This window comes from Buteo buteo, chromosome 7 (assembly GCF_964188355.1).
Source record: "Buteo buteo chromosome 7, bButBut1.hap1.1, whole genome shotgun sequence".
NCBI classification, from domain to species: Eukaryota; Metazoa; Chordata; class Aves; order Accipitriformes; family Accipitridae; genus Buteo; species Buteo buteo.
This window is the reverse complement of record NC_134177.1, coordinates 15,094,414-15,162,810: the sequence shown is the minus strand read 5'-3', so window position 1 is coordinate 15,162,810 and position 68,397 is coordinate 15,094,414. Positions and strand designations below refer to the sequence as shown.

General features: G+C 54.9%; 3 protein-coding genes across 4 annotated transcripts; 2 read left to right on the top strand and 1 right to left on the bottom strand.

Annotated features, from left to right (window-relative positions):
- Positions 1–26,812: 26,812 nt before the first annotated feature.
- On the bottom strand, positions 26,813–28,880 carry FAM43A (family with sequence similarity 43 member A). Its single transcript, XM_075031662.1, has one exon. It carries the CDS (start codon positions 28,584–28,586, stop codon positions 27,498–27,500), a length of 1,089 nt encoding a protein of 362 aa, XP_074887763.1. The 5' UTR covers positions 28,587–28,880; the 3' UTR covers positions 26,813–27,497.
- A 9,807-nt stretch (positions 28,881–38,687) lies between these two features.
- On the top strand, positions 38,688–51,984 carry LSG1 (large 60S subunit nuclear export GTPase 1). Of its 2 annotated transcripts, XM_075031661.1 has the most exons (14): positions 38,688–39,125; positions 39,209–39,326; positions 39,644–39,764; positions 40,356–40,442; positions 41,336–41,422; positions 43,492–43,552; positions 44,255–44,431; positions 45,648–46,073; positions 46,380–46,481; positions 47,291–47,434; positions 47,749–47,872; positions 48,454–48,533; positions 49,783–49,956; positions 51,313–51,984. In XM_075031661.1, exons 1-14 carry the CDS (start codon positions 38,703–38,705, stop codon positions 51,490–51,492), a joined length of 2,304 nt encoding a protein of 767 aa, XP_074887762.1. In that variant the 5' UTR covers positions 38,688–38,702; the 3' UTR covers positions 51,493–51,984. The 2 variants fall into 2 exon arrangements, 1 of the variants encoding a protein (XP_074887762.1); XR_012650955.1 differs by lacking the exons at positions 47,291–47,434; positions 47,749–47,872; positions 51,313–51,984 and having other exon boundaries at positions 49,783–49,935.
- A 2,436-nt stretch (positions 51,985–54,420) lies between these two features.
- TMEM44 (transmembrane protein 44) lies at positions 54,421–60,685 on the top strand. Its single transcript, XM_075033247.1, has 10 exons — positions 54,421–54,554; positions 54,635–54,758; positions 55,022–55,115; positions 55,408–55,574; positions 55,935–56,069; positions 56,352–56,522; positions 56,665–56,790; positions 57,299–57,403; positions 57,698–57,856; positions 60,539–60,685. The coding sequence occupies exons 1-10, from the start codon at positions 54,421–54,423 to the stop codon at positions 60,683–60,685; spliced, it is 1,362 nt and encodes a 453-aa protein (XP_074889348.1).
- The last annotated feature ends 7,712 nt before the right edge of the window (positions 60,686–68,397 follow it).

Here is a 68,397-nt window from a genome sequence, read left to right as displayed (position 1 = left end):
GTCCCAGGGCCACAAATGCTTGATGACTGGTGGCACATCCTGGGACGTACCATTAAACTTACCCTCCTGCATGCTTCTTTGGGAGTCTGCTGTGTGCCACAGCTGGAGCTGGGATGCTGGGTGAGGTGGAATCCTGAGCAAGGTAGCCCCTTGCTGTGACCCAGAGCAGCTGCTCCTCTGCCAAGTGTTTTTTATTTCATTGTAGCTCACAAAAGTGAGTTGTTCTTTTTTTTTTTTTTTTCTTTTTCATAGTAATTTCCAAGGGTCCCAGGCAGAGGAGGGTCTTCAGGATGCTGGTGGTTGTGCAATGAAGCAAGGTCTCATGGTGCCTGCTCTCAGTGGCCTCACTTGTCAGCTTGTGTCCTTGTCATCCTTGCAGCAATCCTGGCACAAACTTGGTGACAGACCAGGTGTGGAATATAAATGACAGTTCAGGGGGTCAAGAAACTCCTAAATGCGAGGAGGTCTGAACCTAGAGAGGAGAAATGAAGCTGAACCAGGTTGCAGAGACCAGAGGGCTGGGATTATGAATGTGCTGGTCCATGTCCTGGGGACTCGGGTGATATTTCTGTACAAAAAACTGGCAAAGCTCAGAGTAGCAAGACATAAAGGAATGTCCCATTTATTTTCATCCCAGGGACCAAAACTTCCCCAGCAGCAAAGCTTCTCAGTCGTTAAAAGTCAGTTGAATAGAAAGGTTTTTTGCAAGTGCTCTTGGCACCAGCACAGGCTGGCTTGCAGAGACAGTATCTGCAGAAAATACAAGCTGTAAGAAAAAGTGCTAATTGACCACTGCTGAGTGAATTTATCATCCTGCTTGAGATGTAGGAGTTAATAGAATAAAAGCCTTGTAGACAGTATGGAGGTTATTATTTCAGGCTATCATGAACCTTAATTCAAAACTCTCATTCCAAGGATGCCTGAGTGAACACTTGTGCTACATGAAAAGCTGAGTAAGCCTGGCTTTTTTATATAAATTCTTTCACTATTTTCCTGTCTCTCATGATGTAATTGCATGGTTATAGCATCATAATAAATTGCTTTTTTTAGGTTTAGAAGTTTGTATGAAATTTAGCACCATGGTAAAGGATTCAATTTGCTGGTCTGGGCTTGGATTTTGTTTAAAGAAACTGAAATACATGTGAGAATCCTTCAACACAAAAGGTACCTCAGCCTTAGGGAACTGTATCTCCCACTATTTGCTATGCTGGGGTCCCAGGGTCTCCCACACTGTGACTGTGAGTTAAGGAGCAGGGTCACATACAGGGGAAGAGGAGGAATAGGTGGTGTTGTAAGCAGTATGCTGTAGACCCCTCGTTCCTATTGCACTAGTGGAAGTTATGGGAAGCAGTGCTTTTTGGGATGAGACCTGCAGGTATGTACCCGTATGCAGGGTCCGAGTCTTGTGGCAGCATCCTGAGCATGCCACTGCAGGTTTCTGCTGGAAGGGCCTGGAGCCCCTCTGGCAGTGCAGTACCAAGCTGGGACATGCAAGTATTTGTCCTGCATGCAGAATAAATCTGCATTTGCAAAGTGTGGAAATGGGTGTTTATAGGCTCTCCTACCAAGTCCATATTCATGAGTGTGCTTTTCATGTTAGCATCACGCTACAGTCTCCCTATTTCTTCCCAAGTCAATTCCTTCTTTCATATGGAAATCCTCCACTCCCTCCAAGTATATTTTCACCCATGCCGGGTTCCTGGGGCTGGAGCAGGATTTTTCTCAGAGGTCTGGACCCTTAGCTGGAAGAAGCAACCATCCTCTGGTGACTTGGGGAGTCTGTGGTGGCTGCCTGAATGCTGGGAACTCTCTGTGCTGATCCACATCAAAGTGCTTGGCTGCCTTTTCCACTTTCTTTATGGCTCTGCATCAAGACAAAACCTATGAAAGACCCAACAGTAGATTCTCATGCCTGTCACAGGGCTAAAAGTGGTGATCCATCAGATGCCAGCCATCCTTCCCTCCCACAGCACAGCATGGGGGATATGGCTGCGGCTGCCAGGGCGCTTTCCAGGCGGTTCACTTCAGAGGGAGCAGCGCATTACGGGCAGCACTGGTCACAACTGGTAGTTGTGTTGTCTCCTAGCAAAAGCTGGGAATATCACAAGACTTCTTTCATGGGGTCACTTTAGACTGGGACCAGACTGGCCGCAGGAGTGGCAGCAGTGCTGTGCACTGAACGGGATGCTATGGTGGGAAGGCAGCTTGTGCTGGGGAGGATGCTGTGAAAGGGATGCGTGCGGGTGTCGAATCACTTGGCTGGATGTGACATTTGTTGTGGCAAAATAAAACATACACTTGCTTTGCTTTGACTTTGCAATGCCTGTGTGCTTCAGGAGGCGTGTATCCCAGCAAAGTGAAATAGCAAACTGAAGGTTGATGCTGTAGGAATAAATACTCCTAAAAGTAAAGGAGTCTGAAAGCAAGCCCTGCTCCAAGGCAGGCAGCTCTGGGAAGGGACATGATGTTCCTGTCCCATGGGAGTATGTTTGGAAACGCTACACTAGCGGCACTCACTGAGTTAGCGGAGTCTGGGGAGGGAAGCGACTGTGGGTGCAGGGCCAAAGCTCAGCTGGTGAGGATCCCACCCCCAGGGTCCTCTCTAGGGCAGATGCATGGCCTGAACTGGAGAGCTCAGTTTGTTCCCACACCGAAAATAAACGTGTAGAAACACAAGACCTGGGAGGGAGACAGGCAGCAAGGCTTTTCTCATGGTACCTCAGAGGAAAGAAGAGCAGATACCTGCAATAACTTGCAGTATTCAGCTTAAGGGCAGCTTCGGTGTCTTGGAAGCAAGTGAAGTAATTTGTGGTATCCCGTTACTGCAAATATGGTTCTTTGCAACCAGAAGGAACGAGTCATTAGTGACACTGACAAACCACTTGAGGAAAATCTGTGTGGATTCATCTGCTGTTGTGGATGAGATATATTCTGCTGTCTCTTAGCAAGAGGACACATTTGTGACAGATTCCTATTTTGTATGTGTTAAAGATCCCACTGAAACCTCCAGATTTACTTATGAAAACACTCCTGGGGCGCCAACTGCATTCTATGCAATTTCATTCAGTGGGTAGAGCTTGAATTAAGTGCGTAACTGCCCACAAAAAGCCATTCATTTTATTGCTGTCCTGATGAGAGGGAGCAGAAGCCATGGCTGGGGTTTGGAGGGCTGCATATCAAATCCACCAGTGTCTAGACAGAAAATAAATATGGTGCTGGGAGGGATGTAGAGGCCTGACCCTTTGTTGTGCAGATGCGGTCTGGGGAGGGTGGTGAGGACAGAGGGATGGGCTGGGGGGAGAAACACAGCTGAGGATGCAGGGCCTTGATGGCCCTGGAGGGCTGCTCTGCTGTGGCAAAGAGTGACCGTGCAGGGATGGCTTTGTGCTGAGGGCTTCCCTCTAACCTGGCTGCCTTTAGAGCAGTTTAACCATTTACCTGCCTTGAGCTTTTAAGACCTCTTTGATGGCCTCAAGCGTTCATCTGCATGAAGAGCTTAGGGTGTCCTAGGCAGCCTTCTGTCCTTTGCAAGGCTCAGGGCTCAGAGCTACCCCTCAGTGCTGTGGAGTGTTTAATGGGATTTGTGCTGGCTGGTATGGCTCTGCTGCCTCCCTGCCCGGCCTGGGAGAGGGGGCTGGAGCAGGTCCCCCCCCGGGACACCCCTGGCAGGCCCCCACCCTATGATGGCTGGAGAGCAAGGGGGTGGGTGATGCTGCCTGTCAGCTTGCCTTTGGGGTACAACAAGGTCCCCAAGAAGAGCCGGGTACCACCAGGAGCAGGGATGCTCCTGAAGGTTTGCATTGACCCAATGTAGCCAGTCCAGCTGCAGTGCAGCAGGGACCCAGCCTGGAGACTGCACAGCCTCCAGTGTCCCTGACTTCGTCTTTGCTGACCAGAGCTCCAGCAGTGCCCCTGCTAACGCTGCATCCCTGCTGCCAGGGAAATAGTTAAGTAGCTGATAGGAAACAGCCAGAGGCAGGGTTGAACTTGTGATAAAAAGCCTTGCAAGCATCGAGGTCGGTGTGCATTGATTGCCCAAGAAGGCGTGCCTGGAAATGAGCAGGTCTCTGCCGTGAGTTTCACAGAAACCACAGCATTTCATGGCAAGTCTTTAACAAATTCTCCCCTGTCACCCTCCAACCCCAACTGCAGCCTCCCCAGCTCAGCTGATGGTTCCCAGCAGCCTGGCCAGGCGTGTGTGGCATGGCAGGATGGAGAAACCCACTGTCCCTCCTGCCCTTTGCTCATCAGAGGTGTAAAGCCAGCTGGTGGGCAGCACATGCTGTGCTTAGCACTTCCAGTTACTGCCTGCTACAGCCACCAGCAGCACTTTGAGGATGGGTAAATGAGCAGCAGAGCTGTCAGCACAACCCAGCGTTTGTGGCTCTGGCCGCTTTTGGGAAGAGCTGCCAGCCCCCTCCTTGCAGGCAGGGGTTGCAGTGCAGCACAGCCATCCCTGGCTGTGTTCACAGGGACCGAGCCTGGATAGTGCAAGCCTGTGGACTGTGGCTCCACTGCCACAGCCATTGCAGGGCTGTTCTCTCCCAGTGGGACCGGGTGACCACCCCCGGCACTGCTCCCTGTCTCCTCCAGCACGCCCCATCCCTGCTTTCATCTGTTTGGGCAGAAATAGGGCTGCTGTTGTCCTGGTTTCCTAAAGAAACAAGGGTCATGCAACCATGGGTGCCTGCCTGGAAATCTCCTCCCCTTCCAGGGATGTGTCTACTGGCATGTTTGATTTCAGGGCCCCAGAGGTGAGCAGGAGCAGGCACTGTGTGAGGATCCCCGTGCCCTGCAGGGCTGCAGCAGGAGCCTGGCACTCACCCACCATGCATGGACTGCCTGGGGCACAAGCAGCCCCCACCCAGCCCGTGGTTTGGGGGGCAGGAGGCAGCTGAGGGCAACGTGAGATGGGTCTTTTGCAGGCATTGCAGCAGCGGAGGGTCCATGGGGAAGAGGTATGGTTGTTGTGGGGCATAAGGTGTTTGTGAGACATGCTTTGGGGCAGAACAAGCAAAACCATCCTTGGCTCTGCATAGAGAAGCCCTGGTGGTTAGCTGATCCCCTGCTTCATGAGGCTGTAGTAATCCAGGGACCCTGGGGATTTTGGCAGTAAAATAAGAGAGACGGGGCACAGTCTGCTCCTCCCAGAGGCAATACTCACGCAGCCTGCAGAGCCGGGAGTGTTTGCAGGGGAGTTTCACACATCCTGGGGATAACAAGCACAGCAGAGAATGTCAGAGCCCACTCATGGGTGATTTATGGCTGGGAAGAGGCAAGGCTCTGATCCCAGGATACATTATCCACACATGGCTTTTTGTTTCACTGCAAAGGGTATGTTTTGCCCACAGATACTCCTGCTCAGCCAAACATGAGCTGGACATCTCCTGCTTTGTGTGCAGTCAACACCTTTCTGGGAAGCTTTTAACTCCCAAATTTAGTTTAATAACTGATTAATAGACTTAAAATCCTACGGTCCATGTGAGGGTTTTCTGGGGCTCTCAGAAGTGCAGTAACATGGGAATGCAGGCAGGACTGGGAAAAACAGGATTATCACCTCCTCTTACCCCATGTCTCCCTGCTCCACCCAGGACAGAGCAGGTGCCGCTGGGAGGGCAGCGGGTCCGAGTTTTCCCTTTCCCATCTGCACACGCATTGCATGAGGGTAGGAGACCTATGGCATGGTGCATCATGCAGGCCCTTCTCCCCTTCCCTGGCACAGCTGGCACAGATTGCCTTCCCAGCTTGGCACTGGTGTCTCTGGGGACCTGAAGCCCCCCTTGCCCCTGGACCAGCATGTGCCTGCTGAGTGCACCCAATGCAGCCAGCTCCCCACTCCTCCTGCCTCCACTGCTGCCTTGTCCCCAGGGCTGCCTGACTGTCATCCAGACCGTGCTGACCTACAGAGACTGCCTTTGCTCTAATGGCACATCTCTGCCGATCAGCACTAATTAAACACCCCAGGGAAAAAGCCCTCCCTGTAATTAGAAGTAGCCACCTGCATTGCATGCTCTTGCCACTCTGCATAAAAGGGAGTCATGGCTAAAGTTGGCTCTTGAGCAACAGAGGATCCTTGGCTGTGCTGAAGCAGGCTGGCTTGGAAATGCCACTCTGGAGGGCAAAGATGCCAGTGTATTAATAGACATGGCTCCATCTTTAGCCCTCAGGCTGAATGTCATTAGCATTTCTTTTTAGCAGTAAGACTAAACCTAATTTTATATTGTCTGAGTATCTTAGACAAAACTAGAAAGGCCCCGAAACGGCCCTGGACGACAACAATGTGCCAGCTATTACCAGGGCTATTTGGGTGCCCTGTCCGGCAGCACATGGTGGCAGGGGCTGAGGGGCTGCAGGGGAGACGGGCTGGGGCGGTGGGCTGGGGTCTCGTGGGAGCAGCTTCTTCCTCTTTGCTCTCGGGGAAATCACTGCCAGGGCTTTTCAAACTTGAGGCTTGCAGTGCAGCAGCCAGGGTCAGTGCTGTTGCTTGAAAATGAGGATTATCTGGTTAAATGTGCTGGTGCCTGTGTCCCTTCCCAAGGCCAGCGTCCCGCCTGCTGTTCTGCCTGCACCAGGACATCCTCCGGGAGAAACCCAGCCTGGCTGCCCCTGTGCTGGGGGTCCCTCCTCTTCCTCCACTCCCAGCAGAGGTCCTGGCATTGCTCTGACTCAGCTCGCAGGTTTTCCAGCAACAGCTGCCTCGCCAGCACTGCCACAAATCCCGACGGCACAACCCCTTGCCTCATTAGCAGCTGCAGGTATGAAGCCAGTCTAGCTGGCCCAGATTACCTGCCCACTTGGCAGGATAAGACAACTTCTGGCAAAAGCACAGAGGAGAAATCACATCCCTGTGCTGGAAGTCAAAAACATTAATTAAACCTGCGGTATCATTGATTGCTATCTCAGGGGAGAGGCAGAGGGTGAGAAAAAGCTCCGGGGAAGGAAACCCAGTGGAGGATTTGCTAGGAGCCTTCCTAACCTTTAAAAATGGGCTGGTTATTTCTGGGATGTGGGCACCTTCCTATGGGGAGGCCTTTGGAGCAGGTCAAGCTTGTGCTGGGGGTGTGCAGGGATGCAACCCCCTTAGGGCAGGGGGAACACATGGCCCGGTGTCCCAGGACCCTTTCCAGCTAAATATTTGATGCTGCCCAGGCAGGAGCCTTGCCTGCGCTGGATGACCTGGCTGGTACTCCTGTGGCAGGGATAGTCAGATCCTGGGAAAATCAGCCCTTTTTGTCTGGGGGTGGAAACTGGGCACCCCCTGAGAGCTGGGCCAGGAGCACTGTCACCAGGCACTGAGCTCTCTGCTCCCCATATAATGGGATAGCGCAAACCCATTTAGGCTGCCTGTCTTATCAGGCAAAGCTGCAATTACTCTAGAAATACTCATCCAGCTAAACTCCCTCATTATGAGCCATTTGCACCTAGTGGCTTTATCTAAGCACAATTGCTTCAGCTGGATTAAGCTGTGCCAGAGGCTTTCATCTTATACTGCAAATATCCAGCCCTCAAATGGCATGCGAGGTCTGTGGCTTGTGAGCCTCCAGCAGCCTCTCCTCCTCCATGGATCCTGCTGTCTCCCTGCTCACGAAGAGGGTGACTGTGTGGGGACAAAGTCCCTTTTCCCCCAGTGCTCTTTGTACTCCTGGCTTGGGGTTGTGGGCACAGTCCTGCCTACCTGCCCGTGCCCAGGACAGCATCCTGCTTTACCAGCTGGAACCAGGTAACCTGCTTTACCAACACCAGCTAACACCCCCGGCCTCACAGGGTGTCCCCATGTTGACAGCGCATTTGCGGAGAGGGTGCTGTCCCCATGCCCCAGCATCCTCTTGGGGGCACCCAGAGGGGAGCTGGGCACTCCCACACTGGTGGCCGTGGTCCCCATCCATTCCCGTGGGGACAGGCAGTGGCCTGGTGCTTGTGGCAGCTGCTTGGCATCCGCCATGCCCTCCCGTGCCAGCTCTTTCACTGGCGGTGCTGGCCCTGCTGTCCCTCTCCTTCCCATTGCCTGCTGCATGGATGGGCAGGGGACCAACAGCCCTCCCCCTCCCCGGGATCTGTTTTCCAGCTACTCGGGCTTATTCATCTGGTGGGGGATACAATGAGCTACTGGGCTGGCTTTGCTCTTTTACTGGCAGTAGAGATGCAGGAGCAGGATGAGGAGACAGGACTGAGCATGAGGCTGTGGGGCAGGATTAGGTGTTGGGCAATGGGCTGGTTGGCTGCTGGGCACAGAGTTGCACAGCACCCGGGCGATGCCAGCATCCACCGAGCTGGCCGGGCAGCACGCCGGCGTCTGCTGCAGAAAGTGCTGCAATTAATGGGAATCTGTTCTAGTGGCACCGACAGATCGGGCAGCCTGCCAGGTGAAGGGGAAGGCAGGTTATCTGCCAGAGCCAGCGTGCAGAAGAGCCCCGGCTTGCTCCAGCCCTGTGCCCGTATGAGAGCATGATCAGCACAGGAGTGGCAAAAGCACAATGGCACTTGTAGGCAGTGGTTCCTGCCAGCCAGTCCTTTCATCCTGGCTTGTCTGACATGAAATGGTGCGAACAAACCTCCCTGCTTGCTTTGATTGCTTCCCAGGGATTCCTCCATTTGCATTATAATGAAGTGATATTTTGCTGTATAAATAAACCTGAAAGTTGACATAGAAAGGACTTGTCAGCTCTAAAGGTATTTGCATGCTCCCCAGAAGGAGGGAAAGAGCCACACAAGGATTAAGTAGGGACAAACTTCAAGTGCTGGTGAGGACAGTGAAGATTTACAGCAAGATGCTCTCCTGGTGCTTTATAAGAGAAGTTGTGCCTAGGGCTGTCACAGAGCAGCAAGATGGGGGTTGCTGGGGTTAATGCTGTAAATACTGGCCTGAGCCACCCCTGTTGGCACTAGTGCTTCTCTGGCTGGGTCTGCTCCTGGCTGCACCCAAGGGTGGGATGAGGCAGTGAAAAACACGGCATATTCTGGGTGGGCAGTGTCAAACAGTTTATCTTCTCTTGGCACAATCCCCATTTCCCACTGACAACGCGGCTACGTTTAGAGAGGGAACATGAGCAAAGAACTGATCACGCCAGTGCCTGTCCTTGGCGGATGCTTTGCCCCAGGTCGGGGTATGGTTCAGATGCTCTGGACAGGCAGGTGCTGGTGTTTCTGCTCATATTACCCGAGTTCTTTGCTTTCTGCCAACACTAAGGAGAGCAGAGGAGCCAGATGGGGGGGTCAGGACAATCGGTGTTGCTCAGGGCGGGGGGGACGACCCCCCCCTTGCCTTGCAGATGTGTGTGTGCACCCCTCCTGCATCCCCAGTGCAGGTCAGGTTGGTGCTCGCTGGGTGGGACAGTCATGCCAGCCTGCTTTGTACCCTTTTCAGGACCTTTGCCTGACTCCCACCAAGGCCCACTGACACTGGTGGGTTTGCGGTCAGGTTAAGACATAGTGGCACATCCAAACCCACAAATACCTGAGTGGGTGGCACTTGCCTGTGCTAAGCCGCATCTGCAAGTGATTTCTGAGTCTGTCTGCAAGGAAAGCAGAGTGTCGGGCACGATCTCTCACAGGCATGCAGCTCTGAGCTCTGGCTGGTGTCTGCAAAAGCTGCTTCCCTGACCCACTTACTCTGCAGCCACGCATCTCACCAGAGACCAGCTCCTGCTGGTGCTGACGGACCTGTGTTTAATACATAAAAAAAGCAGAATCCAGATTTTGCTAAAACACTCGATAGGACTATGGTATTGGAAAGCAATGTGCAAGCCAATCGGCAAAGCACGGCACCACGCCAGCTGCAAAATCAGGCACGTCGACAGCTCGCAGGGCGAGGACAGGCTGCCCTGGCACAGCTGCGGGTCTAGCCCGCCCAGCTCCAGCCGATGCCATGCTGGCTGCTGGAGAGTGGTCCATGCTCTTTCCTTTCTTAATCTCACAGTTCTACAAACAAGCATTAGGGGTAAAATGTCCCTGTGCGGAGCAAGGCACAGCGGGGAGTGAGTGTCTCCTCTCCTGGGCAGCGGTGAAGCTGCTCCTGTCCAGCTTTGAGCTTTCCAGCTCCGGAGGAGGCAGGGGAACTGGAGAGCATGCAGAGGAGAGCTGGCGTGCTGGTCGGGGCTGGAGCGTGGGGAGAAGAGGCTGCAGGAGCTGGGCTGCTCCGGGGAAGGGCAGGCTGGGGGGATGGAGGTGCAGCCACCGGTTCTCACTGCAGGCAGCTGGCAGAGGACAGAGCTGGCTGCTCCCGGCTGTTGAGCAGCAAGGGGCAGCAGCCCCAGACTGGGGCTTGGGGGAGTCCAGCTGGGCATTAGGAGAGTGGCTGGGACACCCCTCCTCTCCCCCGGGGACTGCTGCCACCCGGCCCCATCTTGGGCTGTGCCCGGGTGACCCACATCCCCACAGCAGCCCCACCATCCCTGGGAGATCCAGCCGGCGCTGGCTGGCACAGTTACACAACCCTGCCGCAGCCCGCTGCCTGCACACTACAATAGGCACTATTTTTATTCCCTTTGTGGTTGTCACAAGCAGCAAAAAAAGTCCTTGGGGTGGAGGCTCTCCTCCCCCGTGGTGTTATGTAGGACATTTCAGCCACTTGTCCTCGTGCCCTGCTTGTGCCTGTCCTTGCCAGCCCAGCATACTGGGACCAGCAGGGACAAGACGTGGGGTCAGTGTCCTGTGGGGAGTGAAGCCCTGGGCTTGGGCACAGCTCAGAGCCTGCCCTGCCTGCTCAGCCTGCAGACACCAGCCGGAGGAGGCATGTATTTCTGGGGAGACAGTGCTTTTGCCCTTACCCCACCCCTGCAATAGCATCGCTCCCCGGAGCGGCAGGAAGCAGGAGAGCACCAAGATGCTGTGCCCGCCCGGCCCTGGGCCCCGCTGGTCCAGACCTGCAGGTGAACTTCCCACCTTGACCTCAACGGTGGGGCTGCCTGGGGCTGGGGCTGCCCCCAGTGCCCTGCTCCAGGGTGGCGGGATGGGCCCGCTGCGAGGTCCTGCCCTGCTGCCCCTGGGGGTAAAGCCCCTGGCCCCCCAGCACCCTTACACTGCCTGATGTTCCCGGGAAGCAGCTGTCAATGGTGGGTCTGGCCACTTGTGACAGCCAGTACTCAGAGTAGAAATTCCTCATGGGCATGATGTGGATGGAGCAATTTTCTGCACAATTACTCCAGTTTATTCAGGGTGATAAACCGGTATTAAAGAAAGAGGACATGAGGCATGGGAGCGATGTATCTTCCTTCTGAACCTATTTCTTGCCATACAACGCAGCCTGGACATTTCCTAATGGGGCTGGAAGAAGTAGGGACCTGCGGCATAGGGATCAGATCAGACTAGAAGTAAAATTCCCACACTTCCTATGTTAGACATACACGTACAGTGGTTTCACACATCTTAGGCTTAAAAAAATTATCTCTCCCTGCGTGCTTCATGCAAGTACCAGGAGGGGAAAAAGCAAAAGGTGCCACTGCACAAATAGCTTTGCTGAGGAGAAGGACGGGGAAAATGAATCTCTCCTGGCAGACGGCAGTGATGCCGTGTGGTAAGCAGGAGAAGGTGCCGGGGGATGAAGGTGCAGCGTGAACAGGTATGGCAGCGCAGCCCCTGGCAGCGTCAACGTGGTGCCCTCCTGTCGCAAAGCCTCCTCCCAGCGATGCCGATCTCCCCCCAGGGAAGAGCCGAGGAGGCTGTAATTCCAGCTGGCTGACACGACATCAAAGCGCTTCTCCCCACTGCCTGCCAAGTCATGTTTTGCACGGCGCGATCCTGCACCACCACATTCACATGTTCTGGGCAGGTTCTGGGGCGCTTCGAGCATCCCCCGGCACGCTGCCAGGCATGTCCCGTCGGCGGTGCAGTTTCCAAAACCTGGGGCTTGCAGCACCCCTTGGAATAGTTCTGCTCTCCCCCAGGGCTTCCCTGCTCCCTCTGGAGTCTCGTGTTTTCTACCTCCTCTGGCCGAAGGCACCAGGCAGGCAGTTTCCTGGGGGGAGCCCAGGGTAAAATGCCTGGCAGGGCATGCTGAGGGAGAAACGTGGCTATGATTTCATCGTCAACTGGATGGACCTTGTTGGCGAGGGAGCCAAGCAGAGGATGAGGATGAGGAGAAGAAGGGCTGCCAAAGACAAACCCCAGCGGCTTGGCGTCTCGTGGCTGCAGAAGCACAAGACATGCTCTCGGAGGGACGCTGCCAGCCTCCTGCCTGGCTTTCCCACCACTGCCGCCTCTTTCCACTCCACTCCCCGACCCTCTTCCCTGTTTTTTCTCCTTCAGCCTGGATCTGCCCCGCAGCTCCTCAGAGCCGCTCAGAGCTTCCCCTCCCCGGGGCAGTGGCTCCCTGCACCTTGCCCTTCCCGGGGGCCTGTTGCAGTCTTTTGTGGCATGGAGCCTTGCTGCGCTCAGCAGGAGTTATTCCTCTTTGCCCTTTGATGTGCTGCGCTCCACCGCTTGGGACTGCTGATGGGGACGAGCCCTGGCCAACGATCAAAGTCTCCCCGCCGAGCTCTGCCACTGCAGCCTAGCCCGGTCCCTGGGATTTCCAGGTGGGAAATCCTTCGGTGTTGCTCTGGGTGGTGGCACAAAGCACGGTGTGGCGAGTGCTGAGAGCTGCCTGCGTGTCACTGGGACCAAAGCCAGCGTGGCACGGTACCCAGCTACTGATAACTGGGCCTGGAACAGAAAAAGGGTTATTCGAAAAAATCACAAGCCAGTGCAGCCAAACCCAGCCACTGGAAGAAGTCCAAATATGTCAATATGTTACATCGGCGTCTACCAGGCGAACTGGCCAGGAGCACTTGGTGGATTGGCACTTGGTCGTTTGCCGGCGTGTGCTGCTTGCCGAGGCTGGCTGCCTCCGCGCAAACCGGGCGGTGCTGCAGGCTGTTGCAGGGGCATCGGCGCTGTGCAGTTCACAGCCTTCTTGGTGAAGGCCAAGTTAAACAACAGCCCTGCTAAACCCTTCCCACTTCCAGCACTGCGTTCGAAGCCAGCTGAGAGCAACCTGCTCTAGAAACCCAACCCTTCAATATTTTGGGGAAAAGTGACCCCTTCACCTGTGCCCGGTGCTGAAGCACAGGTGCTGGCCCTGGCTCGCAGGCTCTGGGGCTTCCCGAGCAGTAAGCACCGAGGGCTGGCGCTCCCTGTGCTCCCCGGGGAGAGGGCTGCATCACCCTGCGGGCTGCCTTCAAGCCCAGGAGGTCCCTGGGTCCCCAAGGGTCCCTGAGGCTGTCGTAGGGAGCAGCACGTGGTGGCTCCATGCCGGTGGCAGGGCTGGCGGGACCCGTGGATTTGCTCACATCCTGCTCAGTATCTCATGCTTTTCCAATGGGAGAAGCCACCTGCCTAATTAAACAGCAGCAACGAGCTTGGCATCGCCAGCCACGCCTGAGCACACTGCAAACTCCACTGACACTTAGAAAAGGAAATGTGCTGCCTTCTGGGTCTCTCTGCTAATATTTAGAAGGCTGACAGCTGTGTCCCGAGCCCAGTCGGCACAAGGTATAATTAGAAAAGCTACTTGAATAGTGTTGTTATAAAAGTGATGTTAAAATAATGGTGTGGAAGGAAAAGCTGGGGCCGTATGTTTCTGGGGTGTGCATGCTACACTAGGCACTGTGCCCAGTATGCTGCAGTGATACATTTAAGGCAGCCTCTGCTGAGGGAAATTAGCATCTTTGTGCTGTACACAAGGTACGCTCTGTTCTTTGGATGCAAGTTGAGAATCACATTTAAAACCATCCAGTAGAACATTTTCCAATTTTTATTTATCAACAAGCGTCTACACGTATTCCTGGAGAATGAAATATTTATCTATAGACACACGCATGCGGAATGTGAGAGTGCCAATGTATTATTTATCGCCGCTTCCCTCCTGTAGCTTATAAATAACTCATGAAGCCTGCCTGCCCAGCACGGCCCGTGGCCAGCTACCTAAAGCAGCTCCAGCTGCCACCGCATGCCAGCTCTGGGCATCTCGCCCCAGGCAGAGCATCCCCTGCCTCCAGGCCCTGCCAAGGAGAGGGCTGGCAGAGGGTGGCAATGCAGGGCGGCATCGGCCCCGCCGTCAGACGCCTCCGCGCACATCCCGGTGAGTCCCGCTGGCTCTGCCCACGGTGGCTGGTGCAGGTCGTGGTTCCCTGCCCGCAGATGGGGTGACGGGACCCAGGAGCCAAAGGGAAAGCGCACGAGCAGCAGGGTCTTTGCCGTGCTCCTGTGGAGGGAGCCCGGAGGGATGTGGGTGCCGGCTCCTGGCTCAGCCATCAAGAAGGGAAACTGAGGCAGCACCAGTGGTGAGCCACACGTGCCGTGCTGGGCCCTGTGGAAACGCTATCATCTCACTGCAGATGTCAGACGATGAGCTGTTGTGTAAATAACATCCCCCCCTGATATGAGATACATCATTTGTAATGAAGCTATGAGAGCTGCAACCGAGCAAGACACGCTGTCTGGGAGGGAGGGATCAGATAGCAGCAACTCAATTAACTCCCGGAACGGGAGGCTGAGGCAGGCAGCCCGGCCGCGGGGCTGGAGCCTGGGTCAGAAGCCAGGCTGTTCACATGCAGCCTTTGCCTCCCCGGCCTCCGCGAGCAATGCAATAGGCCTCGTGGACAGCGAACCGAGGAGGGCAGAAGCACCCAGAGCCTATTCTGGGGTCTCTGGGGATCTGTAGGTGCAAATCGGACCCCCATGGTGCTGATCCGGGACACTGTATTTTGAAAGATACTGTGGATGAACAGGAGCAGACGAGTGTCAGACACAGTTTATGGCTTTGCACATATAACTCTATTTTCAATCACGTAACAAAAAAAAAAAATTACCCTTCTGCTTAGCTCGAATAACACCTTTCTCCAGTGCTTAAGATGGATGCAGATAAAACAGACACCAGGGAGCTTTTTGCTTCCCCTGTAGAGTGACTGCAGACAAATCAGGGCTGCTGCAGGAGCCCGGGGCTATGAGCTGGGGCAGTTACGGAGGTCAGGCTGTTCCTGCTGCGCTGCAGGGGACAGGTCGGGGTCTGGTGCTGAAGGAACGAAGGGAGAGGGCCTTTTGGCAAGGCCACGCAGCAGCTAAGAAGCTCACGCATCTCACAAGCAGTGCTAACGCAGTGCACAGCTCCGACTCTCTGGGATAGCATGAGTCAGAGCAGGGGAGAGATTACACAAGACCTAAAAGAAATAGAAAGCACAGTATTAATAACTAAGAATTGCAGTAAATGACTTGATAAGTGAATTATCCTCCCTACGTTACCTGCTGACAGCCAGAGCATCCCTGCCTTCTCTGCAGAGGGAGGATGGATGGATGGGCGGATGGCTTTCTTGACTTTGACATTCCAGTGCTGCTGGTTGCTTGCTCCGTGCAGACACGCTTGTGAACGGTGCTCACGTGGGCGAGGACTCGCTTCGTTCATTGATAAATAGTGGCCGCCTGGGAACTGGAAGTGCAGCAGCTGTTGGGCTTTGCATAGCCATCCTGCACAGCAGCCAAGAGCGTGGATCTGGCTGGGGTGGCAGGAGGAGCACGGTCAGCAGATTGCATTTACCTTCGCTGTCCTCTATCCAGGGCCAAGCAACCAGCCCGTTCCTGGCAGGGGTCAGGGCTTCTCCAGCAGCCGCCGGGTGCAGGAGGACCTGGGGGGGCTCAGGGGACAGCTGCCCCACAGCCCGCTCAGAGGAGCGGCAGCAGCGAAGGGGATACGTGGAGGGCTGGGAATGGGGCTGGAGTGGCCTCGGGTCTCATTTGCGGGAGCATACCTGGCCCCGCAGAATCCAGCGGGGTGCGCAACCCAAGGCTGAGCAGGACTCAGTGACGCCGGGAGGCACCAGCCAGCACTGCTGGGATGCTTCTGCGGAGCACCAGTGTTCTCCAGCTGGAGGAGCTGCTGGAGCTCAGTCCCCTCCCAGGACCACATCTCCAAAGAGGAATGGAAACACGACCCCGGCAGCTCTGTGTGCTGGACTTGCTCAGGGAGGCAGAGCCCCCAGGGAGGCGAACGCACCCGCAACAGGACCAGAGATGTTTTTTTTCCCTCTGTCCCAGGAGAGGACCTGCTCACCTAGCCACCCGAGCAAAGCTCAGCGCCCATCACTCATGGGTGCTGCAGGTCCTCAAGCCAGGACCTCGGTGCCGGTGAGCCGAGGGGCAGTGCTGCTGGGTGGGAGCCAGCTGCAGAAAGGCAGCAACATCCATCAGCCTCCTAAGAGCACTGTCTAGCACCAAGTTATTTCTAGGCCACGGCAGTTATTGGGAAGGCATTACAGGGCTGTGAGGTACAGCATGTCTCAGCTTGGGAGCAGCACGCACCAGCTGTCCTTTGGGGGCTCGCTCGCTTTTGACTTCGCTCCGCTTCAAACCCCGGGCTCCTTATGTGCGTTTTAGCGACGTTCACACACTTCAGGTTTCTAGGGCAAGCGAGAGCTTTGATTCCATGGTGCACTCAGCAGCTCTGCGTGAAGGTAGCCTGCGGTTAAGTAAGGTGAGAGGCTGAAAGTGGTTCAATTTTGCAACAATAGCTGAGAACAAAGTACAGATTTTACCATTTAAAACTGGGACAAAACAGAGCTGGAAGGTTTTTATGGGAATTTTTTTTTTTTTTTCATTTTCCTTTTAACACCCAGTACCCTTTCTTGAGTTGAATTAAATATATGGTGTCCGTGGCCTTTGCTTCACACTGGAGCATTCCCGTTCACGTCTGAATGGCAAAGCCAGGACAGGGCAGCAGCACCTGGGGAAGGAAGGAAGCAGAAGAAGGGAGGAGAGGAACCTCAGCTCAGGCTTGCTCTCCTGGCCAGGGCTCGTCCTGGTCTCTGCTGCTGGCTCCTCTCAGCGCTACTGGTTTTTTCTTCTTTTGTCCTGCACCTAGCACATCCAGCTCATATCTGGGCCTGGGGTACATAGGAGTGACACCAAGACAAGCAATTAATCCTAACTGAGCTGGCCCGGTGGCTTTTGTTCTCCTTCCACCCTGGGCTGACCTGCAGAGCGTCTTCACCTTGCCAAAGAGTATTTTTATGTTAAATGGCTAAAAGTCATCACCGTAATGGTTCTTATGGCAACCCAGCAAACTGAGCTCTTAAAAGCTCTTCTTGCTTAATGCATCTCTTGTACGTAGGCCATTGCACTTACCTCAGGAACACGGGCAAGCCCTGGGGCTGAGCCAGCTCCTCTCTGAGCTGGCCCCCCAAATGGGAGAGGAGGGCTCACCCATGCCCGTGGAGGGCATCTGAGTAGCAAAGCAAGTGCAGTCACTGCCACCTTAATCACCCATCGCTACGTTCCTTATGGATACCATACGGTCCATAACGGCCTCGGAATCACTTCCCTCCTTACAGTCTGAATTTTAAATCACCCCACAGCCTCCTCCTGAAAACCTGCCGAGCTGAAGCCGCTGCAGGTCACGTTGTGCAATTTGCTGTTGCAAGACAAAGAAAACAAGTTCTTCTTTTTCACAGTTACCAAACCACTTCATCGAGCAATTTCCCTGCTTCTGCGCTTCGGTTTCAGTTAACAGGATTCCTCGGGGAGGGAAAGTCTAACTGCATCTCCGAGTGACTGCTGGTTCTGCCATTACAGACGATTGTGAGAAGTTGCTTAAGTGCCGTAACTGCTGGCAGCAGCTTTTCCATGCCTTGCACTAGAGCCGAACTGGGACGAGGCTCGCTGGGACTGCAGGCAGACGCTGGCTGCAGGAGCCCGCACAGCCTCGCCTCAGGTGCCAGCCCTCCAGTTTTCGGCTACCTCTCCCTGGGGTCGAACCCCATCTGCCTGTCTGAGTGTGGCTCTCGCTGGGGGCTCTGCCCTCATGTGCGAAAGCCCCGGTCCCGGTGAAACAGCTCCCGCCGGGGGTCCCAGCACAGCCCCAGGTGCTTGGCGGGGGCTCAGCACCAGCTGGGGAGGGGGAATGTCACCCCTGCTTTGGGGCGAAGGACAGGGAGGGGGCTGTCCCCACAGCACACAGCCGTTATGGGGGAACCGCAAGCCTCCGTATGAAGCAACTCTGTGTGGCGGCTGCTCACGGCCCGGGGCGTCCCCGTCACCCCATGCATGGTGCAGCAGGAGAAGCACGGCTCACCGCACCGGAGCGGGCACCGATGCCAGCGGCGAAGCTTGGCTGCACCGAAGCAGGGGACGCCAGTTTCCTCCCCATCGCCCCACAGCAGGAGCTGGCATAGGGCTGTTCAGGTCGGCGGGTGCTCCCGGGTGGGCTGCCACGGCACCGGGAGCAGGCAGGCCAGCCCACCGCCACCAGCTTTTAGGACCGAGCCATGCTGGGCTGTGGGGTCTGTGCCTCCCCTGTCGCCTTTCCCACGCTTCAGGGCTGCCCCACTGGTGCTTTCCTGGGAATGGGGGGCAGCACTGGGGCCAGGCATGGGGACCGAGGGCCAGGACCCCCCATATCATCTCTTTTGGAGCGTGAGGTGACACCCCCATTTTGCAGAGGGCAGGACCCTGGGTCATGGCTCGCTGCAGCTCAGCTGCCAGCCTCTTGAAGCTCCAGAGGCCCCGAGGAGCCCACGGGGGTGCCCGGGCTCCGACCCCTCCAAACTTCCTGCATTTGTTTTGCTCAAGCTATTTGGGGGAAGTAGGGTGTTGTTATGTCTTCAGCTCAGCGTCTATTTAGAGAAGGATAATGCCATTGTGGGGGAGGACAATGAGAATATTAAATACCTAAAATTCTCTGTTTCTCACTATTTTGACTGACTTTTTTTTTTCTTTCAAATGGGTATTTCCTTGGAAAACTACAGTGAGATTTGATGGGCCCCAGTGTAGGGTGTAAAGCATGAGTCAAGCCCACCAAGATGAGCCCAGACTGATCCCTGCTTTAGTCCTACTGCAGGCAGGTGAATCCCACCTGCTGCCTGTTCAGGGGCAAATCAGAGGAAGGTCGGGTTATGAAAGAGAAGGGATGGCCAGTGCAGGAGCAGACCTCCCCAGGAGACCTCAGTGCAGAGGACAGCAGCCACCCCCTCCTGCCACTTTCCCAGGGCTATGTTTAGCTCCTGGTTTGCTCGGGGAACCCAGATGAACACCTGGGACGTCTTAATGTCATTGTCCCACCAGAGCTGGCTTTAGGGGACTTTGTTCCCTTGCAGGATATACCTAATTAGACCTGACATCGGGGAGAGTCATGTTGGGTCCTGAAATAGCTTTCTGCCCAGCGTTACTCACAAAGGTGCCCCAGGGAAGCGTGGGTGTAAGTGTCCACGGAGCCGCTTTCGCAAGCGCTGGGATGCTGCGTGGCCATGGAGCACACCTGAGCGCAGGTCATGTCTCAAGTCCCGGCAGCCAAAACTGGGGAGCAGAACTAGCGACTGTCTAAGGCCTGGCTGATGAACCCCAAGTCCGGGTTAGCCCAGAGGTGCAATAAGGACTCTCAGCCTTTCTACAGCTGCGCAGCAGGTCCTTGCAATACCCTGTGCCTGCAGCAGTCCTCGCTCTTCTGCCTCGCTCACCGGCGGCAGCCTGGAGGGGCTGGTTTCCTTGGTGTTTCTCTCTTCAGTAACAGCAGTGAAAGCTGGGTAGAGGCAGCGGGTTCAGCTCACTTCCAAGCGGCAGTAATCAAAAGGTCTCTATGGGATTGGGCTGGGAGTCCAAAAAGGGAGAAGGCAGATCTTCCAGTGGCCTTTCCTAGCAATGGCCGTGTACCTCCTGGCTGCCAGCTCCAGCAGATCCTGGTGGACCTTAGGGTCTCCTGCACAGCTGTACCATGCTGCATGCTCTGCTAGAAATCTGCTGAGACCTCACTCCAGCCACCGCTGGAGCCAGAGGTTTTTTGCAGCAGAGTCATGTGTGGGGGATAACTGCTGTACTGGTGGAGGGGACCCCGCTCCTTGCCATGCAGAGCCTTTGCGTTATGAGACACTCTCTAAAGCCTGAACATTGCTTAAGAAAGTAAAATTAGATCAGAGCAGCACTAAAGATAAGCAGCTCAGTTCTCATCCTGCAACTTGCTGGAGCAGTGTGGCAGACAGGAGGCAGGATGGGACCCAGTGTCACCTGCGGGGACAGTGGCAGACTGCCCCGGGGGAGCCCGAGCTCATAGACCTGCCCCAGCCCTGCACTGATCAGAGCTGGATGTGCGGAGGTATTGGGGATGCTGGGGGAGACGCAGGATATGGACAAGGGGTGTCCTTGCTGCTGCTGAGCAAGGGCGCAGCAGGGACCTGTGTGTTGTTCTGCACCGGGGATCCCTCCAGGTGGGTCAGGCTATGTCCCAGATGAAGGCGGACGGTGGGGTGGGGAAGGGCTTCCCACAGCCCTGGCTGCTCCTCAGGGGTCTGCGCATGATGGAGACGCAGCACATACCCTGCTCTCTGTGCCTGCATCCTCCCCATGCTCATTTGCCTCCTGGCCACGGTGCCTGTCGCTGCTGGGGCCTGGCAAGCTGCCGTTGGCTCAGGCTCTCCTGGGACCCCCAGAGAAGGTGGTGGGCAGGGCACAGACCTCAGGACCTGCCCCTGCTGCTGGGAAGCCTCCATTTCCTCCCAGGTGGGCGAAGGCAGAAGCAGGCTGCAGGGCTAACACGGTCCTGTCCATGTTCAGAAGTCACCATCGCTAACGCTCAGGTTTAATTAGCTATTGCCAGTGAGCGTTCCTGCCAGTAGCTGCCTGGGACCTGCTCTCCGCTTGCACCGGTTTTATCTCCTGGGCCACCGTGGACATGAAAGGAGCTGCTCCTGGGGGTCAGCAACCACAGCGTGCACGGGCAGGCAAAGCACAGGTCTCACTGCTCAGAAACAAATACTTCCAGAGTATTCTCCTCCAATTCCAGAAGAGAAGATGTTTTTGCACCAGAGTGGGCTGCTCTCAGATGATCCCATTGCTGATCCTGGAGCTGAAGTTAAAATCCCTGTGCCAGGCAGAGGGGAATGAGACTTCCCAATGCTCAGAACAAGGTGCTGGGGTAATACCGCATTCCTACCCGCTGTCCCTGCTGGCTGCCTTGCCATCCTGCGGGCCTGCTTCAAGCAGCAGAATGAGAAGTCACTGGTAGGGAAAGCAGGCAGCTGCATTCACATTTGGCTCTATTGTTTCATAATTATTAGCAGAGAGATTGAAAATGTAATTATGATAATTAAGCTAAATCGCAATCTTCCTACAGGAGCTACCAAATTATTTATACCAACTTTTCATCCTAATTCCCTTAACCATTCCCTGCCCAGAGGAGGAGCAGCCCGCACCGCTCCAGGCTGCCCGCACTGTGTGCCAGCACAGGCAACCCTCGCCAGCACTTGCTGAAACAGCAGCAAGTGGCAGCTCTTACTCAGCATGAAACTGGGATGGGAAAAGAGCTGTGTGAGCGACAGCGGCCCTCAGGGCTGGAGCGCTCCTGGGGCCAGGAGCCACAGCAAGAGGGGAGAGCCGGAGGGGAGCGTGCAGGGCTGGGAAAGGCGGTGCGCGGCAGCAGGCAGGGCTGGCTGGAAAGGGCAGAGCGATGCTGGGCAGATGCTCAGCAGGAGGCGGCTGGCAGGGCTGGATTTGGGCACGGTGTCTCCTATCCTTCGGGGCTGAGAGCATGCCCGCCACCATCATTTTTGGAGCCGGAGTGAGCACAGAGCTCAGCGCAGCAAGACTCGAGGGCCATGGCATGCCCAGGCCAGCCTGCTGCAGAGCCTGGCTCTGCACGCAGACCCAGCAGCAGCGGCTTCGGTGCTGTTGCTCTGCCGGCTCCCTCCAGGAACGCTGTCAGCTTTAATTAATGTCACAGTTTAGCTTGCTCATTCATCCGAGCAGACTGCGTGCAACTTCACGGTGCCGTGGGAAGAGCGATGAATCCCATCCCAGAGCCTTTTCCTTGCGTCCCCTGGGGTCTGCAGAGCGCCCACGCCAGAGCAGCAGGGATTTCCAGATCCAGACGTGACGCCGCGTGTGTCACCCCTCTATGCGGGGTGGCAGCAGGACCAGCTGCTGCAGGAGGCAAGCTGCTCAGCTGCACCCCATTTTGGAGCAGGAGAGCATGGGAGGAGCTCTATAGTTGCAGCCTGGGGCCAGTTTTCCAGGAGAGAGCTCACATCCTTCCCACAGAGCTGTGGACATGTTCGGGGCATGGGGACAGATGATGTGTGCCATCATGTGCCCCTGCCGGGTCTAAGGCACCTGGGACAGAGCTAAAGGGTGGTAGCATGAAAGCCCAGATGCCTGCAGCAAGAAGCCCCTGCCCTTTGGCAGTCCTGGGCTATCCCAGTGAGACCTTGCCCAGCTCCTGCCATCAGTGGGGCTTGGTTTAAGCCCACAGATGGGAGCTGGGCTCTGGCTTACTGAGGCTGAGCAGGCAGAGCACCTCCCAGCTTGGGAAAAAGCATTTTGCAGCCTTTGTCCCGCCTCCACCCCTCAGCAGTAGCACGGAGCGCAGTCACCTAGGCCAGATCCAGGAGGGTGCTGGGCAGCTGCAGCCTGGAGCTCAGCTCCTTGCAGAGCCACCATGTCAAGCTGAGGGCAGGATTGGGCCCATGTCCTTCATTATATAACTGTTTCTCCGAGTGTTTTTGTAGCACTCAGCCCTCCCGCCGGGCAGAGCCCCGACCGGCAAGGGGGAATGTCATGTTTTTTTGAATGCATAGCTTTGATTTCACGCCGGGTCATAGCAGCGGCCAATTCCCCCCCCCGCCCACCCCCAGCTCATGCACCTTGCAGGGCATTAACCATGATGCAGCTCCCTGTGAGCCACCAGCCAGCAAGCTGGAGGTGTTACCTTGCTTGGGGTGGGCGATGGAGCTGCGGGGAGAAGCAGAACCCCAGAGGCTAGGCCAGGTCGGTTCATCCGCGGGGCTCGAAGAGCCCCGCGGATGAACCGACCTGGCCTAGCCTCTGGGACCCCACGCTGTCCATGCCCTGCCCTGGCTGCCTGCCCTCGCATTCCTGTCCCCGCACATCATCTCCCTCCAGCTGCTGGGGAAAACAGCCCCCGCTGCTACCAGCGGCTGGGGTGAGGAGGGGGAGCCGCCTTCACGGCACGTGAGCTCTGTGGGAGCTGGGGCTGCTGCTGGCCTTGGAAATGCAGGGTATTTTTTTCCTCCCGGCTCCAGGAGAAGCGGGAGGTGAGGCAGAGCCGGCTGGCGCTGCGCGCCACTTGCAGCACTGCAGGTTTTTTCCGTCACCAGTGGGACCCTGCCCACCCTCGCCCAAGATAACCAGGGGCTGTGCAGTGGTGTCACCCACACCCCCTTGGATGGTTTGAAGGTAGGGGACCTGTCCTGCGCCTCCTTTTGCAAGCTGAAATTTGGGGGTTTTCCCCACTAAGTAATTGGGGGGTTGGTATGATGGCCCAGAGTTGGGCAATAGGACAGTTGTGGTATCTTGGGGATGACTAACAGCAGTGGGACAGGTCTGCTGCTCTTCTCTAACACACTGCTGAGGAGGAAATCCTGACGCCTTCCTGCTTCCCTATGATAGTCGCAGCATGTGTGCTGAAGGTGACTCGGAACCACCCGAGGGGCTGGAGCTGTACTCCATACTGGGTATTGCCTGTAGACCCCCAAAAGCAAGAGGTTTTCACCACTGACCTGGAGGTGACATGCAACCAGACCTTGCACCTGGGAGTCCCAAGCAGCCCCCAGCCAGTGGTTCTCGCAGCGTCCCCCTTGGCCAGGCAAACTGGATGTACCCCATGCAGGGCATGTCACCAAACTGAACTGCAAATAATTCTGGATCTAAATCAGTACTGCAGTCTGGGCTAAAAGTCATTTTGTGACCTGGCACACTCCATTTGACCACTGGCTAATTTTTCTGGTTGTAGATGATATTTTTTCCTGTTGTGGATGAGGAAGATCTGAGGACAGGAGAAGGGCATGCTAAGGGCAGAGAAAAACAAGAAGCTGCATGTGGGATCCTGCAAACAGTTCCACATTTGTGTGGCCCCTCTCAGCCTCATTAACTATGTGCAGGAGCAAGTCTGTAGTATACCAGCAAATGCACAAAGTCAACAAATAGTATTAGCAACAAATGCTCTTTTTCCCATAATATCTTCATATTCTGGAAATCATTGTTGTTGCCTGGAATAATCACATGCTCTGTTTAGCTGCAACACACTCTGGAAATCTCAGGCACCTGGTGCGGTATAAGCTGACTTGCCAAAGCATCAGCCCCATGTGCCGGATTCAGACCAGCAGCTAGAGCCTGTAGGGCAGGATCATTGCCTTTCCTGGTGTTGTATCATTTGTTATGGGTATTTTCTGGCCAATTCATTACATGCTGTCTGCTAGGTCAGAGCTGTGTGGAGCTCAGTGTTCAACCTCGCCGTGCTGGAAACCTCCAAGGGCTGCCCGAGGCCGGGCAGGAGCATGGCCCGCTGAGCCCCAGCTGATGTGTCAGTGAGCAGGGCAGTGATTTGCACCAGTGGCAGGTAGCAATGCTCGACTTGTAATTCTGCAAACATCTGTACCCACATTTGACTTCTCCCCACACAGTCCAAACCTACTGGCAGAGCAGTCAGGCTGCCTTTGCTCTCCCTTTGCAGGCCCATCCCTGGGAAAGCGGCAGTGGGATGGGGCTGCTGGCTGGTGGGGAGCAGAGTTTCAGAGGCTGCGCTGCTCTTTGCACAGCCCACACGCCTCAGCTGCGTCAGGGGCTGATTCACCATCCCCAGCTGTAGAGCCAAGTTAGCGCTGATGGATGGAGACTGATCGACGGGGGAACGCGCATCTCTGCCGACGTCCTGAGCAGGGGCCGTGCCGTGCTTGGTGGGACGCTGCACCTCGGCTGCACCCAGCGCTGAGCAGAGACCACGGAACAGTTTGTGCTCTACCGATGGGAGCAGGGCCTGGGACTGGCATGGCCTCACGGCAGTCAGCACAGCCTGCATGTCCTACAGAGGCCTTTCCCAAAGCCCTGCGCTTCTCCCAGGCTGCCTCCCCATCAGCCAGCAGCAGGCTTTTCAGCTCGGCAAGAAGCTACTTGTTTCAAAAGAAAATCAGCAGCAGCTCAGCCCTTTACTCAAACCTGTTGCAGAGGAGGTCTTGCTCTCTCCTCCTCTCCTTATCCTAGGGAGATACTCCTTCAAACTTGCCATGCAGAAAATATAATGACCACCTTCTCCTCACATGCACTTGTTCTCATTTGCAGGCCCATGCATGCTGCTACGGGGAGGGCACAGCAGTTAAGCACACATGAATAACCGTGCACGAGCACTGCAGACATCTGTATGATTATTTTTTTTTCAATGGTTCTAGTACCAAAATATCAAGGCATAAAGGGATTTAGACCCTACGTTTACAGCTAATGATCTGTACAGGCCTCTAAGGAAACTGCAGAGTAGCCCCGCTAATGGCTTCAAGGAGAAATGCTTCAGGCCCTGGCTGCTGCTGGTGCTGCTCAGGGAACTGTGCTTTCAGCTCCTGCATGCGATAAAAACCTTTCCTCACTGTTGCAGACATGATGGCTCTCCTGGAGAGAGGAAAGGCATTGACTGAGCTAATGCCGTTAACTACCTTTAAGCACACACAGAGGATGTAAAGCAAACACCCGCCCGGTCATTCAGCAGCTGGGCTTAGCTCAAACCAGCCTGTGAATTTCTGGGCTTGCCCTGCTCTTGGGGTGCTCTATCACTGCCCGGCTCCGAGCGCTACCTGCTCCCTCCATCCCAGGACAGAGCAGGCAGTGACGGAGAGCCCTGGGCATAGACCTGGGGCACTTGTGAGCTCTGGGGCACTGCAGCCCCCCCCCCCCAACTGCAGGCAGGGCAGCCTCGCAGCCCCCACCCTGGGGAAAGCACTGCAGGATAAGCTTTCCCCGCCGTTTCATTTCCCCCTCATCACCTGTGCCTTCCCTCCCTGGGAAAGGCAAGGGGAGCTTTGCCTGAGAAAAGCAGCAGGATGGACTTTTTCTTTTCCAAGGTGTCTCAGCAGTGCCAGCCCGAGCGTGCTCAAATCCAGCAGCGGCCACTGTCACCTGCTGCATCTCGCTGCCCATCATGGGCTGAGCGTGACCTGGGCAAGAAGGTGACCGTTCTGAGGGGGCCTCCCCCCTCTCACCATTACCCCTTCCCACGCAAACCACCCTGGCATGCCTCCCTCCTCAGACTGACTCACAGTGAGGCAATGGTAAAAGCTTCTCGCTGGTGCGGTGGCAGATTTTGCAATCTGTTTTAATGAGATATTTACAAGTTCAGAGGCTGGCTCCTTGCACAAGGAGTGTGGCCTGGCCCAGGCAGCTGGTTGGGCTTTTCGTTGACATTCCTGCAACTCGCCCGATTGCAGCACAGGCACAGTGGAAAACATTTAGACATCAGAAATGCCAGATTAATTATCTCTTAATTGATACCTCCACTTGGGGACAAATGAAACCGGAACATCTCTACTGCCCTGGGAGCCTGCCACTTACAAACAGATTTACAGCTAAAAATACCTCGGCAGTCCCATGGCTAATCAACTTCGCCGCTTACCCTGGCTGAGGTTATGAAATTGTCACAGGCTGGCGCTGCGATCGGAGGGACCAGCTGCAGCGGCGGTGCCCGAATACAAACCCCGCGAGGGCTGCGCGGCGCTCCCAGCGCCCATGAGCACGCTGCCAGGCAAGGGGACAGCTCGTCCCACGTCAGACCCGGGAGCTGCACAGTTAGGTTTCTCGAGCCTACGATCCGACCGGAGAGCCCCGATACGAGGCTTCTCGCATGTTCCTGCCCCTGTCGTTAAGAGGCTGCAGAGAGAAAAACCTCATCCCTGTGTCTTGTAAGAGACCTTAAGTGCCCGGTGCATTTTCCCCGCAGTCTAAGATTTCCAGCTGGCTCAGGACTCACGCTCGGTGCTTGCGAGGGCCTTTCTGTGCAGAGCCCTCCTGCAGCTACAACACATCCCAAGGGATCTCTTTCCCCCCACACCCCCTCCCTACAGGAACGCACACACAGAGAGGCCAAATCGCCACAGCGACCCGTTTCTTTTAAATTACTGTCATCTTTATTTTCTTCACGTATGTGCAAACAGAGGAGATCGCAATGGTGGTGTTCTTAAAAATAACAAAATGTATTTGCATACATTTCCCTATGTACAGGTGAACAGCCACAAGTAGAGTCTTCTTTTGCACAGCAAAAGATCTAGAGCATTGAGACCGGGGACAGGACCGGGGCCCAAAAAAAGGGTCTAACTTAAAAATAATAATAATAAAAAAAAAAAAAATTCACAACAGTGCAAACCTCTCGGACACGACAGCACGATGGAGTGACTTTAATGGAGAAACCGGCGGGGGGGGGCCCTCTCGGATGTGAGATTTCTGACTGTAAACAAGGCGCAACACCTCCCTCCCGCCGCCCTCCCCGGGGAAAGCTATTCCAGGAATTTGGCAGATCTTCAAGGGCTGAGCCGGAGGTAAACAGCCCGCGGCCGCCTCCCCAACTCGGGCCGCGGCGGGCTGGGGGCCCGGCTCCGGCGGCCACCGGCACCGCCACCGGGCGCGGGGGGGGGGGGGCGGCCGCTCCCCGGGATGCCGCGGCTGGCGGGGGGGGCCCGGCGGGGCCGCGCACTCCCGGCGGGGCCCCGGTGCGCCCCGGCGGCGCCGCGCCCGGCCGGAAGGGAGCGCGCAGCCCCGGCGCGGCCGAGCGCTCAGCCGGTCTCGGGGTCGCCGGGGGGCGGCTGGTCGGCGCCGTTGCAGGGCGGGGCGGCGCCGTCCGGGCCGTTGCTCTCCAGGGAGGACTCGCTGCCCGTGCTCTCGCCCGAGAGCAGGCGGCGGACGCGGAGGTCGGCGCGCAGCGAGCGCAGGTCGTTGCCCAGGCTGAGCTCGCCCAGGTCGCGGAGGAGCTGGCCCAGCTCCGCGCCCTCGCCGCGGCCGGCGCCGGCGCGCAGCAGCTCGCCCTCGGGCTCGCCCAGCGCCTCCAGGATGTCCTCGCAGTCGCAGTGCATGGCCCGCTCCTCCTGCTCCTCGCCCAGCAGGTCCTCCGTGATGGAGCCCAGCTTGGGCGCGCTGCGGCTCCGCTCCACCGGCGGCTTGTAGCAGCACTGCCCGTTGAGCAGCTTGCGCAGCGGCACCAGCGGGATGCTCTGCTCGCCCACCAGCTGCTGCTGCTGGTGCCGCGCGTCGTCCCGCTTCTTCAGCCGGCGGAACTCGGCCAGCGCCGTGGCCGAGGTCTGGTAGAGCAGCAGGGCCATGGCCTTCGCCTTCTCGGGCTTGGAGACCAGCACGGCGTGGCAGCGCAGCATCACCGCCTTGTGCTTCAGCTCGTGGCGGTAGATCCAGGCGAAGACGCGCGGCAGGCGCGGGTCGGCCACGCAGTAGGTGACCCGGTGCAGCAGGTAGAGGTGGCCGGGCCGGCGCAGCCCCTTGTCCTCGGCGTGGGCCATGCGGATGCCCTGCGCGCTGATGGTCAGCTTCATCTTGGTGCCCTGCCGGCCCGCCTCGCTCTTGCTCCAGATCTTGCAGACGGCCAGGTCGGTGCAGCCCTCGCCCTTGGACTGGATGGTGGTGGCGTTGCCCAGGTAGAGCACGGTGTACGTGGGGTCCTCGCTGGTCACGCGGAATTTCCGCCGCTTGGAGCGGAACATGCTGCCCACGCGGTGCAGGGCGCTCTCGGGGCAGGCGCGGGCCAGCGAGGTGAGCGCCGAGTAGTGCACGCTCACCGCGTACCCCTTCGGCTTGCTCTGCCGCCGCGCCTCGCCCGCCACCAGCTCCACCTTGCTCCGCTTCCAGGGCAGCATCGCCCCGCGGAGCCGCGGCTAGGCGCCGCGCCGACGGCTCCGGGCGCGGGGGGGCATGCCACGGCGGCGGCGGCGGCGGCGGCTGGGCTGCCCGCCCGCCTCACATCCTTGCGGGCGGCGGGCCGCCGCGGCCGTAGATATAGGCGGGCGCCGGCGCTCCGCGGGCGCGGAGAGGGGAGGCCCCGCGCACCGAGGGCGGAGCGCCCGCTGCCCGCGGCCCGCCGAGCCGGCGGCGCGCTGCTCGCCGCCCGCCCGCCGCCGCCGCTCTGCGCCGCCCGCCGCGGCGCCCCGGCCCCGGCCCCGGCCCCGGCCCCGCCGCGCCGCGGGGCGGGCAGGGGGCGGGCACGGGGCGGCGCCAGCCCGCCCGGGCGGGCCCCCCCACCCCCGCCGCTTTCCCCGCTCGCCCCGGCCCGCCGAGCGCGGCCCCCGGGGCGGCGGCGTCCCCCCCCCCGGCGCCCGGCTCGCTCCCTACGGCGCGGCCCGCCCAGGGTCCTCCCGCGAGAGCCGTCCCCACGGCCACGCGTGGAGGGCGTGTGGGTGCCACAGCGCTCCCCTGCAGCCTCCAGCAGCGGGGGCGGGGAGGATGGAGAGGGCGGCCGCGGCGGGAATGGGGGACAACCGGCAGCACAAAACCTCCCCAACTGACAAAAATCCCGAGGCGGCTGCGGGGCCCCACGCTCCGGGAGTCCCCAGGTCCCGAGAACCCGAACCCCAGCAGCCTTCACGGCCAGGGCGTGCCGTGGAGGAGTCCCACTCTTGCAACATAATCTTCCCTTTGATTTGGTTAGTCCGGCTCTGAGAGCCGAAGGGCCTGCAGCAAATAAGAGCTATTATGTATGAGTAATGCTTTGCTCTTTATTTATACGCAGCAGCCGACTAACAAGAAACTGTCTTGTAATTTCTTGCTGGGGTTGCTCGAGTACAGTCACGGACGTAATGAGCAAGTTGGTCTCTGTGTCGTTGCTGTAGCTTCGCGTGCCATGTATCATAGCCTCTGCCAGAAAGAATAGAAATTCCAGGGCTGCAGAGAACGGCACTTTGTCAGGGTTTGAATCAACGCTCGACAAAAGGGGAGCGGTACGTACTCGTGCAGTAAAGTGTGTAAACACCTGCTTAAATTATGTGACAAATCATTTCTAGAGTTTGGATCAATTGAAACGAACCCGTGTATCATTATCGTTATTATCATTCTTATTATTATTACATTATGCCATCTAGCAGATTACTTGGGAACTGCAAGTAACCAGTGACCGGCGTAAAATTATCAAAATTGCCTGCCTGTTTGCTTACATTTCAAAAATCCCCCCTCAGTGGAGGGCAGCTTCGTCACCGCCATCCCCCGAGGCTGCTCAGCCACAGCTGGTACCAGGGGACGCCTGACTGCATCTATGGTTTCCAGAGGCCGGGGGTGGGTGTGGATCTGTAACACGCTGCATTTCCTGTCTTTGGCGGCTCTCACACAGCACTTTTGCAGCGTTAGGAAGGCTGTTGCTGGCCCTGAGAAGTGAACGTGCTAATGCTCCCATTTTCCTATCAGAAAACTGCAGTCGGAGAGCTGCATGGGCCGGGCGCGCACCGGTCAGCACACACGAGCTGTTGCGTGGCCGGGGCAAGCTGGCCGGGCCCCTTGATGTAAAGCCCAGTGCCCACTGAGATGCTTGTTTGGGCTCAGCACCATGCTGAACCGAGCCCTCTGCCTCTTGGCTGGATGGTTGCACTCAAAGAGTTGCGGTCAACAGCTCAATGTCCGAGTGGAGAGTGGTGATGAGTGGCGTTCCTCAGGGGTCGGTATTGGGACTGGTGCTGTTTAACATCTTTGTCGGTGACATGGACAGTGGGATTCAGTGCACCCTCAGCAAGTTTGCCGATGACACCAAGCTGTGTGGTGCCGTCGACATGCTGGAGGGAAGGGATCCATAGGAAGGTTGAGAGGTGGGCACGTGCGGACCTCATGAAGTTCAGCAAGGCCAAGTGCAAAGTCCTGCACATGGGTTGGGGCAATCCCAAGCACAAATACAGGCTGGGTGATGACTGGATTGAGAACAGCCCTGAGGAGAAGGACTTAGGGGCATTAGTGGATGAAAAACTGAATATGAGTTAGCAACGTGCACTTACAGCCAAGAAAGCCAACTGTATCCTGGGCTGCATCAAAAGAAGCATGACCAGCATGTCGAGGGAGGTGATTCTCCCCCTCTGCTCTGCTCTCGTCAGACCCCGACCTGGAGTACTGCATTCAGCTCTGGGGCCCCCAACATGAGAAGGACATGGACCTTTTGGAGCGAGTCCAGAGGAGGGCCATGAAAATGACCAGAGGGCTGGAGCACCTCTGCTATGAAGACAGGCTGAGAGAGTTGGGGTTGTTCAGCCTGGAGAAGAGAAGGCTCCGGGGACAGCTTATAGCAGCCTCCAGTACCAAAAGGGGGCCTACAAGAAAGCTGGAGAGGGACTTTTTACAAGGGCATGTAATGATAGGACAAGGAGTCATGGCTTTAAACTGAAAGAGGGTAGATTTAGATTAGGTGTGAGGAATAAGTTCTTTACTGTGAGGGTGGTGAGGCACTGGAACAGGTTGCCCAGAGAGGCTGTGGATGCCCCATCCCTGGAAGTATTCAAGGCCGGGTCGGATGGGGCTTTGAGCAACCTGGTCTGGTGGAAGGTGTCCTTGCCCATGGCAGGGGGTTGGAACTAGGTGATCTTTAAGGTCCCTTCCAACCCAAACCATTCTATGAAAGTCCTGCTGGGACTCCACAGGAGGGCAGGTGAGAGTCTGAGGTCTGCCCTGGCCGGAGGTGCCCAGCAGCAGCCCACCCCAGCTGGGGGGTCCCTGCTTTCAGCCCTGCCTGGCCTGATGCAGGCAGGGTGCTGGGCACCCACTGGGAGCCCCCCATGGCACTGTCGGTGCAGAGGGCAGAAGGGGCTATGTGCCACGCTGCAGCCCATTGCAGACAGCTCCTACCAGCCTGCAAGACCATCCCACTGCGTAGCAGGGAGAGAAAGACTTGGGTTTGCACAGCTGATTCATTTCATCTCCAGAAGCATCCAATGTGCTTTTCCATTGTCTCCTTTGTCTTGCAAGGTGAAAACAGAAGATGCTGCTGTGCACATAAAATAAATCCAGCGGCTTAGGGTGACATGTGGTGTGGCACTCCCACGGTGCCTGCAGAGCTGCCTTCTCCCCTTGAGGTGTCCGGCTGAACTACTGTGCTGAGAGCCCGCAGGTCCCCACTCATGTCCCCAGACCCACACCTGCCCTGTGCTCAGCAGCTGCAACCTCCCTGAACAGTGCCTGTGAGCTGCAAGGCCGAGAGCAACCCCGGCTGCTCCTCCGAGACGCGTGGGCATGGCAGCCTCTCCGTGGGAGAGGGAGTTGCCTTGCCAAAGCCCTTCCTGCCTCCGGCTGTGGGCAGAGGAGCCCGTCATGGGTCTGGGGCTGGTGGCTCTGCAGGCAGTGTTTGCTGTGGGTGGGACAGAGCAGGCAAGGAGCCCCCCCATGCCTCCCTGCGGTGCTGCCTCCAGGAATGGAGACTTTGAATTTTCACAGCATGGCTCGCACAGGCTGCTGAGCCCCATGCCTTTCCGACAGCCCTTGGGCATACATGTGTGCAAACCCCAGCGGCATGTAAGGTGAGGAGGAGCCCCGACCCCCTTGCCCTCCCCACCACCTCCCCAGCCCCCACGTCAGCAGCACTTCCATTTCTGTGTCGCCTTCTCGGGGCGGAGGTTTCCTTACCAGCCCCTTGGAGGCCCAATGGGGGCTCCAGGTTGGGGGGGGCAGCAGCAGCACCACTGGTATATCTATCTGCCTCCTGGCTGGCTGCAAGTGCAGCTGCAGGGAAGGCATCTTACGGTTACAGCACTGCTCGAGGGTGGAAGCTGTCTCAGCTCAGTTCCTCGCCATGCTTGCTCACCAACTGGTGGGCCAGGCCATCGCAGCCTCACTTGCTTCATTAATGGGCCCAATTAGCTTCAGGACTCTCTCTTTCCTGCTGTGTGGGAGCTGCTTCAGTTCTGGGCATGGAGGACCACCACACGCTTTGGCAACAGAAGAGCACATTGCAAATCGTGACGGCAGTTCCCAAACGAAATGCTGACCCCTCCCAGTCCCGTGCTGGGCTGAGGAGTTGTGCCGCAGTGTTTGGGTGAAGTCTGGCAGCAGGGAGCAGCCCAGTTAAGCTTGGGGCACCTGCCCTAACCGTGGGGTTATTCCTGTGATGTTGGATGTCTGTATTTCACTGCCAGGAGGAGAAGCTGAGGCACGATGAGACGGGAGCCTGCCCTGCAGGGCCAGGGCATGCTGCCTGGTTCCCAGTGAGCACGAGGCTCCCTCCCCACCTGCGAGGCCAGCAGCACTCGTACTGTGTAGGACATGCACGCTGGGGGCTTATCTGCACGGCCCTGTAGCCCGGGGGAAGCACAGCAGCCTGCTCTCTATTTATGCAATACCCCAGCAGCTACCGAGCATCACCTGCCTGCGTGCACGTGCCTGGAAAGCTTGGCGAGGCGTGGGAAAGTCTGCAAGATACCATCTCTCCCCCGCGGCCCAGCCTGTCCTGCACCGGCAGCGCGGCGAGCGCTGCACTTGGCCCTTGGGAGACCCCCCCTCCCTGTCCCGCTCCATCCTCCTCGTCCCCTGGCCGCTCTGGTCGGCGCTGGAGCCCGTGGTTGCACCCCACCACGAGCCTGTAGGCTCCGGGGAACACGCTGCCCGGCTGGGGTGCGGGCAGGCGGGCAGGTGCCCACCGCCTCTGTTGGAGGGGGATGCCAGGCTGCCCGTGCTGCTTGCCCTGTTACCGCATGGGGAGATGCTGGGCCCTGCCTGATGGGAGAGGGTAAAACCCTGCAGAGAGCAGCCCTGCTTCGGGGCTGGCTTTTGTGCCCAGCAGCTGGAACTGGAGGTGATGCAGGTCTCCGGTTGGGGAGAGTAACGGGAAAAGGTGCTGGCAAAAGTTGATATGACAAGACCAAAATAATTCATGGGAATGTATCGATTTTGTCAGCGTATGAAAACATCCCAGGCTTCCTCTTCTCAGATAGCAAGGGAGCTTGTTGTGTCGCAGCAGCCGAAGTGACACAGTCAAAGCGAAACATTTCAAACTGGCATTTCAGTATTTTCCAAAACAAAAAGTACTTCAGAGGCTCTGTAACTATGCTAAACATCGAAGTTTCGACTCTTTGCTCTGAACCGGGACAAAGGAAACGCTGAACTGTCAGGATTTTCCACAAACGGAAAGGCTGAGTGGCACCCGGGCCCCACGGGCCATCAATGGGGGCAGGCAGGGTGCCACGGCCCCCCAGCCCCGCCAGCCGCCATCCAGGTCTCACCGGCAGTGGCTGCAGATGGCTGCCTGCTGCCACGAGCTGGGGCAGCCTGAGATGAGTTGGTGGGGCAGGGGACAGCAACTCCTGCTCAGGGAGAAAGGTCCTTAACAGCCCTTTAATGGATGCCTCATGCCACCTCTGCTGCCTCCTGCCTCTCTGAAGGGAACCAGCAGCCCATCCTGCCGGCTGCCCTGCCCCGGCAGGGCTCCGGGCATCGGGGCTGGGGGCACAGGCGATGCCGGGACGGTGCGAGGACCGCAGAGGGGTCCAGGCGGCTACGGCCCCGGATCCCCCCCCGGGTGCGCCGAGGGCGATGCCAGTGCAGCTCGGGGTGCCGCAGGCGGTGGGCAGCCGCGGGGCTGGGGCCGTGGCGCTCAGCGGGGCCGTGGCGGTGGCGGCACACCTCCGCCGCGGTTGTTTTTCAGTCGCTGCGGGCGGCACACCCCGCTTCCTGCACCGGCGGCCCCGGTGCTTCCTGCGCCTGCAGCTATAATTAGAAGGGCAGCCGGTGGCCCGGGGGCTGCAGAGCCCTCCCTTGGGGGTCAGGGCACCCTCGGGGGCGGCTCGCTGGGCCAGTGGGGCTGTGCCAGGCACCTGTCGTTCCGCCGTGCTGCCAGCCAAGCGGTGCGGGGATGGTGTTGGGGCGGTATCCTCTGCTCGACGCCCCGTCCTGGGGGCTGCCGCCACGGGGCCATCGCTGCCCGTGTGGAGGGGGAGCCGGTGCAGGTGGCGGCGGGCAGGGGACGAGCCTGCCCAGGCAGAGCCGGCACGCCGAGCGCTGGAGAAATCCCCTGCCTGCTTTGCGCCTTCAAAGGCGCAGGCAGCTCTCTCTAATTAACCTTCCCCCACCCTGCCAGGCGGGGAAGCGATTTTATCTTCATGGGGCTGGTGGAAGAAGCGAAGTCTAAAAAACTCGCCCGAGGGCCTGGCGGGGTCGGTGCCTTCTCAGGGCTCAGCCTTGGCCAGGCAGCCCTGCTTCAGAGCCTCCCTAGGGTGCTGCAATTCCTAGAGGGGACTGAGACCTTCCCCAAGCCTTCACGGCTCCCCCTTTCCTACGGTGCCAGCATACTTCTGAGTACGGCTGGAAAGAAGAGGGGTCAAGCAGCTGGAGTTGTGCATAGAGCAAAATTGTCTTGGTGTTCTTGGAGGGGTGCTTTGGGGGGGGGTTCTTAATGGGTCTGCTTGTCAGGCTGAGGCTGGCAGTACCGCTGAATCGAGCATTGTGAGCCTACATGAATAATGAATAGCCGTCACATGAATATTTTAGAGACACAGTCCTGAGATCTCCCAGTGCTGCCTTGGAGGAAAATGGAGGAAAAGTTGTCCAGAAAGAACAATGTTTCCTTTAGGCAAAAATGCACTGGTGTCATTGACTGTTGAAAAAGAGCTGCTGCTGCTTCTAAATAATTCTCAGGATTCACATCAAAAACTGGAGCAGTGGTTTGGCTCCAAGGCAGGAGTTGGGAGGGAAGCCAGCCCTTTTGACACAAGTTGATGATTACAGTGCACTAGAAGGACAGCAGATTTTACTTTGTCTATGCAATGGTTTTGCGAGAAGTCCAAAAGCTATGGCCACCCTCCAAAGAGCCGGCAGTGCTGGGCACTCAGTTAACGCATTTCAAAGGAGCGGCAAGAGGTTTGGTGATGCACAGGGGGTGCTTGCTCTCCTGGGACAGCATTGCACGCCAGCCCGAGCACTGCTGTCAAAAAGCTGAGTTGTAAAAACAAGGCCCAGCAGTCAACACTGTGTTCATTTTGCATATGCCGTGGTAGCTGCTGCATTGTACGGGAGCGGGCTGCAAATCAACAGGTTTGCTGGATTTCGCAGCAGCATGCCCCTCTCCTCCACACTCTCCTTGGCTGTCTACGCTCTTGGCATGCACACACAGGTGCCAAGCCACCTCTGTATAGCTCTTGTGACAGTGTCTCTTCCTTGGTGGCCCTTTTCACTGCGTGCGATTAATCCACGCATAAATGTCTTCTAGGAGAAGCAGGTTGTTGTGTTTAGGTAAAGCCGGAAGAAGCCGATCTTGCTCAGGTAGGCACAGCAGAGCAATAGGAGTGGGATGAGAAACACTGCAATTAGAAATAGGCAATTAAGACTCTAGCCAAGGCTCTGATGTCTCTGTCACTCGGGTCACCCAATCTGTATCCCCTTCAGCATTGCTCTGCTCAAAGCGATCCTCGCTGTGCTGCTGGCATCAGCGGACAGAAATAATTCCTTAGTGATTATGAAGCACCCAGAAATGTATCCGTTGCAAGAAGGAGGGCAATTTGGGCATTTCTTCAGCAGATCCCACAAAGGTGGCAGAAAATATCTGCCGTGACTGTCCCTGGAGCGCTTCAGTCTGGAAATGGGGAACGGTGTGGGAAAAAAGGGCAACGTGTGGGAAGAACATCCCCATCAAAATGCACAGACCTTTGCTCTTCAAGTTACCCTCAAACCTCACCGCCCCCAGGATGCACAGAGGGTTGCAGGTGGTGGAGCAAGCCTGAGCCTCCTTTTCCCACCACGCCAGCACTTCTGCCTGTCCCTGAGCGTCTCTGTTTCCAGTTCGTGCCACCGGCCATGGCTGTCCGTGTCCCACGGAGGGCCGTCGAGCTCTGCGCTCTGTACTGGTGGCTGTGTTGCCAGCCAAGGACACCGGCGGTGCCGAGGCCGCGCTGCCGGGGCTGCGCCGATGGGGTTATACGAGTGTTTTGCCCCTGGTTGGGCAGCTTGGGAACGGCACTGCGCGTGCCTCGGCTGTGGGGTTAGAAGTGCTGCCAGACCCGAGGCGTGGGGAAAGGCCGGGCTGGCTGGCTGCGCTGGTTGATGATTATGCAGTGTAGAAGGAAGGTAACTTTTAACTGAAGTACAAAAGAAATACAATAATGAGTACTTATGTTACTGCCTCAGTGCCCACATAAAGACCTGAGATGGTTTTATTAAAGGTGACTTGATTAAGAATGAATTTACTAAATCGCTGCGTGCTGTCTGCAGCCCACCAGCCTTGCACTGAAGCACCTCATGTAAATGAAAAGGCGAACGCTGAGTCCCCTTTCATCTGTCTTACTTGCCTTTAGGAAGCAAAGGAGGTGCCAGGCCAGGCTGGCGGTGGTGGCAGAGCCTGGGATGAGCATGGCAAGGGTTCAGACATACTTGGGCAATTTATGCCATATGGTTGCCAGCTTTGAAAAGGAAAAGAAAGGAGGAACTGCGTCTCCTTAACGAGTGTTTATCGTGGGGAGGCATCACGTAGTGCTGAGCATGAGAAAAGACCACTCCTGCCCATGGGGTTTTGCATGCTGCCATGCTGCTGGCAGCCAGCACCTGAAGTTAAGCTTTGCCTGCCTGTGTAGGCAGTACCTGGGTTTTCTGGGGATTAGCCAGGTTATTCTCCGATTACAACTGATGCACGTTACAGAGTTATAGTCAAAAATGTCTGGCCTTAACCCAACACCCATAAAGGAGAAATGGTTCATAAATCAGTTCGCTGTGCAAGAACAGGTTGAGTTGTTTATTAATTTAACCTTCTCTCCCATCTTGACCCAGACCAGCCGCAACGGCTGCTGCCGAAACCCGTTCGATGGTTCCCTGGCTGGGCGGGCAACGTCCTCTGTCCTGCAGCGATGCCCAGACTCTGGCTAGATTTTGGCAACTACCTCACAGCACACCTTCCACCGCCGCATCCAGGATCCCTCTTTGTCACCGTCGTTCCTCGTATGCACTGTTTGCTGTGTTGGGACGTTGGAGACTGGGAACAGCGATCCTGCATTGGGCTGGGTGTGTTACAGGGCGCAGGGGCAACCTCGGCCCCGGGAGCTTGTGGCTTTCCCCAGAGGGACACACAAACCCCCTGCCCCCATCGCCGGCTGCCAGGACAGGGTTTCACTGCCGGCACTGTTTGCTTGTCGGAGATAGCACCTGCGCCAGGCCGAACCGGCGAGCAAAACCAGCCCCCGCAGCCATCGGCGCTGCCGTGGGCTCTGCCGGGGCTCGCAGCCCTGTGCGTCGCCCCTCTGCCAGGGCCTCCTGCAGCAGCACTGAGCCTGGGGCGTCGTGTTTAGACGTGCCCCGGGTGTTAACGGTGGGGCTGGTGGCTGCTGTGGGAGTGAGAGGGTCAGAGCTGGGCTGGGGGATGGGAGGGTTGGACAGGCGTGTTCTGTGCTGAGCGCCCTGGGGATGGATGGACAGACGGATGGATGGATGGATGGATGGGCAGGGCAGCGTGGGGGTGGATGGATGGACAGATGGATGAGTGGATGGATGGATAGATGGACAGGCAGAACAGTGTGGGGATGGACAGAGGGATGGATGGATGGACAGGCAGGGCAACTTGAGGTTGGATGGATGGATGGATGGGCAGGACAGCATGAGGTTGGATGGATGGATGGACAGATGGATGGGCAGGGCAGCATGAGGTTGGATGGATGGATGGACAGGTGGATGGGCAGGACAGCATGAGGTTGGATGGATGGATGGACAGATGGATGGGCAGGGCAGCATGAGGTTGGATGGATGGATGGACAGGTGGATGGGCAGGACAGCATGAGGTTGGATGGATGGATGGACAGATGGATGGGCAGGGCAGTGTGGGTATAGATGGATGGAGGGATGGAGGGATGGACAGGCAGGGCAGCATGAGGTTGGATGGATGGAAGGATGGATGGGCAGGGCAGCATGAGGTTGGATGGATGGATGGATGGATGGGCAGGACAGCATGAGGTTGGATGGATGGATGGACAGACAGGCAGGGCAGCATGAGGTTGGATGGAGGGAGGGATGGACGGACGGACGGGCAGGGCAGCACCGAGATGGACGGAGAGACGTGCGCGGGCGCGGGCGGACAGACGGACGGGCAGGGCGGCGGGCGGGCGCCGGCCGGACGGTCCGTGGGGGCCCGGCGCGGCGCAGAGCCAGGCCGGACGCGGACGGCCCCGCGGCGGCGGGTCGCGGGCGGCGGCGGTCACGTGGGGGCGGCGGTGCCGGTGCCGTGGCGCCGCCCGGCGGCGGGCGCGGGGAGCGCGGGGCCGCCCCGGAACCCGCCTGCCCGGAACGCTGCTCGGCGGGCGGCGGGGCGCGGCGGAAGAACGCGGGGCGGGGACGCGGAAGCGGGGCGGCCGCCCCCCGCCCCTTCTTCCGGCTCCGGCGGCGGCATGGGCAAGAAGCGGGGCGCGGGGCTGGGCCGCTGCCTGCAGCGGCAGCGCGGCCTGGAGCGCCGCGGCGCCTCCTCCTGGGTAGGGCGGGGGGGGCCGGGGCGGCGGGGGCGCGGCGGGAGGCCGGGGCGGCCCGGGCTGACGGCGGCGTCTTGTCCCGGCAGCTGCACGCCAGCGAGGTGGGCGGCGAGCGCGGGCCGGACCTGCGGTCGGCGCCCGAGCAGAGCCCGCTGGAGGAGTTCCTGGCCACGGCCGAGCTGGCCGGCACCCGCTTCGTGGCCGGTGAGGAGCCGGGACAGGTCCTGGGCTGCGGCTGGGCCCGGTGAGGGGTGGGGTGGGACAGGGGGTCCCTTGAGGCTGGATGGGGGCCCCTTGGGGCTGGAGGGGGGTCCCGGGGCCGGGGACCCGGCGGAGGGCCAGGACCCGTTGTGGGACGGGGGAGTGGGAGTGTGTCTGGGGCTGGCCGGACAGGGGACCAGGGGACAGGGGCTCAGGGATCCTGAGCCAGGGATGGGGTGGGGTGGCAGGGGCCAGCAGGGCTGGGGACGGGCAGGGATGGGGACAGCTGCCTTTGGATGACTGTCCTTCCCTCCCCGCAGAGCGGCTGAACATCCAGATCGTGTCTGCCGAGAGCCGCACTGGCCTGCTCACGGCCCAGGAGGCCCAGCGTGTCCAGCAGCTGCACGAGGAGAACCGGCAGTTCCTGCGCATCCCGCGGAGGTGAGTCCTGCGGGGCTGGGCCTGGTTCCCTCTCTGCCGAGCAGCCTCAGCCCCTCGGTGGCTGCAAGCCTGGGGACAGCCCTCTGCTTTGTCAGTTCCCTGGCTCTGGGGAAGCCACTACCTAGCCTGCATGGGCCTGCTGTAACCTGCAGCACAGGTGCCTGCCTGCCCTGCAGGTGCTGCCAGCCCCAGCCCATCTGTCCTGATGGTGTGGGTTTCCTGCTCAAAGCCTGGCACTGCTGGAGCTTCTGCATCCAGGCCACCTAGTAAGCCTTTCCAGAGCTCTGTGCTTGGTAGACAGAGAGACGAATCCCTCATCTTAAATGCCTTACAAATCTTAGCTTGAAAATACAGCCTTGTGAGATCTAGCGTACGTAGGATAGTGTCCCCAGCTAGCGGAGTTTAGAAGGAACAAGGGAAAAAGGCGAACTTAAAGCTGCTGAAAACAGGTGCACGCATGTCTGAACTATAAACATCTCAGTATAGCTGAATGTGTGGCGCCTGTGTTCTTTGTGGATGTTTATTGCAGTAATGTAACTGGTGTGCCTGCTACTGAGTGTGACCACTCGCTCCAAAATGTGCCTGTTACAGGCCACGTTGGGATAGGACAACCAGTGCAGAAGACTTGAAGCAAGCTGAGAGGGAGAGCTTTCTCGAATGGAGGCGACAGCTTGCCCAGTGAGTATGCCACTTGTGTCTGGGTAAGTAGCTGGTGGCATTTAGAGACACAGGAAGCAGTGGGTTGTGTTTATCCTTGTTGGACCAATAAAATTAATGTCTTGTCAGTGTCTCCCTGTACTTGTTCTGGAAGGCTGGACATCCCAGCTGCAGTCCAGACACATCTTTGTGGTGAGCTCTGCAAAGCTCTCTTGTGTGTGCATGTTCTTGTACTGCTTACGGTTACAATTCTTCAGGATGGAGTGTGATGTTCCACTTTTGTCTGCGGGATGGAGGAGTGGTGAATGTGTCTTCTAAGAGTAACAGTGCTGCTCTGAATAGAGTGCAGTGCTGCCAGCCTGCGTACAGCAGCTTGTGCAGGTCCAGTGCTGGATCTGCTGGCCTGGAGAATTAGGTGGTATCTGCTCACACCCTGCAAACCCACGCTTGCCCTGAGTAAAGTTGTTCAGGTGGTGGTAACAGCAGTCAAGGGTTGTATAGAGTCATTTCAGGTACCAACCCCAAGTTCTGGGTTTTTGTTTGGTTTTTTTTTTCCCCAGGTGATACTCAATTGAGTAATAACTGCTGGCATTTGGGATAAATTCTGTGGTTTATTATTGTGGCTCTGAAATTTCATGGGCAGACTTTTAATGAGTTTTTGCTCTTTCCATCATTTACCGCTTCTCCATTGGCATGATCAGGAGCCTTTGCAGCACCACTGAACCAGTACCACTGACACCAGTTTACCCAGGTGCTTGATGTATTTGCAAAACTAGTAGAAATAGTACCTATATATGAGTTTGATTTGATAGCTCTCTCTGAAACGAAAGCCTCCTGGATCTACGGATGAGCTGGTGGTATGCTTATTGCCTGACATGGGCTAAACAGGACATCTTTTTTCTGTTTTGCCTTAGCCTTGAGGAAGAAAAGAAGTTAATTCTAACCCCATTTGAACGAAACTTGGAATTTTGGCGTCAGCTTTGGAGAGTCATTGAAAGAAGGTAAAGTATATCACTATCTGCTTTTTAAAACTCATCTTTAATGTGTTTTCCTGAATTTAAGCTTTTGAGTCAAGCTTCAAGTGTCCGAGCACAGGAAAAACAATTACAGTTTTGTTTTGAAGTGATCAAAATGCGACGTGAAGAACGGCAGCTGCTTAGTGGTGCGTGCTAGCTCTCAGCATTGTGATTCTGCAGGCCGTCTGCTGCAAGTCCCTGATGATTCTTCAGATACTGCTGCTCCTGGCCCCTTCCAATAACTCTATGTGGGAGGCCTCTTTTGAGAATGTGTCTTTGAGGTCTTTTGCCAAGATTTACCCTTTCCCCTCTTTCTCAACCACACAGCTGCAGCCTGATGTTCAGGGGCAGGAGGCAAGGGAGATCAACTAAATAATGTTGGGAAAGAAAGAGCCTCTTGGTCTTTGGCCTCTTGCCATGCAGAGAAATTGCAGCAGTGCACAAAAGACAACAGCCTGTCATATCACAGAAATAGCTTTGTTTGCTCTGCTGAGCTGTAATACAATAGGAGCGCTATCTGCTACGTTAATCTAACTGGGGCATTTAATTTCACTAGCAATTAATTTTGAGATCATCTCATCTGATTTTCCTAAAATTGAAAAATACTTCACCAGTGAGGTCATGGTGAGCTAGTCCTTTCACAGAAGTGGCTTTGTACTGGGTGCTGCTGGGCCTTTGGCTGGGAGAGAGCTGCGTCGGGAGCATCGACTATAGGGTATCATGATGTGCAGTGTGAGCATATGATGTGTTTTGAGGTGGCTGGAATGTGTTATTAATGCTTTTCTGCTCTTGTTAGAGCTTTTTATTTCATGTAGAGTGAGGATGCTGTCTCAGAATTGAACAAAAAAGTTGTCCAGTCCCTTACCTTGCCAGATAATTTGATCTGTTGTCAGCCTTTCCTTGTGTTTGTTTTAAACTAGCTCCCAGCTGTGTGATTTGGTAACTTCTCTGTATCCCATCCCAGTACCGTGGTGTCAGCTTTCTCTCGTATTGATCTTTGAATTTCCGTAACTGTTCAGTACCTCTTTGTACCCATGTGGCTTATTAAATGACTCCCTTGGGGGGGTTATTGATTTTTTTTTTTTATTTATTTATTTTTTAAATATGTAACCAACTGCCTAGTGAGGCTTGAAATTCTTCCATTCAACCCGTGGTGTTCTGAAGCTGTCCTGAGTTAGGAGAAATCCCTGTCAAACAAATAGAATCAGCATGTGGGACCAGTATTTTAAATTACCTGCCTGAAGAAATTCTAGTGGAAGAGGCTGTAGTTAAACTTTCCCCCTCCTTTTGAAAAAAGCATGGATACCTCTGGTGTCTGAAAGCAGTACATTTAATTTGTATGTAGAACTGATGAATCTTGCTCATATATGTGGTAGCAACCTGGTGTCTGGATTTGGAAGATGCTTCCTAAAAGCACGCTTGCAAGGCCTTGCTTGCATGGGGGAGCAACATGTTTTACTGGAGTCTAAGACTATTCTTTTGACTGTTCTATGCTTTTTGTGACAAGAAAAGCACAAAGAAAATTCTGAAAATGCCTGATAGCAAATGGTTAGAATCTGCAGGTCATTTGTGGGAGACTTTGTACATCTTCCTTCATGCAGAGGGGACAACAGTGTTCCAGAATATCTTGCTGTGTAGGAAAACCACCTCTTCTTCCTCTCTGTAGCCACCCTGCTACAGTTTGGGGATGAGAATAGACAGAAACAAAGTCATGTTATCACAGTTTTTAGTAACATTCTAAAGGATAGAATACCAATACTCTGGTTCTTGCCTGCTGAGTATTTCTGAAGGGTAGAGGGATTGGCAAAACTCACATGCTTCCTTTCCCCTTGCTGGCTGTACAGGAGAATTAGCCAAGTGAGGGAGAAATACTGTACAGCAGTACTGGCTTGTAGCATAAGCATGGTTCTGTTGGGGCATGTGGGATGCTGAGATGCTTTGCTAATTCAGTAAAGGTACTTAGTAGGATAATACAGTAACGTGCTGTGCCTTGCTGCTTTCTTTGAGGCAAGGTAAGGAAGAGTACTTTATGGGGCTTTCTTTTATTTTTGCAGTGATATTGTAGTCCAGATAGTAGATGCTAGAAACCCCCTTCTGTTTAGATGCCAAGATCTGGTAAGTAAACACTTTCTTGAATGTTGTCTTCATTATATTTCTTAGAGTTTATATGATTTAATACATTTAGCCACCTCAAAGCTGTTGTGCCTAACTGGATACCTTATTTATGCAAGTATTCTGGCATGAAACTATTTTTCTTCAGTGTTTTTCGATATTTCACACAGTGTTGCAGATTTAGAGGCAGTTCTGCAGATGTTACATTGCAGATATTATATTGCTTCTCATTACCCACTAGAATTCTCTGCACTTAAAGGAATTGTTCTGTTTAAAAGCACAGTGGAATAAAAATGGGTGAGGTTTACTGTGCTGGAAGTGAAAGATCAGGAATTATTGAAGTGATAACTTTGTAATGATAGTTTATAGAACACTGTGCATCTATGAGATACGAAATTGCTCAAATAGTTAATCTTAGGAGTTCCTGCTGTGAGGTGCTGATTAATATCTCGTCATGGCTCTAAGCAGACAAGGTGTTTGCACATGTGGCCAGAAACAAGCTGTATTGCAGTAGCTGCATGCTCCAATTTGTTCTTGTAGCTTTCTGCTAAACACCAGTTCCATCTAGCCCAGGGGACAGTAAGCTTGGCTACAGTTGTGTGGAGCTGGATGGGGTAACTTGTCTTGCTGCTCTTGTATCACCTTGGGAGGAGGAGGAGAAGTCCAAACCAGAGTACGAACTGATCCTTCTCTTGTTTTTTTCAGGAAAGTTATGTTAAGGAAGTCAGCAATGACAAGGAGAACATGATCCTGATAAACAAAGCAGATCTGCTGAGTGAGGAGCAGCGGGCTGCTTGGGCACAGTTCTTTGAGAAAGAGGGCGTTAAGGTGGTGTTCTGGTCAGCTTTGGCAGAGTGCAAACGGCTATCCGGAGAAGCAAAGGTACTGTAGATGGCCAGTTCCAACTGGATATGTGCTGACTGCTTGTGATAACTTGCTTTGTAATTATGCTTGTGATATACCTGAGCGCCTTTATAGGAAAGGCACAGTCCTTGTCTCAAGGAGTATTATTCTAAGGACCGATGCAGTGTAAACCAGCATTTTAATGATTGATTCAGAGGCAAAAGTGACAAGAATAAAATGGTGAGCAAAGTGGTGTGCTGTTCGGTCGCTGTTCATAGTGCTTGCAATTTCTCTTTCAAGGTTATTGACATGATAAATAACACTGAACTAGAAGGTGAATTTGTTCTTTAAGGCTACCTATGAATAGCTACAGAAACAGCCCTTGTAGGTCTGTTTGCAAACTCTTAACTCATTGGTAGAATTGGAATCCTTTCCAAGAGGGATGCTGTGAGGGTTGTGGTTATCTGTACAGAGGATTTTTCTCTCCCAGAAAGGGGAGGTGTTTCTTAGAGAACCTGAAGTACCTGAGAGCCTTTCTTTGCCCAGCAGAACAAACCATGCTGCTGCCCCAAGTTACAGGTTATCAATAGATGGCAACCGAAAATACCTAGTCTGTTCTGCTGGTTTACAGTCCTTGGATAAAATGTTTTTACCGATTGATTTAAAAGCAAGACTGAAAGTGTTAGTTCTGTTTTCTTTTTTGGAAAGAAAGGTCAAAATGCTATTGTTATGAAAAGGTCTTCCTTTTTGAATGTGAACTGTTTGCAGGGAAGAAAAGTAAAGAGTTGAACTGAAAACAAGACAGCTTGAAATTATTTTAGTGACATACTTAGACCTGAAACAAAATGGCTTTGTGTTTTGAACATTTTGAAAAATTTACATTCATTCCTATTGCTAGGAACACTTGATAATTTAAAAAAAAAAATAAAAATTGCTGGGCTCTGCTCCTGCTGTGTGTAAAGATGCTGTGGGTATGCGTGCATTTAGAGTTGTGCTTCTGGAGAGAAACCTCTTAATGACTTCACAATGAAGCTGACAATGTCTCTTGGAATACTTTTGCCATTCTCCTAAAATGGGTTAGTTGTTTATGCATCCTAGTTAAGACCCCTGAAAAACGTGTGTGATGTAAGCAGTGAATTGTCAATCCTTGGGATCTGGCTGATGAAAACACAGTTGACTGTGCTGCAGCAACTGCAGTCAACAGCAAGACTTAGTGTTGTCTTTGCATTTCACCTATGAAATACTGTTCACACAGGAACTAGACACTGAAGATGTAGCAGAGGACCCGAGTGATTCTGAGGATGAAAGCTCCAGTCAAGAAGACGATGACACAGCACAAGATAGCACAGAAAGCACATCCTCAGGCAATGCTTTGCAAACTGTAAACCAAGTTCTGATTAGTGACGATGACAGTAGTGATGAATATGAAGACTGTGAAGAAGATGAAGAGGAGGCCTGGCAAACCTGTTCTGAAGATGAAGATGGGGACAAAGTAAAAGCTATTGCTCCAGAGAGGATGGAAAGCAGGACTGATGGTGCTGCAGTGCAGCATGTAGTACAGGAGCAGAACAGGAACATCAGGAACTTCAGCCATCTGGTACAGAGAAATGAGCTGCTGGAGATATTCAAAACCATGCATGATGGATCAAGGGTGAAGAATGGGGAAGTAAATGTTGGGCTGGTAAGTTGGACTTAGTGCTTAACTGGAACTTGCTTAATCTAAATTTTAATTCCATATGCCTTCCATGGGAAAAATTCATCCTGTAGCCTGACTTCCTATAGGGGTAAAAAAAACCTAGTAAGCATAAGTCACTGAGGGTTTTGTGCAAAGATTAATTCTGAAGTTCCTGGAGCCCAGCATTCCCTGCTGCTTGCCTTAATTTTTTTAGTAAGTTTTATTAAAGTACTTTTGTGTCAGAGCCCTGCCAGTCTTCTGGCATCACCCTGCCTGATAGCACTGTTACCATTCCACTTCTTTGTCTTCTAGGTAGGTTACCCTAATGTTGGCAAAAGTTCGACCATCAACACAATCCTTGGAAATAAGAAGGTGTCAGTGTCTGCTACGCCAGGCCGTACGAAACACTTTCAGGTATTGCTAACAAAGAGCATTGATCTTCTCCCCTCTGCCCTCCTTCCCCCAGTGGAAGAGAGCTTCATTATGAACTAGTTGTAACCAAGTGGACTCACTGAGAAGTCTGTTTGCCAACCTGAACTTTGCCCAGCAGAGTTTAGGTTGGAGAGGGGTGGGCTTGATGTATATAATTTTGGAACTATAGTTCTTGCTTCCAAACTCTTGCTGCAGTTTGAGAGCCACTCATGGAAGCTGGTGTGCAATGGGAGATATATTCCATCTCCTGATTTTATTTAAGTAGCTTGGCCCTTCTTTTTTGAGCACCAGTTATGAGGAGAGAACCTCTGAAAAGTGAATGCTCCTCTGAATAGCTTAAGGTCAAGCTTTCAAACCATCCATCTTGTCCACAGTCATTGCTGTGAATAAGTCTAATTTTGCCACCATTTTTATATTGATCAAGCTCTTAATTCTGAGGTAGCAACTCCAGTGCTATAATGAGCATTATGGATTTGTACTTGTGCAATCTACCTGTTTCAAAAGGTCCAACACAGTTAAAGGTTTGTGGAGTGTTTTCTCTTCTCTGAAGATCTTGCTGCCCCCATCTGGACACCTTATTTATGAACCTTGGAAGTGCTGCTGTCTTCCACATCAGATTTCCTTAATTCATTGGCTGGGGCCAGTAGGGCAGATGTCTGTTGTAGTAGAATTTCTGCTTATTCTAGTTTGCATCCTTGTTCCATCTATGCATTTGATTTTTTTTATTTTTTTTTTCCTCCTTCATGGACACTGACTTGCCTTGGTGAACTCATCGGTTATTTATTGTGTAGACCCTGTATGTGGAGCCTGGCCTGTGCCTATGTGATTGCCCTGGTCTGGTGATGCCATCTTTCATCTCTACCAAGGCAGAAATGATTTGTTCTGGAATTCTGCCTATAGACCAGATGAGGGACCATGTCCCACCCATTTCTCTAATATCCTTTGCATGAGGTTTGTGAGAGTGTCTGCAAGTGTTGGATCTGGAGTACGCAGCGTAACGTGTTCCAGCCCTGCTAGGGGCACACGTGCTCACACGTCGAGGGAAGTGGGGACACACATGGGATGAAACAGCCTTGCTGTGTTGGTCTTTCCCCATCTCATTTCAAGTTTATCTTGTTGTCAGACTGGCATCATTTTTCTGATTTGTGACAAAATCTAAAAGTCATTCTTAATGTGTGCTCTTGGAGTGACTAGGGCAAGATTACTTGTGTAGCCGAAAATCACCAGGTGGTTTCCTTCACTAGCTTATGTTTGCCAGCATATCCCACGAAACATTTTGGAAGCAACCTATGGAATAAATATCATAAGGCCAAGGGAAGATGAGGATCCAGATCGAAAACCAACAGCTGAAGAGCTGCTAACAGCATATGGATGTGAGTGATGATCTCTTTAAAACTTAAAGTTAGGCCCAACTCAGGCTTGTTGTGCGTTGAACCTCTCTATTAGGACTTGCCCTCCTCTCAGGAAGGGCCTTTGTTAACAGCTAATCTCATGTGTTTGTTGCAGTGGTGCTTGGCCAGTTTTGTCTGACAGATGTAGTGATTGTGTTGAGGATGTTGAAATGCCTTGCCAGTCTGTGTAGTGTGGTGCTCTCATCCTTTTAGATACCTCCCATCAGCCATGTCTTGAATTAGACTTTGAAGAATGCAGTGAAGGTTTATCTCCCTTGTCTGATTCTCTGATCAATTAATCTTCTCTGGCCTTAAAAATAAAAAACCAGCAGGTTTTCTGGTGGTAGGGAGATGTCAGCTCTCATCATTCCTTTCAAATTAGGATGCTTCTGCAGTACCTCTACAGTCATCAGTGTTCCCTTTTTTTCCCTGCTTTCCCCAACAGAAGCCTCTTTCTAAGGGAGTTTTTTTGAGAAAGGACACAAATGTACAGTTAGGCAGCAGAGAATAATATATTAATTCTCTTGTACTGACACAGAATGTACTTTGGATTTGTCTTCCAGATATGAGAGGCTTTATGACAGCTCATGGACAGCCAGACCAGCCAAGATCAGCTCGATATGTGTTAAAAGACTATGTCAGTGTAAGTGCTTCCTGCATCTGGGTTTTCCTGCCTGCTAGGAGGTGATTTGAAGGTTTCACTGGAGCATGAAGGAGCACAATAAAGTGAACTTTATTTCTCTGGATAAAATTGCCATATGTCAAAATAATCTTTAAATGAGGCTATTTTTATGTTTTAAAAGAATAAATTGAATTTCTCAAGCTGCTTAATCTTAAAAAGATTGCTTAAAAATATGGTGCTAGCGAAATAAATTATCACATCTCTAAAATAGGCAGCAGATATTCAGAAAACGAACCCATATTGTATAGTTGGACCAGTATTTGGCACTAAGGACTGTAGTTCTGAGTGTTGTAATACTGCATGCTTCTACAGCACATCTCGGCAACTTATTGTTGAGTGTTTCTTAATAGGATTGTCGTGGTTTAACCCCAGATGGCAACTAAGCACCACACAGCTGCTCACTCACTCCCCCCTGCTCCCAGTGGGATGGGGAGGAGAATAAGAGGAAAAAAAAAAGTAAAACTCGTGGGTTGAGATAAGAACAGTTTAATAACTAAACTATAATAACAACAGTAATAATAAGAAAATATAATAATAATTGTAATGAAAAGGAGTATAACAAAAAGAGAGAGAAATAAAACCCAAGAAAAGACAAGTGATGCACAGTGCAGTTGCTTACCATTTGCTGACCGATGCCCAAGCAGTGATCTGCCCCTGACCATCTCCCCCCTGGTTTATATGCTAGACATGACGTCACATGGTATGGAATAGTGACCAGTTTGGGTCAGCTGCCCTGGCTGTGTCCCCTCCCAAGTTCTTGTGCCCCTCCAGCCTTCTTGCTGGCTGGGCATGAGAAGCTGAAAAATCCTTGATTTAGTATAAACACTGCTTAACACGCTGATGTTTCCAGTTGTTGCTATCAGCATTCTTGTCCTACTAAACCCAAAACATAACACTATACCAGCTACTAGAAAGAAAATTAACTATCCCAGCTGAAACCAGGACAAGGATCCTCCAGTACTCCTGAGAGTTTTGCACTGTATTGTTTGCAGCTGGACGTTGCAAATAGAAATAGAGGTGGAACAGTACTTTAACTTGGAAGTTGAGCCAGTTGTTGCCTGGGAGGAGAAATAAAGTGTACTGATAGTTAGACTGCCAGTGCGAGCCCCTGGACTTCTAGGGCCCTTCTTAGGCTTGGAGTTGTTTTCTTACCTCTCTGGGTCTTTTTGTGAGGATTTTTGGTAGTAACTGTATCCCATTGCTTTCACAGGGGAAGCTGTTATATTGCCATCCACCTCCTGGCATTGACCCAAATGATTTTCAGCACCAGCATCAAAAATGCCCAGAGAGCAGAACTGTGCAGGCCAGTGGACAGGTGAAGCCTGAGAAGAATACCAAAGCAAAACAAATTGAAAATGTGGTGGACAAAACATTTTTCCACCAGGTAAGTTCTGGAGGGGATTTATTCTAGGAGTTACTACAGCACTGGTGTGTCATACTGGAGAAAATAGCTTTGAGAATGGAGGGGTGCTGGGTTGAGTTGATGGTGTTAGATGCCATTGGCATCTGCAAGTAATTTCTACCCAAGAGCGCTCTGTTCTTTTTATCTCCTCAATCACTGGGAATGTCCTAGTTGAAACGCAAAGATAGCTAATGAGGTGCACACAGTTGATTTTTAAAAGGTCAGCAGGGTGACCCTCATTATTATGGGCCTAACATCAATCTTGAGCAAATGGCAGAGTGACTGGGAAGGAAGGACAAGGAAGAAGGGTGGTGTGACACAGCAGCTGACCAGGAACATGGTTTTGGACTAACAGGTCCTTCAAACTAACTTTTCTTTCTTGAGATGATGTATTTAGGGGTCATGATAAGCTTCTGTAAGACAGTTGATTTAGTACTACATGGTTGTTTTGACTCAGAACCTGAAATCAGATGAAAAGAACACAGAAATGGATTTAAAATCTAGTTGAGAAATCTCAAAATTAAGTGGAAAATGGGAATTTCTCTTAACTTGTATGCTTCTTGTTAGGTCCCACAGGGATCTGTTTTGCCCCTACGCTACTGAAAAAATTTATTAATGATTTCTATTGAAATGTCAAATCCATAACTGATTAAGTCCACATACCTGACAAAGATCAGAACAGCGTTTAGCAGTGAAGAGGACGGGTCATAGGATAGTGTGATCTGTTCTGCTTGGTTAGCTGGATATGAACAGTATTTGTTTCAGCACAGCTAAGGATAGTCATGCATTTTGAAAACAAGGACTTAGGCCCTTTTCAAAAAACAGTGAGCTGTTTCGGAAAACTATGACCTGAAAAGAATTTTTAGGATTACCAGACTCTTCTTCTGGCTGCCCAAAGTGCTGGCACGAGCTGTGAGCCCCAGCAGTGCTGCCCACGCTCCAGACTTGAGCAAGTTATTTTAGTCTCTGGCTTTCACAGATGCCAGATTTATTTGCAAAGACAATTTGTTGTGTGCAAAGCAGAGACTCTGAGAATCAATTCTAGCGCCGTAGCTAATGTCTGTCAGACCTCAGTGTCTTGTCAACACTCGGCCTCTGCTTGCAGAGGTAGGTGCTCAGGACCTGGCACAGCGAGGCATGGCTGCAGACAGAACTGGAGCGTGCTGGCGGGCTTTGACTTGGCTGTGTGGCATGACCTTGCCCCCAGCTCTGGAGCTGGAGGCTGAGCAGGTCTTGATGGGTTTGAGCTTGCCTGTGTCTGGATTTATTAACATATCACAGTTCCTTGTGGTTAAGTATCTTCTCATCGGTCGTTGGTGATTATGTCTCTTCTTCCAGGAGAACGTTCGTGCCCTGATGAAAGGGGTCCGGGCTGCAATGGGATACCGGCCCGGCAGTGGCCTCGTGCCTGTGACTACACCCAATCCTGGCAATGTGGTAGGAAAGCCCTGGAAAAAACACGGAAACAGGAACAAGAAGGAGAAAATTCGCAGGATCACTAAGCACCTGGAGGCTTAGCTGTGGCACCAGTTTCTGGCCTTTCCAAGGCAGGGACTGCACTGTCCTGCAGGCTTGAACTGAGGGGAAAAAAAAGAATAAGTGGGCATTGCTAGCTCACCTGGGAACTCCGTGCTATGGATTGGCCTTGGCAGGAGATAAGAGTGGGCCCTGATAGTTGGAGCTCATCCCTTCTGAGAACAAAAGAGACCTGGCCGTTCATGTTATCTGGAAGTCAGCCCAGACATTTGACTGCTGTTGAAACATCCTTTCAATGGGAGCAGATGGAGCTGTGCGAGAATGTTTTTTCCTTCCATAAAGGATGTATTTTATAGCTGTTGGGATCAAAGCAAGCCCTGTAAAACTGACTAAAATCTTTAAACAGTTGAATTTCAATGAGTGATGTTTGTTACATTTTGAGACACTATTGCTCCTCTCTTTTTTTTTTTTTTAAAGCTTGTTTGTTGATTTGACAGAACACTTTAATATGTGTTGAAAAATGAGGTAAAAGGATCTTTATTGCCCTCTTCCTTCTCTGCTATACCAGCCCTATTCTCTAGAATCCGGTACTGAAACCACTCCCTATTTCCCAGTTTAAGGCAGAGCAGAGCATGGCACACTGCAGGGAAAATGCTGCTTTTATGTCCTTCACACTGAGCTGGTATCAGTTGTTTTTCTGTGTGACTTCCCATTGGTGTTTTAAAACATTAGCTCCGCGTGACTGGCCAAAAATCTGGTGCTAATTTGTCCTTAAATATATTTGAGATTTTACTTCCTATACGGCATCATGTTCCGTCTCACTGACCTGTCATTGACCTAGTTACAGAAGTGTCATAATAGCAGACTTTAATGAGTACATTAGTATTTGATGCTAAAAAGACAGTACTTACTTGGGGTCAGATTTAAGTGAGATTCACTCCTTTGTTGCCCTCCTGAGAAAGTATTTGTGCACTTGGACAGTGCTTTTCCTTCCTAGTCCAGCACAGGGAGTAATAATAGGACTGGAAAGGCTTGCAAAGACAAGTTGTGCTTTGTTTTTAGGTGGTGAAGCAGACTAATAGATGACGCTGGTCTCTGATACTAAAAAAGGGATTGCTGTCTTGTAATTTTGTACTTTTTAGGCCTTAAGTGTGGATGGAGAGATGAAAGCAACTGCTGAGCAAAGCCACAGCAGATGTGGGGCGTGCAACCAAGCTGGTTTTGGCTTTGTGACCCTTGGTGTGCTTGTCCTGTACACAGTGCAAACTGGCTGTATGCAGAGCATTCTCTGACAGCAGAGCTGTTGCCTCAGCTCCTGCTTCCCCTGGAGTCCCTGCTCTCAAGTTCTTAATTACATCACTGGAGGGAAGATATTTCCCTGCCACCTGTAAAACTAAAGCATAATTATACTGAGTGAGTATGGTCAATGGTATTTTAAGTCAGTCTACCATAGCAGAAAGTAGATTCTCAGGAGAGACTGTTTAATCTGGTTCACTTGGAGAAGGTGATTTTTGCCTTTGTTTCCTAAAGAGGTTGTGCCCTAGCCAAATCGGTCTCTGATCAGACTTCACCACCCTCCTTGGAGGAATGGTTTCTGCTTTTGTCCCTTATAATACTTTAGGGACCTGATTGCTCAGAAATGCCCATTTCTTTTTGCCCTGTCTTGTGTGAAGCTATTACCTGTGAAATTGAATTAGGGGTATTGTTTATTGAAGTTTTAAAATATTTTTTCTATTCTATTTCTCTACTTTCAAAGCATTTTGAATTCTTGGATCTTGTTGCACGTACCTGAATTTTCTTCCTTTTGCGTTCTCAGCCCTTTCCTGCCAGCTGGATCTTCATGAGCCTCCTTGCTGGCCAGGCTGTGTCCTGGTGTAGACTCTTCCAAATCTAGCGACTAACAGAAATCCCCAGGGCCTGAGACTTGGGATGACTTTGCTTGTTGCTCACAGAAACATTTGGCTACAAGACCTGCTAAACCACTTCCACTGTTTGCATGAGTGAATGGAGGATAATATAAATACAACGGAGCAAATAATGTTTGCTCAGGTTTCTTAAATGCAAACTGCTCCTTGCTGTGCTAAAGGACTCTTGCCTCAATAGAAGAAGGACCATAAACCAGAGTTGTGGACCTAAGGGCTTGTTAATATTTTATGCTGAGCAGTGGGCAAACTAGGTAGTAGGTGAGGACCATGGTTAAATTAATGCTTTCCTGTGGTGGTTTGGTCTGTTGCTGAACTGCATCCGCCCTGCCCTACCCTTGCCGGCAAATGCCGGCTGGGCCGTGTTGACAGCTCAATCCAGCGCATACGAGCAGCTGGCAGGCGTGAGGCAATGTGGGGACTGCTCTGTTGTGGAGAGCCTGCACAAAGGGGACATTGTGCTTCGCCCTAGCCACCTGCTGAATGAACCTCTCTCTCGGCTGCTCCTGTTGCTTTCTGCAGAAGGCAAGTTTCCATTTGTGAGTGCTGTTTTCTTAAAGCGCCTTGTGCATGTAGAGGGAGTGTGTGGGCTGCAAGCGGCTCGTTTGTTCTTTGGGATCCACAGCACTTTCAGCAATCCAGCGGTCTGCTTCCCCTTTTAGGGGGCTTTGCTTCGTAATGCAAGCAGTTCATTTTCCTGGCTCATGTCGTTACCTGCTGCACTGATACCTGCAGCAGAAACACAGAGCCAGTTTGGGAATATGGTTTAAAGCTGAACTGCCCTTTTTATGATACCTTGTGCTTGCATCATGAACTACAATTCTCCCTGCAGGGCAGGAGCTGCCATTCTTCTCCAGGTCTCTTGTGCCCAGTTTAGGGAGCCCTAGTCCATCCAGGAGTCTTTTCCCGGCAGCGTGCGGTGCTTTCTACCCTGGGGAGCTGCTGGGTGCTGTACTGTGGACAGAGGGTGGTGCTGGGTGCCGCACCTGTGGGGCGGTGCTGGCAGCCTGTGGTGGCACTGCCTGCCCAGGGGCGCTCAGAGCCAGCCATGCCGGGGATGCTGGCCACGGGGCACAGTGACTCTGCCGCCTGGCCAGTGGCTTGCCTGGCTGGGGAGCCGAGCTGCGTGTCCTGGGGGCTCTGGATGCTGGCTGCGCTGTGCTGGATCGCCGCCCGCTCCCTGTAACTCCACGGGGCTGGGCTGGGCTGTGGGGCTGCTCTGCTCCGAAATCCCGCTGGAGCAGCCTGTCCCTCTGCCCTAGGCTGTCCTGCGAGTGCCCGGGGCAGGGCCATCGGCAGCCGTCCGTCCTCTGCCTCCTGTACAGCTTCCTGGGCCACGTCTGCAACACGGTTGGGGCGCTGCTCGCCAGCCAGCTCGGCATCCAGGTGGGCAAGGCTCTGTGTGGCAGGGTAGGGACCCCCCCTGCACCCTGCCCACCCTCTGCTGCAGCCGTGGGACTCTCGCCTGCCTGGCAGAGGTGCTACTCTGCTGCCCTGGGGTGCTGGGCCTGGAGGGGGGAGGATTTTGGCAGCCTGGCTCAAGGTGGCATGGCAAACGCAGCCATTGTGGGGGGCTGTGAGCTGCTGCCTGAGGTTTTGCATTTTGGGGAGGTTCAGCCTCCCTGTGCCGTCGTCGTGTCTCTCCCCAGATCCTCACAAGCGCCTACATGGCCACGGCTGACGTCGTCCGCTTCCTGCTCACCCTCTTTCCCCTGTGCCCGCCTGAGTCCCATAAGACAGCAGGTTTGTGCAGGTATACCCCTCCTTGCCATCGGTGCAGGTTGGCGGCAACCTGCTCCGAGCCGAGGGTTTTGGGGAGTGCCGTGTGCCCCCGTCTGGGCAGCCCGGCACAGGTACCTTGGGGACAGCAGCACCCACCTGGGGTGGTGGCATGGCACCCTGGGCAAGCAGGGGGTGGCTGGGTGGCCCCCAGGACAGGTAAGGAGTGGGGGACCCAGTGCAGCCCACGAGGGCAGGAGGGGGAAAACCTGTCTCCAAGGATGATGCCCTGAAAGCGAGCCCGTGTCCCATGCAGGTCTGCCCCGCCGGAGGAGGAGGTGGCGGCGGCTGCAGGGTGGTCTGCTCGCCCTCACCCTGCCCCTGTCTGTGGGTGCTGGCAGGTCGCTGCTGGTGCCAGGCCCCCGGCCCTCCGGGGGGCAGCTGAAGGGAGCCCGGCGGAGGCTGCTCGGGGCAGTGTTCGAGGTGAGCTGCCCCCTCCTCGTCCCCCCCAGGGCCGGGTGGGCACAGGCAGCTGCCAGGCTCTGAGCGCTGGCGGGTTCAGTTGCATTTTCCCTTTTAGCAGCCTTGGGGCTGCCCAAGCTGGCGTCTCTGCGTCCCAGGGCTTCGTGTCCCTGACGTGCCCAAGGCTGGTCCAGGGGTGCTCTTTGGTCCCCCAGGACCCACCCCAGCTGGGAGAGGCAGCCCCTGCACACCACGGCAGGAGGGGGGGTGAAGTCCCTGGGGTCATCGGGGGGTGCCTGGAGCGGCTGGTGGGGGCAGTGAGGACAGGGCTTCTGCTGGGACGTGTGTGCTGGGCTCTCTCCAGACCCCTTCTCTGGGCAGGCTGTGAAGGGGTTCCCCTGCTTCTCCTGTTTCTTCTCCCTCCCTCAGGACAACAGGGAAGCGCTGGGCTTTGTCCTGGGGCTGCTCTCTGCCTTTGTTGCCCTCACGGCCAGGATCCCCGCGCTCTCCAGAGCAGTAAGTGTCTGCTGGGCATGGCTGCCCTTATGTCCCCCAGTCCCAGGCAGGGTTCCCCAGCCATGACAGTAACTCCTGCATCCCGTTGCAAAGCTTTGGGAGGATGCAGGCTGCCCATGCCCCCTGCACAGCCCCTGCCGACTGTTCAGTCCTTGGGGAAGCCGCAGGGTTTGGCATAGCAGCCCCCTTCCCAGGGGGTTGCAGGGTCCCCGTGCCTGCTGCGGCAGTGTCCCCAGCGGGGGACGGGGTCCGTGGCTCCAAAGCAGTCTCTGGGTGGCTCAGTGCAGGGGGAAGCCACGCCAGTGGAGGCGGCTGTGGGCCACCCTCTGCTCGGCCGCAGCCAGCGTCCTCTACGCAGCAGCGATTGTCACCTACAGCCAGCAGCCTGCGCACGTCCTGAGGGCCCTGCCCTGGCTCCTGATTGCCCTGGGCTCGGCTGCACTGGATGTGGTCGTATCCTTTTCCAGCTCCTCTCCCAGGGCTCTCAGCTGGCACATGGAAGAGGATGGGGCACGGCACCTCTCCTGACCTCGGTGCCTGGGTGGGGAGAGCGGGCTCTGCTGTCGCTCCAGAAATACCCTTAATGGGGGCTCAGCTCCTCTTCCTCACCTGCATGGCCAAGAGCCAGGTGGGCCAGCGGCTTGTACCAGAGGTCCCTGATGCTTGGGCCCCCCTGGCTGGAGATGGAGAGGAAGGTGACAGAAGAGCAGTGGAAGAAGAGGTTTTCTTTCTCTCTTTGGTTGAAGAGTGGAAAGGAGAGCTGCCCTGCTCAGCAGTGTTACTGCTCTGCCACCCCAGGGGAGGGTGGAGGGATGCTGGGGGCCGGGGCCACACAGAGGAGGGGACAGAGACCACACAGAGGAGGGTCAGCATGCTTCAGGGCATGGCTGGCACTGGGAACATCACCCTCGCCACAGGACCACACGCGTTTTCCTGCTATGCTGACCTGGGAGCAGCTTGGCACTGGTGTGCAGCCCCTGGATGCTCCCTGAGCCCCATTGCTGCAAGGGGGGGAGGCTGGTGGGGGTCCCTTGCCCCTCCCCGTACCCTGTGGAAGGTGGGGAGGGCCTGGCTGCAGGATCCAGATGTGTCAGCTCAACACTGTCCTGCACCCACCCGGGTCTCCTGTTTGTGGTGTGGCTGGAGTGACGCTACTGTTGGATGGGGATGCGTGCTGTGCAGGCGCAGCTCTCCTAGTCGTGGCTGACGTGGCTCACTCTCCTTTGCAGGCTACGAACTGGGCCCCACTTAATATGTTTCCAAAACCCAGGTCTGCGCCCAGAATGGTGACAACCAGCCACTGCTTAGACCTGATGATCAGGCTGGTGCAGCAGGTGAGAGGCTGCCAGTGCACCCCCCTGGGTTGGCGCAGGATCTGAGGAGGTCGGGGATGCTCTCACCCCTCTGGCGGAGAATGGGCTCTCTGTGGATGACTGTAGGGTGTATGCCCAGATTTGGGGGTGGTGGGGAGTGGATGCATCTGCCTTGCTGTCCTGCAAGCAGCTTGCAGATGCTGTTGCAATGTGAGCCCCGAGGTGCTGTGCATGTACCGGGGCTGCTGGGTTTCGGTGCTTTCCCCAGTGATGTCTCCCTTTGATGTCCTCCTCTTGCTTTCTGTCACCTCTCAGACTGGTCACAGTGTGGCGAGGCTGCCCAGGGATGCACAGATGGGTGCAGCAGGCCCCGTGCCACCGCAGCCCCCTGCTTGCCCCCCGCTCCCAGCCCTGCGCACGGGGCTCTCGTCACCCAGCTCTTCTGATGCTGCCTCCGTCAACTCGGAGCTCGAGGTCAGTGCCTGCTCCTGGCTCTTTAGATGCTGTTTCTTCTCTCTTGGGGCTTTGCCCTACTGCAGCGTGTACGTTAAGGTGTCCACCCTATATGGTGACAGCCCTGGTGCTGGGAACAGGTCTAGAGCCCTGTTTGGACAGGTCCATCCCAAAGCAATGCCCAGGATGCTGCTGAGGCGCACAGGCTGCTCTGTAGAGCAGAGCTCAGAAAAGGAGTGTGGAGACTAGCTTGTTCTGTCAAGGCACGGGTGAACCTCCACAGCACCTCTGCATCCACTCGCACAAGCGTGCCAGCCCTGCTCGCAGCCTTGCCTGCCCGCCTGGGGAATGCCCATCCACGGCTGCTCCTGAAAAGGCTGGAACCAGGGTGAGCTCCTGGCTGTCCCACTCTCAAAGAGCACTAGTGTTTTTCCTCCGAGCTGTAGCTGATGTGATCTTGAAGAGAAGCTACTGTGAAATGAGGGGATTTCACAGGGCCCCTCTGGGTGGTGTTACATTGGCCCTTCTCTGCCTCCTAGTTAGTGGAGTTTTATTATCAGGAGAGGAGCAAGACTTGTACCTTTAGAGCTTCCCTGCTACCTCCTGGTAGTCTTGCTTAGTTTATCCTAAGGGCTTTTTCCACTCAGGCTGCTGCTGTTGGCTGCAAGAGTTTCAGTTCAGGTCGCCCTGGTGCAACACTGGCCCCAGTTCTGCCCTGGAGGTCCAGAAGGCTGGGGCTGTTCTTCACACACAGGACTCACCATTGCACGTCAGAGCTGCTGCCTAGGCCACCCGTCTACTAGAAAACGAGCTTTGCAGAGCCTGTTTTGGGGGAGAGCAATATTTTTTACTCTATCCCTGAAAATGGAGGCGTCACGGGTGAGCAAGTGAGGGATGCCAGAATGCGCTCACCAGCTGCAAATCCCTGAGCCGCTCTGCTGTGGGGTGCTGTGGCTCTTCTAACGCTGCAGTCCATGGCAGGTGATGTCCGACCCTCGCTCCCCTCAGCTTGGCAGAGCCAGCTTTACACCAAAGAGTCCTTTTCCCGTCGTCCCCCTGCAGACCCCGCCGTGTGGCCGTCGGGGTCAGGTGTCTCTGATCTTTTCCTGACGTCTCAGCTCCAGGATCGGTGGGATGCTGACTTTTGCACCAGGGAGTCCCGCAGCAAGGGGCTGCCATGTGTGCATCTCGCCAGCTTTCTGCAGTCGCTGCCTGTTCCAAAAAATACTTCGTTGCTTCTCTGGAGGAGGCTGAAATCCTTCCCTCCTGCCGTTAGGGGCCGGCCTTTCCAAGGCAGAGGGAGAGCAGCCCTGGCCGCACAGGCGGGTGTCCCCAGCCCAGCAGCGTTGGGTCCTGTTCCAGTTGGGGATCCCAGCAGAGGGGCAGGTCCCCAGGGACTCCCCCCTCACGCACCCCTGCAGAGTGGGACACGAACTAGCTATCCCAGAAGCCTGCCCAAGGAGGTGGTCAAGAGGATCACGGTGGCAAAAGCGGCTCTTGCCCTGGCAAGTGAGGAGCTGTGTCCAGGGCCTCTCGGGCTGTTTCTGTGAAGTTAAGCAGCTCTTTCCTGGTTGTCCTGAAACACCGTTGCTTAAAGTAAGACCCAGCTTTTTTTTCTTCTTCCCCATCTGCTCACAGCTCTTTCGCTGCTCCTGTGAGCTCTACGCCATTGCCTGGCCTCAGCAGGTTCTTCTACCCGACATTGTACTCTATCACCCCCACTGTGTGGTGGCTCTACTCCAGCTTTTTTCCTGAGTTGTTTTCCTTTTCTTTTTATTTTAATTTCCTTTTGCAGCAAAAATACTGGGGAAAAATATCACTGGGCTGCTGGGAGAGAGGCAGGGAGCAGCTCCCCAGGGTACCTCAGAGTATGATCTCTCAGGGCTAAATGCCTGAGGTGCCCAAGACATCTTGGGACATGAGAGGTCATGGTGAGGACAAGAGGAAAAGAAACTGCTCCTGAGTCAGAGGAACTCTGCCCCAGTGTTTTTTCTTGCTGCGGCTGTGGGAAAAGGGTCTGTCCTGTGGGTGGTGTCAGGGCTGGAGGGCTGTGCTTGCTAGGTGGAGCAGACTTGGGTTTGTTCTCCTGGAAATGTCCCCCTCTGATCCCCAGACCCTCGTCATTTGGGAGTCATAGCAACTGAGGCAAAGAAACAGAAACATCGTTGTGTCCCTGACAGAAAGTTCCCACAGTCCAGCCAGGCTTTTGCTGCCTGCACAGAGCAAAGGGAAGCTGGAAGCCCCTGCGGATCCCCTTTGTGTTGGCCGGTGTCGGTAAACCAGCCTGAGCTTCAGCTGGGGCTTCAGAGTTCTTAGCAAGAGTTGTCTCTGCTTGGTGGCTCTCAGAACTGCTGGGCTCATGGCAGCATGGGGGGATGCTCAGGAACTGTTGCTGGGGGGGGGTCCCAGGGAAAAGGGATTCTCCCTCTCTTGACACATGCCATGTCTCACTCGGCCACCACCTGATGTGCTTGTGAGCCCTCTCCTCAGAGCGCCTGGGTGGGAAATGCATGAGAAAAATGGAAACCAGTGTTGTTCTGCTTTGAGCTTTGCTTGTGTTGTTGTGAAGAAAGGGAGAAGCAAATGCTTTCTAGTTTCAAATATAGCCAGTTCCCCTTTCTGGAAGGAGGCGGTGGAGGCCCAGTGCTGCCCAGGGCTCCCTCGCACCCGGCTGTGCCACTGCCTGCTCCTTGCTTTTCACAGTGGGACTTTGAAGATGCGACAGTGCGGTGGAGCCAGCCCAGCCCTGCTGCTCAGCCTTGCTCTGTGCTGTGCCCGGGCACCTTTGGACAACATGCAGCCCCTCCGAGACGCCCCGAGCACCCGTCCCCCTGGCTGAGCAAGCAGTAAACGGCAGAAGGTGCTTCCTCAGGGCTCCCCTGGGAAAGGTGATAAGCTCTGGGCTGCCATCACAGGCTGCCATGCCATACTGTGCCTGGAGCACTGCCTCAGTGGAACGGTGACAGCTTCCAGCACCTCCTTTCACCCTTGTCCTGCTGCAAAGGGGTGTGGGGGTCCCCCTTCTCCGACTCTGTTGGCTCTCTCTCTCTCTCTGTTGGCTGCACTTCTTGGAATTGGGGCTGAGGAAGGGGTACAGCATCGTGGCTGGGTTTAAGCCCAGCAGTCTCCACTTTTGGTTGGGCTGGTGTTTTCCTCAGCATTGGGGGTTACAAGCCCTGGCCAGTCATGCTCTGCAGACTCTGGAGTTGAAGCCTGTTGATCTGCCCAGCACGGTAGGAGACAGGGACAGTCCCCACTGGTGGCTGCCACGCTTCCCAGTCATCCCTGACTGCTGAACACTAGCACCGCGAGCCAGGGACGAGCGAGACAGAAACCCACCTGGAAGGTTATACATGTCTTAAGTGCTGTACGTGGGGGACTGACCCATTGCTCGTGGTCTGCCTTGCAGGTGCTGGCTGCTGTAAAGGAGACTGCTGCTGATTCCTGCGATGGGGAGGTGAATTTCTTGCCCTGGGATGATTTTGTGCCTCAAAATGTGTGTGGTGCAGACCAGAGGAAGCTGCAGAAATGTAGGAGACAGTGCAAAGGTCAGGAGGGAGCAGCCAGTTTGCATTCACAGGGCTGAGCGTGTTCAAGCGCCTTGGGCCACGTGGGCACTGGTGAGGCTGCAGCTGCAGCGCGGGGATCCCCAGGACCCTGCAGCCTACGCTGATGGATTTATTGCACATGAAGTACTGCTTTGTCTCAAACCTCCTCTATCTTTCAAACCCACGTGTTATACCCTGCTGCCCAGCCCTGGGATGCTGGGTGGGGAAGCCCTGGGTGGCCTGGACACTCAGCTGGAGCAAGAAGATCCAGGATGGGGGCTTGGGGACCTGCTTGGCTGCTCTCCTGCTCATCTCTGGTACAGAGGACAGGGAAAGAGAAGAGCTTTCTGCACAGGAGAGCAGTGGAGAGAAACACTGGGGCTGGTTTGTTCCCTGCAGCTGGAGCTTAGCTCTTTGCCTCAGGGTGGGTGGTGGTGGCTCCTACAAGGAGCACATCAGGGAAAGAGCCTTTGCTATAGCCCTGGGCTGATGATGTCTCCCACGGTCTTTTCTGAGGTGCTGGTGGCTTGTAGCTGTCCCTCCTTCCCAAGGGCATGCATCCTCCCCTGGCTTCTGGATTCTGCTCTGGCTAAATAAACTGGAAGGAAGAAAGAAACAGGAGACCGTAGTGTTTCAACACCATGGTGAAATTCTCATCAAGCCATGCTGCCTGGCACTGCCATATCTCCAGGTGAATGGCTGAGCTGGCGTTTGCCTCAGGCAGTGGAAAATGCACAGCTCCTTAACAGGGTGAGGCTTAGCAGGCTGAGGATGGGGCGCTGGGGTGGCCAGACCCTGCCTGGTTTGCCTGCAGCAGCAAAAGGAGCCTTTGCAGAGCTCCTGCTGATAAGAAGTGCCTGCATTCAAGTTTCCAAAGGCCCCAGTGAACTGCTGAGTGGCAAGGCTCAGAAATCCAGACGCCAGACAATGGAAAGGCTGGAAACATAAAGGAAAGGAAATTCTTCTGCTGTATTGCCTTTCCTATGGCGATAAGATAACCCAAAGTGAAACAAAAGTCTCCGCTGCAGACGGTGGGGTGGGCACCTCAGCTGCTTTCTAAAGCACAGGATGATGTCTGCATGAGCTGGGATCTCCGGAGCCGGCGGGGCGCAGCCGCTGTGCGTGGCTGTTGCATGGGCGCGCAGCGGGCAGCAGTGTTTGTGGTGCTTTGCAATGAGTCTTGAAGCAACAGGTAACCTGGCCCGCTCCTGCTCCATGCCATGGGACCATCCGTGTCCTTCGTTTACACACTGACTAGAGAAATCTTATTTTAAATACTCTGGAAGAGCTGAGAAAAGCGAGGCCCCAAGATTTGCCAGTGATACATAATTATTGGGTGTATGAACATCCCAAAGCTGGTGGCAGAACGTGTTGAAAGGGTCTAGCGCTGCTGAGTGGCTGGGGGACAGAGTGACAGGTGATATTACATGTCAGAGTGGTGGGGACAGGGACAGAGAGCGTGTCCACGCCGGCAGGGCTGGGAGCAGGATTAGCTGCTGCCGTAGAGGAGGCTGGTTGTGGGAGCGCAGTGCTGTGTGGGAGCTGCTAGGGCAAGGGCTGCAGGGAAATCTGCGCTATGCTGGTGTGTGTATAGTGCTGGGCATCCCCCCCTCCAGAGCGCTTGGAGCTACGTAGGCCACAAGAAGAGGAGCAAGGGGCACGGATGGGATCTGAGTAAGGATGGAGATGAGCCTCTGAAAAGGTGTCCTGTCCCGAAGAGGGGATGTGATGGGGTGGGTACCATTGGGGTAGCAGAGGAAAGGAAAGGACAAGTGCCTCTGCTGTGTCTCAGAGCACGGGGACAGGGAGGTCTGAAATGAAGCCAGCCCCAGATGAGTTCAGATTACAGCCTGCAGGCTCAGAGCAGGCCCAAATTAACTGCGGAAATCATTGTGGGCTATTTTGGGCAGTGAGACTGGGATGAATGATGAGCATAGATCAGGGAGGCAGGCCAGGGCTGCCCCTCCAGCTCAGGAAGCCCCTGGGCTGTGGCCACTGGGAGCAGCAGGGCAGGCTGCAGGAGGTCACCCTGCACTGCCCTGCTCTGCTTTGGCCCCAGAAGCGAGTCTCTGGTCTGCCCCAAGGGCTGCTTTTGTGTCCCATCATTAACAGTTGAACTTCAGACAACAGCGGGATGGGTGCTGTGCCTGGTGGGGGTTCCCAGGATGGGAGCTGCAAAGGGGCACGATGGCATTTGCTCAGGCTGTGGGAAGGGTTGTTGCAGGCTGCAGGGACTTAGGTGAAAGGAGAAGCTGTGTGGGAGGGTGCTGGGGCTGGGGCACATCACACATTACCGTGGTTTGCACCTCTGCAGGGGCTACACTTGCTCTCTGCCCCGGGGTGCAGCAAGGGGAGATCAGTGTTCTCAGCCCTTTCAGATTTTGTATTCAGTCCACCTGTTTTTTTTCCCCTTTGGTTTTACACTGATGGCCCAGCTCTGGCAAGTGGAGGACTGAGCTGTAGGCATAGGGAGATGTGCAGGAATCAGGACAGCAGCAGCTCTGGTCAGATGGTGGTGATGCTTGCAGCATCTGGCAGTCTGTCTCTTCATCCTACCTTGGGGAGCAGGACCCGACAGCAGACCAAAGAAGGGCACAAAGCACCATAAGACCGGGCAGGCGTTGCACACCTGTGCAGCCCCATTTGCTGTAACCTCTCTGCCCACTCCCTGTAGTCCTTGTTGGCTGCTTCTGCTGGGATATTTGGGGAGCTACCACTGGCACCAGCACCTCTGAAGGAGATCACCTCGCCAGCAACCATAGTCATACTTAGGGAGATGAAGAGCTCTTCCCAACACAGAGCACACTGGTGCATTCCCAGCACTGCTGCCAGGCCAGACCTGCTGCAGCCACGTGTTGCACAAGCAGTCGCACAATGAGGTTGGCTGCATGCACCTGGCATGGCCCCTATGCTGTTACCTCTCCCAGGCAAGTGGCTGAGCATGCCAGCCAGGCGTCCCCCGTGGGACATCATTGCAGGCTTGTGCTGGCTGTCCCCATGGCTGTCACAGTTGCCTTTGGGGTCTTTCCTGCCTTGTGGCTTGCAGCAGAGGTGAGCTGAGCACCCGCTGCTCCCTGCTCTGCCAGGGGACGTGGTTTGTGGGGTGTCTGGACCCACTCAAGAGGTTCTCTTGGCCCTCCCAGCCCTGCTGGGGAGGGTCCCTAGGCAGCCTTGCAGCAGCAGGGAGTGGAGAGATGGCAGGAGTGACCTGCTCTCCTCCCTGCAGGGATGCTCTGCAGGCAGAGGTGGGCTTGTGGGCTGCTCTTGGGCTTCCCGGTGAGATGACATAAGCTCTTCAGGCGATGAACTTCTTTGCCCTGGGGCTGGGAACAACGTGTCTCCTGCTGCAACTGGTGTTTCAGGCACTGAGCTGTCCCTGTGGTCAGGCTGAGAGTCCCTGAGATGGTCAGGACGGCCACTGGCTGCACTGGGTCCTTCGTGCCATGGCAGTGTGAAGCTGACTGACTGCTTTTGAAGTGCCCCGCACCACTCTTGCGCTGCTGTTGGACAGGATCTGAGCAGCCATTGTGCAAAGCAAAACAAACCCTTCCTATCGTGTCAGAGGCTCGGAGGGTGGCTCTGCTTCCAGCTGCGGGGCTGAAGAGGGAGCGCAGCCCTGCCAGAGCCCGCTGATAACCATCTCCCCTTGCAAAAGAGTTCAAGTCCCTGCTCCCGGCGGGTGATGTCACCTTATCAGCACTTGAAGGCTCCCGACAAAGGGATCAACCTAACTTCAACCGCATTCCCACCTGCAGACACAATGTACAGGGCGCAGCCAAAGTGAGCGGGGCCAGGGCCCCCCATGCTCTCTCGCCTTCGGGAGGTCGCAGCTGCCCAGACCCCGCACGGTGCAGCGTTGGGGCCGGGAACAATAGTGGCGGTGGTGTTGCTGCGGCCAGGGTGGGCGATTACCGAAAATCATGTGCTTACCCTGGCCGCAACAGAGGCAATATGTCAAAGTCCCATTCTCCTTTCCCTGATAAGATAGGGCTCATGGAGTACAATAATGCTTTCCTGAGATACAATTGTGGCTCTTCTACCCGGCACACACGCAGGGGAGGCTAATTTTGGCCTTGCTGGGCTGGCAGTGGGTGAGAGGAGGCCTCTGTCTGTGCCAGGGCTGCAGTCCAAGGGGCAAAGCAGCTCTCTGAGCCCCGAGGACTGGGACAGCCCAGAGGACAGCAAGGTCACGCTGGCTCCTGCGGGCCAGCACGCTCCCTGCTCCTTGCTGGCACTCCTGGAAGGTGCTATGCCTGCAGAAGAAGCTGTTGTCGCCGGCTTCGTGATACGGAGCCCACGCGATGCGGCACAATACTGCAGTCCTGCCAACACCTGGTATGCCCTGCCTGAGGCTGGGGCAGCCAGGACCATCAGCACTCGCCCTTACCCTTGCAGGCACCTAATGCACGTAGCTGCACCCTCACACCCTCTTCCCTCCCGTGCTTTGAATGTTATCCCGTCCTAAAGGCAGCACCGTGATGCAAGGCCAGTGTTCATGCCCTGGCCGAGGAAAGCTGCCCGTTCCCAGCTGTCTGCACCATGGCTCGCTGGCCAAGCACGGGCAGGAAGGCGATCTCGGCTGCTTGCTGCAAGCCAGTCCCTCCGCAGGCAGCTCCAGTGCCACAACAATCTCAAGAAGAAAGCACTAAATGGCACCACTGACAAAGCCAGACCTTATGAAATCCCCAGCCTCCCTGGGAACCAGACCTTTTTAATAATATATATAATATTTGTAGGTGCTGGATCTGGCCTTCCTCAGGAGGGTAACGAGCAGCACACCCCTCCGGCAGAGCCAGTGTTTCCATTTTGGCGTATTGCTTGGGATGCACTTTCTGCACAGTTTGAAATCTGAGCATAATACTATCTTCATGAACCACATTCACCAGTCTGATAATGTGACCCGACAAAAGGTCAATGGAAAAGTTAATATAATTTATTGGCTGATTTAAAAAAAAATCTAATCATCTGTTTTTCCTTTTTCCTGACCCCCCACCCGCACCCAGCGCCCTGCTGACATTTTCCAGCCATTCCCATAACAATAGTCAGGGTGGGAATGCTCTGAGTGGGCGCAGTTTTGGAGGAGGCTTTTCCTGAGGGGCTGCAGCCACATCTGTCTGCTTGGCTCACCCTCCCCGAGAGGTGTGCAGGGGATGCTCTGCTCAGCCAAGCTCACCAGCCTGGCCAGGGACAGGGCTGGCACCAGGTCAGGTTTGAGCAGACCTAATGGTTTCAGTACATTTGCTGGGTGTCCTCTGCTCCACGGAGTGACTTGAGCTCACCTGCTTTGGGCTTGAAGGGGGACATTCATCTCTGCTGGTTTTGTAGCTGTGGACAGGAGGGAAGGAGGGTCCAGCCAGGTCCCTGGGTGTCAGGCACGGCTGCTGGAGCAGTGTGGCCAGATGTCTTGGATGAAGCCCTGAAGAGCCCCAAGAACATCCTTTCCATGGACACGGCTCTTTGGGGAGGTCCTATCAGCACATACTATGCTGCCTTGCGGTAAGGCTGCAGGAAGCCCCAATGCGGTGCATAGGCGTGTGCACATGGGTGCATTCCTTTGCACACATGTGTGAGCAGGTGCTGTCACGCAAGCACCCCTCTTCCTTGCACAGTCTTCTCTTTGGGTTTCCCAGGCACCAAGAGCATGCTGCCGCTCGCTCAGCCTGGGGCAGGGGGTTGAAATCTGCTTCACCCCATAGCTACTCAGCAACTGCTTGTCTCCTCATGCCCTGGAGCCTGCGCTGTCTGCAGAGTCCCAAGAGGTGTCTGGAGCAATCAAGCAGCCAGATGGTTGTCAGGGCATGACCTGTCCTGAGGAGGTAGAGGAGCTTGCTTCTGTAGGGCAGAGCTGCAAAAGTAATTAGTCATTTCTTATGCTCATACCTTACAGATGCAAAAGAAAGGACCCCAGAGGGCAAGGGATGGTGGAAGGGGTCCAGCAGCATTAGATGGTGCTTAGAGGTGGTGGCTTTGGAGCTGTCACCCTGCTGAGCTGTGGGAGGGAGAGCACGGGGAAACCATCTTCTGGCATGGGCTGGGGGAAGCAGAGAGCCCAGAGCTGCCCATTTCTGTCAGTCTGCAGCATGGCTGAGCTCTGTCATGGTGCTACCTTGGCTGGGCACGGAAAACTCTGGCTCCTGTCAGCAAGTGACTGTCCTCCCCAGCTTCTTCACAGCACTGTTTCCAGGCCCGGCTGTTACTGAGGAAAGTCTGGAGAGATGGAGGGAGCCTGAGCAGTGTGGCTTGGAAAGCAGCGTGCAAAGGCAAAGCAGGTAACTTCTGAAGTCTGTAGTTTCAGAAGAGCCAAGTGAGCCTCAAACATGATCTCACATTGTGTTTTGTAAAGCTGGTTCGTGCACGTTTGTGCATGGGGCTGGCTGTAGCTCTGGGGCTCCCCAGCCATGCAGCTCTGCCTGCTGCCCGCCCTGCCCAGTGCTCTGGGGTGCTGCTGCCTGCCAGCAAACCCAGCCTCTCTGACGTGGGGGAACTGGGCTCCCGTGCTGGGGACGCTCCCCTGCCTCCTTTGGGGAGCTCAGGAAGGGAGCAGAACTGGAGACAGAACCCCAGGCCTGGGCTCTGTGGCAGGTAGCCCTGCATTTCTCCAAGCCTTTCCCAAGCAGGAGCCTTTGGATGCTGCTGTGCCCACCAGCCCAGCGCGCAGGTACACCTCGCCAAGGCCAACAGCAGGCACCCTTGTGCAGAGCTGCCCGCCTCTTGTCGCTCTGCAGTTACCACCAGACTGTGCTGCTTGTGTTCTCAAGGCTTTCTGCCCGCCCTAGAAACTGCTTTTCAGTGTCTTGGGGGTGAGCTGATCTTCTCTGGCCCTTGCACAAGATGTTCTTTGCCCATCAGCACATTTAGCTCCTGCTCTGTTCCAGCTGGTGCCGGGCCACGCAGGCTGGGCACGCCGGTCCTGATGGCAGCGATGCTGCCGGTCTGCAGGGCGAACGGGGAGCCTCTGGGGCGGCAGAGGGCATTGCAGAAGCACAGCTTCTCAGACCGTAATAAACTTGTGGA

Bases quoted from the DNA above. Each gene is read 5' to 3' on its own strand.
- FAM43A (XM_075031662.1), bottom strand. From the start codon at position 28,586: ATGCTGCCCTGGAAGCGGAGCAAGGTGGAGCTGGTGGCGGGCGAGGCG.
- LSG1 (XM_075031661.1), top strand. From the start codon at position 38,703: ATGGACGGAGAGACGTGCGCGGGCGCGGGCGGACAGACGGACGGGCAG. The intron at 40,443-41,335 runs GTGAGTATGCCA...GTTTTGCCTTAG, and splicing joins TGGAGGCGACAGCTTGCCCA to CCTTGAGGAAGAAAAGAAGT. The intron at 48,534-49,782 runs GTAAGTGCTTCC...TTGCTTTCACAG, and splicing joins TGTTAAAAGACTATGTCAGT to GGGAAGCTGTTATATTGCCA.
- TMEM44 (XM_075033247.1), top strand. From the start codon at position 54,421: ATGCCGGGGATGCTGGCCACGGGGCACAGTGACTCTGCCGCCTGGCCA. The intron at 55,116-55,407 runs GTTTGTGCAGGT...TGTCCCATGCAG, and splicing joins TGAGTCCCATAAGACAGCAG to GTCTGCCCCGCCGGAGGAGG. The intron at 57,857-60,538 runs GTCAGTGCCTGC...TGCTTTTCACAG, and splicing joins CCGTCAACTCGGAGCTCGAG to TGGGACTTTGAAGATGCGAC.